General features: G+C 34.6%; 6 protein-coding genes, 1 non-coding gene and 4 pseudogenes across 10 annotated transcripts in view; 5 read left to right on the top strand and 6 right to left on the bottom strand.

The window, feature by feature from the left end:
* Positions 1 to 7,866: 7,866 nt before the first annotated feature.
* LOC143613744 (uncharacterized) lies at positions 7,867 to 10,549 on the top strand. Its single transcript, XM_077087372.1, has 7 exons — positions 7,867 to 8,820; positions 8,906 to 8,996; positions 9,159 to 9,316; positions 9,402 to 9,453; positions 9,736 to 9,815; positions 9,890 to 9,983; positions 10,074 to 10,549. Exons 1-7 carry the CDS (start codon positions 7,867 to 7,869, stop codon positions 10,547 to 10,549), a joined length of 1,905 nt encoding a protein of 634 aa, XP_076943487.1.
* Positions 10,550 to 14,114: 3,565 nt separating this feature from the next.
* LOC143613732 (protein phosphatase 2C 57-like) lies at positions 14,115 to 17,288 on the bottom strand (annotated as a pseudogene).
* Positions 17,289 to 19,703: 2,415 nt separating this feature from the next.
* LOC143613730 (protein PLASTID TRANSCRIPTIONALLY ACTIVE 7-like) lies at positions 19,704 to 22,555 on the bottom strand. The gene is made up of 4 exons (XM_077087366.1): positions 22,483 to 22,555; positions 22,310 to 22,363; positions 22,179 to 22,241; positions 19,704 to 20,186 (listed from the first exon to the last, which is right to left on the bottom strand). Exons 1-4 carry the CDS (start codon positions 22,546 to 22,548, stop codon positions 19,839 to 19,841), a joined length of 531 nt encoding a protein of 176 aa, XP_076943481.1. The 5' UTR covers positions 22,549 to 22,555; the 3' UTR covers positions 19,704 to 19,838.
* A 2,633-nt stretch (positions 22,556 to 25,188) lies between these two features.
* Positions 25,189 to 28,745, top strand: LOC143613748 (PP2A regulatory subunit TAP46-like). 2 transcript variants are annotated; one of them, XM_077087375.1, is made up of 10 exons: positions 25,189 to 25,277; positions 25,384 to 25,506; positions 25,613 to 25,699; positions 25,776 to 25,874; positions 25,963 to 26,124; positions 27,201 to 27,236; positions 27,317 to 27,388; positions 27,511 to 27,791; positions 27,887 to 28,139; positions 28,637 to 28,745. In XM_077087375.1, exons 1-9 carry the CDS (start codon positions 25,191 to 25,193, stop codon positions 28,137 to 28,139), a joined length of 1,200 nt encoding a protein of 399 aa, XP_076943490.1. In that variant the 5' UTR covers positions 25,189 to 25,190; the 3' UTR covers positions 28,637 to 28,745. The 2 variants fall into 2 exon arrangements, with proteins under 2 accessions (XP_076943490.1, XP_076943489.1); XM_077087374.1 differs by lacking the exon at positions 28,637 to 28,745 and having other exon boundaries at positions 27,887 to 28,204.
* Positions 28,723 to 31,191, bottom strand: LOC143613745 (soluble starch synthase 1, chloroplastic/amyloplastic-like). The gene is made up of 12 exons (XM_077087373.1): positions 30,670 to 31,191; positions 30,523 to 30,600; positions 30,328 to 30,452; positions 30,181 to 30,262; positions 29,939 to 30,112; positions 29,777 to 29,858; positions 29,622 to 29,713; positions 29,470 to 29,532; positions 29,303 to 29,392; positions 29,095 to 29,219; positions 28,904 to 29,012; positions 28,723 to 28,824 (listed from the first exon to the last, which is right to left on the bottom strand). The coding sequence occupies exons 1-12, from the start codon at positions 30,817 to 30,819 to the stop codon at positions 28,723 to 28,725; spliced, it is 1,272 nt and encodes a 423-aa protein (XP_076943488.1). The 5' UTR covers positions 30,820 to 31,191.
* A 1,556-nt stretch (positions 31,192 to 32,747) lies between these two features.
* Positions 32,748 to 32,819, bottom strand: TRNAQ-CUG (transfer RNA glutamine (anticodon CUG)). The gene has a single exon. It is a non-coding gene; the product is annotated as a tRNA-Gln (tRNA).
* Positions 32,820 to 34,912: 2,093 nt separating this feature from the next.
* Positions 34,913 to 37,815, top strand: LOC143613735 (CLP protease regulatory subunit CLPX1, mitochondrial-like). The gene is made up of 15 exons (XM_077087368.1): positions 34,913 to 35,366; positions 35,444 to 35,502; positions 35,605 to 35,696; positions 35,781 to 35,860; positions 35,942 to 35,992; positions 36,076 to 36,150; positions 36,226 to 36,303; positions 36,390 to 36,446; positions 36,553 to 36,623; positions 36,694 to 36,793; positions 36,992 to 37,096; positions 37,173 to 37,235; positions 37,299 to 37,421; positions 37,493 to 37,633; positions 37,716 to 37,815. The coding sequence occupies exons 1-15, from the start codon at positions 34,923 to 34,925 to the stop codon at positions 37,755 to 37,757; spliced, it is 1,581 nt and encodes a 526-aa protein (XP_076943483.1). The 5' UTR covers positions 34,913 to 34,922; the 3' UTR covers positions 37,758 to 37,815.
* A 1,032-nt stretch (positions 37,816 to 38,847) lies between these two features.
* On the top strand, positions 38,848 to 39,726 carry LOC143613746 (uncharacterized; annotated as a pseudogene).
* Positions 39,727 to 47,266: 7,540 nt separating this feature from the next.
* On the bottom strand, positions 47,267 to 53,472 carry LOC143613747 (putative pectinesterase/pectinesterase inhibitor 61 pseudogene; annotated as a pseudogene). The gene is made up of 3 exons (XR_013150173.1): positions 52,389 to 53,472; positions 51,979 to 52,118; positions 47,267 to 47,967 (listed from the first exon to the last, which is right to left on the bottom strand). The product of XR_013150173.1 is annotated as a putative pectinesterase/pectinesterase inhibitor 61 pseudogene (transcript).
* Positions 53,473 to 66,615: 13,143 nt separating this feature from the next.
* Positions 66,616 to 68,006, top strand: LOC143613736 (uncharacterized). Its single transcript, XM_077087369.1, has 3 exons — positions 66,616 to 67,271; positions 67,638 to 67,763; positions 67,844 to 68,006. The coding sequence occupies exons 1-3, from the start codon at positions 66,729 to 66,731 to the stop codon at positions 67,910 to 67,912; spliced, it is 738 nt and encodes a 245-aa protein (XP_076943484.1). The 5' UTR covers positions 66,616 to 66,728; the 3' UTR covers positions 67,913 to 68,006.
* Positions 68,007 to 69,157: 1,151 nt separating this feature from the next.
* LOC143613738 (cyclic nucleotide-gated ion channel 1-like) overlaps positions 69,158 to 70,672 on the bottom strand; it is a 3,449-nt pseudogene continuing 1,934 nt past the window's right edge. The window contains exons 5-8 of the transcript XR_013150172.1: positions 70,494 to 70,672; positions 70,295 to 70,406; positions 69,978 to 70,214; positions 69,158 to 69,892 (exon numbers count right to left, since the gene is read on the bottom strand). The exon at positions 70,494 to 70,672 is cut by the window's right edge and continues 119 nt beyond it. The product of XR_013150172.1 is annotated as a cyclic nucleotide-gated ion channel 1-like (transcript). The remainder of the gene's footprint in view (positions 69,893 to 69,977; positions 70,215 to 70,294; positions 70,407 to 70,493) is intronic.

Raw genomic sequence — 70,672 nt, forward strand, 5'->3', positions numbered from 1 at the left:
ACGAAAAACTTTATAAATAATATTTTATTTATATAATAAAGTTATTAAGTGATGTATCTAACTAGAGTTTAAGTAATTTTCTGTAAATGTCACATTCAAATATGTTTAAGTTAAAATAAAGTTAATGTGATGTAAAATTATTGGTGTATATGATATTAAATTTAGCAAAACTAACTGTATGGGGTGTCTAAAAAATCCGAACCCGATTAACCTGATCCGAACCCGAATAAGCTAATTAAGGTCAGGTTAAATAGGATCAAACAGTACTAATCGGGTTATTCAGGTTAACCCGAATTGTTAATAAGGTCGGGTTTTGGGTTTGCTTTTAGAAAAAAATCGGGTTTCAGGTTAACCCGAACAGCCCGATTTAGTTAATTTAAGCAGTCCGCATAACATTAATGCTTATACAATTGATTGTGAATTGTGTTCCCGAGTTCATTTATAAAAAGAAAAGCAAGGAAAAGAATGTTTTCTCTTCTTATCTTTTCTTTTGTCATCTCCTCATTCTCTTCAATTTATTTTCCTTTAAAATTGGGAAGATACAAATTCTTTTATTTTACTCATTATTTTCTCTCCCCTTACCTCCTTTTCTTTCTTTTAATGAAATTTTGGAACACCTCTTTTATATTTTCCTTTCTTTTCATTTCTTAAATGAAACTCGGGAACATAACATATTTTTTTCATCCTTCATTTTCCTTCCCTTTCCTTCTTTAAATGAAACTCGGGAACATAGTGTAGAAGTTAACTACCAAGCCTAGTTCTTTGCTTGATAACTTATCAAACGGTAAAGTTTCTTGTACAGTAACTATCTCTTTATATTATATCGCTAGGATAGAACCCGTGTGATACACGGGTGGTTAAAAACAATAAAAATGTTAAATTTTGTAATATACATGATAACATATGTTATAGATTCATATGATATTAATAATGATAAATAAGATTTTACAATTCATAAATCTTTAAAAGCTTCTTTGAATACAACATTGGATGTTAACTTAACTGTCAAGAAAACCAACACAATAACTACTTAAGTGGAGTTGGTAAGCATCTTTAGTTTGAAACATGAGATATTGGGTTCGAGACTTGTTAAACAATAATTTATTTTTCAAAATTTTACAAAGTGTTATCTTCATATGAAGATGGTTATATTTGAAGAGAAACCGGGTCATGTCTTATAACTAAACGGGTCCATGCTCCATATTGTGTTTAGAAGAAGAGATGATAAAATAGGAAATTACTCACATGACATCTATGTGACATCCTATGTGGAAGTCCTAGAATGATGTCATGTGGAAAAATCATGTTGTTTAATATATAGTTAGATTAGAATCACTTCATCGACAATTCAACATTGTTTTCGACTGGTTGCTGAATTCTCTGTTAAGCAATCCTATTCCAAAAAAAGAAAATCTCATAATCTTTCTACTATGAATTATTGTGTATAATTTTAATATAGTTTTTAACTTATAATAATACTGTAGCTGTACATTCCACTATATATATTCTTCAATCATTTAAATGTAATTTTTTAATGGTCCATATATTTTTTTCAATCTTCATCATCGTTCAACAATCAACACGACAACACTCATCACCTAAAGCAACAGCAACGTCAGTAGTTAACTATGTTTAATTGTTTATAGACGAGAGTTACGTGATAACATGATCACGTTTAACCGGCAAATTTTTAATGCCATCAATCCGAAACAAGCTTTACTTTGTGGAGAATTTATTTATAAATTTTATAAACAAAACTGCTTGATGGTACTTATAGTAACCCGACTAGCCCGAATAACCCTACCCGACTAATTACCCGAAACCCGATAAACCTGAACCTTAATAGGGTCGGGTTGCAGGTTAATTTTTTATTATGAAAAACCCGAAAAACCCGAAACCCGATAAATATAATAGGTATTCCTAGGTTAATGAAGGTCAACGAGATCGAAAGAAAAATGATATATACTAAGATATCAAGAAAAATAGATTGGTAGTTTCGAACCGAAATCGGATTTCCTTTTCGTGCCATATGCGCTTAGACTTTACTTTTTTCCCTTTGAACCTTAATAGGGTTGGGCTGCAGGTTAATTTTTTATTATGAAAAACCCGAATAACCCGAAACCTGATCCGGTTGACTCAATTAACACCCCTACTTCTATCCATGGGAATAGAGATGTCGCTTCCAGAGAAACCCCGACTCAAAAGCAAGCAACATACAAAAATACATGTACCCATAAAAAAACACCTTGTGAAAAAGTGACCCGGTAAAATAGACCTACATAACATCCCGCATGACACAAAAATAGACAGCACATGTAGACAGTCACATACAAAGTTCATCTAACATGTAGGAGAATTTAAGCCCCCTGAGATAAAGCGAATACATAAAAGTTTCATCCCTAAAAATCCTTAACTTTAATTCTACATCTCCCCGAACCCTATCATGGACCATGTCCTCAGAGATGTACAACTCCAACAAATCTTGCGTAATCCGCTCCTCCTAAATCAATTTGGGTCTACCTCTACTGATACTCCTCTCTACATTGAGGCTCTCCACTGTTCTAACTGACATCGTTTAATATGAATAAGAGAAATTAGTTAGTTTAAGAAACAATGAATTGATTCATTTATATATTAAATATTAAGGAATTAAAAAGGATACAAGATTTTAAGATTGACAAATAAATGTTATTAATGAATTGTCATATTTAAATAACCGGATTAATAATTAAATAATTTATGAGGATTAGCCGTTTAGGTGGTGTTAGTTTTCTGAAAAAGCTATGTGGGTCTCTTTTGTCTGCTCAGCATGAGATTCTGCAGAGCGTTTGTTTTTTCACATATGTTTCATTAAAAAAACAGCATATGCACATACTCTTTTTTGTACAGATCTGGCTCAGTCTCTGTTTACCTCTTCTAGCATCATAAACCATCTTTTTTCTTTATAGACTCTCAATCCTAGCCACCACCCCTCGCCCTTCCACCGCGCTTACATTTAACCATTACTTTATGCCATTTCATTTTATTTTAAATTATTTTTAGATTAGAAAAATAGTAGCACATGGATGTTTTTTTTTTCAAACAATTTCACATATAACCTTTGCAACATTACGAAACTGGTTCCCTATACTGTCCCAAACAACAATTTGTGTCCTCGCTATTTGGCAATCGCATTATTCTAGTGAATTGCTAACTAGATTATTGAAAACCTCTCCCTTAGTTAAGAATCTTAAAAACTTATTCCAATGTGTCGTTATGAAATAGTCATGTGCGCGTTGATGCTGATGAAGACGAGGTTGAAGCACGTGGTATTGCATCAAATCGGGAATATGATTTGGTTACGAGATGAAGTTGCTGAGCAGTTAACGCAAAGTATGGAATGAATGATTTAAAAAAATGTTATTTTGATTTAATAAATATTATTTCAATGTTGCGTAACTATTATTCAAATTTCAATGTTGAATTTTTTTTTTAAGTTTAAAAAGTCGGTTTATTTAAATTTCGGTTTATTCATTTTTATTAAAGACTGCATACATTTTGTCCACCTCTTCTTTTATAAAGGTATGCAGTCGTGATACGCAGATTACAAATATTTTATCTTTTAAAAACAAACTACACCTTAGTATACCTTAGTATAGAGGCCACACAACACCAAATAGTAGTCTCTTGTTAAGAGTATTGATAGAAATTATATTATTTGTTTATCATTTTATTTGATATTTTTTACTAAATAATTCAATCAAAAGGAGGTGAGTTTATTACTCAAAAGGTGTTGGTTTGGGAGGTAGTGAAAATCCGAGTTTGACTTTTGAGAGAGTGAAATCTTGCGGGTTTTTATTTCATCGGCACCGGGCATCTGCTTTAGGATTCTTATAGGCAACGACCTCTTGCTTTTCATCCTGCTTCCTCCTATACACATTTCGCCCATTGTAAGGAATGCCTCACCTTAAATGTTATTAACATGCTTTGAATGTAATGGCTAAGGATGAGACGAGAACTTCAAATTTAGTTCGGTATCCCCATCCGGTCCTTTTGTGACCCGTTCCATTATAAGAATGAATATCATCATTGTCAAAAAGTGATCTTTGAGATTAGCCAGAGCAAAAAAGTCCAAGCCCGACGGGTATACTTGAAACCCGAAACAAATGGGATGAGTATACCCGAAACCCAATGGCCAATGGGTATAGGCCGGGTATGGGATTATGATTTAAAAATTTTTGCGGGTATGGGTCGGGTATGAGATTAGATGACGTCCGGCCCGATTACCCAAAAACACATGCCCGTTTACCCGAACCTTGTACCCGAATCATATACCCGAAAATTTTTTTATATTTTGTAGACTGTGAAGTATATATATAAAATTATATAATAATTATAATAACATTATTTATTTGTTATAACGCTTATATATATAATGTAATATATTTTAATTTGTAATACTTGTTGTAGGAATAAAAGGTTTTAAAAAATTATAATGATAAAAAAATATATTTAAAAATCCTAACGGGTATATCCAATACCTGACGGGTAATTACCCAACAAATACTCGACCGGTAATGGGCCGGGTATGGGACATGGTTTCACAAATGGGTATGGGAATGGGATTACCAATACCTGGCCCGAACCTGACCCATTGTCATCCCTATTTAAGATTAAAATAAAAGAAAAATAAAAAGATAACAAGAGATCTTAAACAAGAAAAGAAAGATACAAAGTTTGAAAGTTGAACTAATCAAAACCCAAGATATGAATTCCATATATATCCATCATTTTCCTATCTATACTATATATAATGTATGAGACAAGGGTAAATTAAGACACTTGATTTTAAGAATTTTATAAATTATAATGCATAAAGTACATATGTTAATAGGGTTAAACTTGTCTTTTAAACATAGCATAACTTATCCACGTTACAAGTTTACCCCCTCATTTTTAACAATATTATGTTTTTAATTTCAATTTTAAACTAACTTTCCACCCATGATTTTTAAATGATAATAACTTTTTCATACGTTAATATTTTTGTAGAAAAATTGCATCGTAAAAATGAACATTTTATTCTCTTTAATTTGAATATGATATTGTTATAATTTTTAAATTTTAAACAAATTAATATGTTACGTAAGGGCGTTCAATGCCGATTTTGATGGTTTTTAAGTTAAACTTGTGAGCCTAACGTTAGTATCATTTTTTGTCGTCCAAAACCAAAACTTAACCATTGAAAATTGAAACCAAAATGTTGCTTACGGTATGGTTCCGGTTTGATTTCACAGTTTAAGCTATGATAATAAATATTGTTTAAAATAATTATTAATTTAACCGTACCATCAATCCTAACTAAGCATCAACAAAATATGATACCTTAGAGGATCATAATATGAAGAATGATAATTTTAGCCACATAATGGAAGACCTAAGACACGAAATAATAACAAGAACAAAAAATACTACATATCATAGAGGAATTACATTAATATAAAGCTTTTATATCCAAATTTACCTATATTTAAAGAAACTTTGTTCAATTGTATTTTAACTATATTTAATATATATAACATAACATATCTAACACTAACTAATAAATTTATATCTATACTATATATTACGTGAGACAATGGTAAATTAATACACTTTATTTTAGGAGTTTTACAAATTATAATGCATAAAGTACATGTGTTAATAGGGTTAAACTTGTCTTTTAAACATAAAATAACTTATCCACCTTACAAGTTTACCCCCTCATCTTTAACCATATTATGTTTTTAATTTCAATTTTAAACCAACTTCCCACCCATGATTTTTAAAAGACAACAAATTTTTCATACGTTAATATTTTTGTAGAAAATTGCATCATAAAAACGAACATTTTATTCTCTTTAATTTGAATATGATATTGTTATAATTTTTAAATTTTAAACAAATTAATATGTTACGTAAGAGCGTTCAATGCCGATTCTGATCGTTTTTAAGTTAAACTTGTGAGCCTAACATTAGTATCATTTTTTGTCGTCCAAAACCAAAACTTAACAATTGAAAATTGAAACCAAAATGTTACTTACGGTATGGTTCCGGTTAGGTTTCACATTTAAGCTATGATAATAAATGTTGTTTAAAATAATTATTAATTTAACCGTACCATCAATCCTTACTAAGCATTAACAAAATATGATACTTTAGAGTTTCATAATATGAAGAATGATAATCTTAGCCAACTGACAAAAAGTAAAAATATCAACTGTGAAACCACACAAATATCCGGTTTATCTATATCTGTACTATATATAATGCATGAGACAAGGGTAAATTAAGACACTTGATTTTAAGAGTTTTACAAATTTTAATGGAAAAGTACATGTGTTAATAGTGTTAAACTTGTCTTTTAAACATAACATAACTTATCCACCTTACAAGTTTACCCCTTTATATCTAACCATATTATGTTTTTAAATTCAATTTTAAATTAACTTCTCACCCATGATTTTTAAACGACAATAACTTTTTCATACGTTAATATTTTTGTTGTAAAATTTCATCATAAAAACGAACATTTTATTCTCTATGATTTGAATATGATATTGTTATAATTTTTAAATTTTAAACAAATTAATATGTTACGTAAGGGCGTTTAATGCCGATTCTGATGGTTTTTAAGTTAAACTTGTGAATCTAATGTTAGTATCATTTTTTGTCGTCCAATACCAAAACTTAACCATTGAAAATTGAAACTAAAATGTTACTTAAGGTATGTTTCCGGTTTGGTTTCACAGTTTAAACTATGATAATAAATGTTGTTTAAAATAATTATTAATTTATCCGTACCGTCAATCCTAACTAAGCATCAACAAAATATGATACCTTAGAGGATCATAATATGAAGAATGATAGTTTTAGCCAACTGACCAAAAGTAAAAATATCAATTGTGAAACCACACCGATATCCGGTTTAAACTGTTTCATGGTTTTAAACCAAACCATAACCATGAACACTTATAAATGTTATGTGATTAACATGGTTCACGCTCAAACAACCGCTGCATCGCGCGGGCACCCGACTAGTCAATCAATATACATGGATATTTGTCTTTCTTAACTTAACATCGTTTTATTTTTGGATTAAATTTCGTAAACTAATCTTTTTACATAAATAACCGACAATAATATTATTGTTGCACAAAAAAGTGATCTTTAAAACTAAAAATAAAAACCCAAGAAATCTTGAATAGAAAAAAAAAAGATTGAAACGTGGATTTGGATTGAATGGAAACCGAAAAAGCAGAGACAGAGACAATATATATATATATATAGAGAGAGAGAGAGGGTATTTTTACAGAGAGAGAGAGAGAGAGAGAGAGAGAGAGAGATTGTATGTAGGCATTGACATTTACAGACCAGACAGACACCCTAACCTACGCTACTCTATACATCTCGTTTCTTGGTCCATTCCAATTTCAACAACAAACATCCATCCATCCTTCCTTTAGTTTTAGTTCTTCTCCATCAACAACACTTGTTTCTTTACTCACTCTTCTTACCGGTAAGTTGCAATTTTTAATGCTTATGTTTATGTGATATGAGGTATTCCCTGTCGTCATCCTCCTCCTAATTCTGTGTTTCTTGTTGCTCCATATATCAATGCAATATGTTGACTAATAATAATATTATTATTACCTTGTTTGTTTATTACAAGTACATGAATGGGCAGGCAAGGTGTTGGATCTTGGATCCTTATACAAGAGTTTTGTGCTTTCAATATCTCTATTAATTGCTATAATTGCCACCACTTTTTCTTGATATGTCTATGGGTTTGATTGATTAGGTGGAGATGGAATAAGTAAGTTACATTGCCTGGCTAGGTTAGGTTTCATGGCTAACTTAAACCTAGACCAAGAATTTCAGTTTTTTGATGCCCAAGATTCACTTCCATCCACATCTGGTTCATCTTCTCTGTATAATTATAATTATGATGTTTGGGCCAGGACGCCAACGAGCGTTCACGATCGGAAGAAACGCTTCCTTAAGTTAATGAATTTAAGCCTAGATGATGATGATAAGTATAGTTCGGATGGTTCGGATGATAGGAGGATTACTGAAACCAGTGATGCTGTGTTGAGAAGCCCTATTTATGAAGAGATGTCTTCGAGTACATCCTCTGTTTCCGATTCGTCAAGAGCTCGGGATTGCAAAGAAGTAGCAGAAGTATGCAGTTCCTTGATCCACGATTCGTCTCCACTGGTTCAGAAACTTGTGGAGAGACAAATCAAGGTTGCCGGCACCATGGCGAGAACCATCAACAGAGTCAAAACTCAATGGTTGAACCGATTGCTCTCCATGACTTGTGCTGTTGATCCTCAAGTAACATTTGATCAGGTTTGCAGAAACCGGGTTCAACGGGTCAAGGTTCGACAAAACAAGAAACAACTAAAGGAACTCTCGGCTGTGTTCACCGGACAAGACATCCAGGCGCATCAAGGTTCGATTTTGACCATGAAGTTTAGTAAAGACGGGCGTTATCTTGCGACTTCTGGAGAAGACGGGGTTGTGAGAATTTGGGAAGTGGTGGAAGATGATAGGTCTAATGATATTGACATTCCAGATATTGATCCTTCTTGCGTATACTTTACTTTGAATCATATTTCTGAAGTTGCGCCTTTAATGGCTGAAAAACAGAAGCTGAATATGCACAAAAGCCTAAGAAAAACCTCGGATTCGGCTTGTGTCATTGTTCCTCCAAAGGTGTTTCGGATATTGGAGAAGCCTGTTCATGAGTTCCATGGGCACAAAGGTGAGGTCTTGGATCTCTCATGGTCCACTGATAATGTGAGTGAGTAAATTAATTAAACAATGATTTCATCAATTATAAAGTTACACATGTTTTCATACTTTAATGCTGTTATCATTTTAGCTGCTTCTATCATCATCCGTTGACGCAACAATTTGTTTGTGGAGAGTTGGGAGCGATCAATGCATTAAAGTCTTTCCACACAGTAACTACGGTATGTAAAATATCCAAGATTCTTATTCAAATTTTAATGATTGAGATAGTTGTAGGATGTAGGTTTACCCAAACAATAAAAATTGATTATTAAGTGATCCTAATCAAGTCCTAACACCCCTGCGATTTATTTGTGAGGAACACTTATGGTTTGTGATTGCAGTGACATGTGTTCAGTTCAACCCGGTGGACGATAGTTATTTCATAAGCGGGTCAATTGATGGGAAGGTTCGGATATGGTCTATTGGGTCTTCCCAGGTTGTTGATTGGACAGACATTCGAGAAATAGTCACTGCTGTCACTTACGATCCTGATGGAAAGGTTTGCCAGCTTTCTTGTTGATTAATTTAAAATTTTGAAAAATACAAAGATTACTGAAAACGTCTTCTTTCTGGTTTTTAATCAGGGTGGAATTATTGGATCGATGACAGGCTGTTGCCGGTTCTTCAGTTTGTCAGGTAAACTTTATCGAACACATACTTTAATGTTTCGTCTAATGTGTGTCATGTGATGCCTTTTTCTTTTTCAAACTTTTAAAACCTTGTGGATGATATTCAACATACCAAACAAGTGTGGTCAAAGTTAGCATGATTGTTTGAAAATTCTTGTGGCTTGTATATGGATTTATTATAATGATGGAATGGGATGGAATGGGGGATGGAATGTCATTTTCGCATCGAGCGTGTGATATTAGATCCACTATTATTGAGGGATCCACTCGTGTCTTTTACTTGATTTAGATCAACAGTTCCAACTGGAAGCTTCCGTTTGCTTAAACAGTAAAAAGAAGTGGGCTTGCAAGAGGATAATTGGCTTTCAGGTTGGCTATTAATTATTGAATCATAATTAACGTGACTTTCACCGCTGTTCTAATCGTGGGTCAATCTTTTGTAGTTCTGTCCACAAGATGCAAGCAAAGTAATGGTCACATGTGCGGATTCCTGTGTCAGAATTCTTCATGGGGTCAACGTGATCGGCAAATACAAGGGTATGACTTACTTGATTTCCAAATTTCAGCTCAGCTGTATATATACAACATATAATGTCATATATCAATTAATATTTACTATTATCCTAGGCCAAAGAAACTGTGGAAAACAGTTATCTGCATCGTTCACGTCAGATGGGAAACACATAGTGTCAGCGTGTGAGGACTCAAACATATATGTATGGAACTGCAATAATAAAATAGAAAACCAAGAAAAGACAGTGAGGTCCTTTGAGTGTTTCTCGAGTGATGCATCCGTTGCTTTACCATGGGGCGGTCTAAAAGGCAACAGCTGGAGCTTGCAAGACGGTTCTTCTTCACCTAGTTACTTCAGTGTTGGTGATGAGTTGTTCCTAGAGTCCATTCCAAAAGGGTCAGCCACCTGGCCCGAAGAAAAGCTTCCACTTCCATCTCCGCCTCCATTGTGTAAATCCCAATACAGTTTTTTCAAATCATGTTGGCAGAGGTCGGGTGGGTGTCATAGGTGGGGCCTGGTGATTGTAACGGCAGGGTGGGATGGGCATATCAGATCGTTCCTCAACTATGGATTGCCAGTAACACTTTAACCAACGGGACGTATTGGTGGGGGCTGGAGAGTTGAAGACGACTGTTTTCCACTTGCCGTTTAAAAGTCGTCGTCAATCATGTCGCGGTGGTTTTTGAATGATTTGAGTTTTGTCTTGTACAAGCTGGAACTTAATCAAAGGCAGGCCATTTTTTTGTCACATTACATTACATTGGGTAAAAGCCAAGCTGTCTGCTCAGTGCTTACTAATTACTATTGCATTGATTATCATTTCCTATTTTCACTGGGCTGGCCATTTTTGTATTTCAGTAATTCCTTATTTTTCTTGAGTTTAAATTACATAATAAACTTATATTTTATTTTTCTTAAATATACTTGATTGGGAAAAGGGGCAACTTCATAGAATAGTAAATTAAAAGTGTTTCAATTAATTTACTCAAACTTTTCAAAAGTGTTACAATTAGTTTACTCAACTTTAAAAAGTATTTCAATTAAGTCACTCAACTTTTATGTTGATTAAATTAAAGGTTTTATCATGTTTTTTAGCCTTTTTTTTGTTTAACATAGGAAATCTTTTTATCTTTTTTTAAAGTTGACGTTGAGTGGCGATGTGAATTTTATTTTTTATTTTTAAATTTTAATATAATTAATGATTTTTTATTTTTTTTTTTAAATTTAACTACATATATTGTAAATTCCGACTCCCACATCTTATCCTCCATTTCTTTTTTGGTGCACAAAAAAATCGGTGATACTTGATTTGAAGATTTATTGACCCGATTTGAAGAAAATATGAATCAGTGACTTAATTGGAACACTTTTGAAAGTTGGTTACTATTTTATTTCCCTTGTGAAAAAAACAAAAATCATATTAATGGTTATAATTAATCAATGGCATGCTTATAATTAACAACAAATTAATTTGAGGAGTTACTTTTGTAGAGTATTTGTTCCATTTAATTATTAAGATAAGCAAAAATACTTTTGTTGACCTTCCAATTGGGGTTTGCTTAGGTGTTTGGAGGTTTAATGTAAATCGAATATGAATTGTGGAGTAGGTTCAAACCATTAGAAGAAAAAGTAAATAAAGAGCTGATGCGTTTCTTTATTCCCAATCCCCATTACAATTTGCCGACGGCTAGTGCTATTTGGGTTCTACTACTACCCGAGCGTAAACTGTAAAGCAAAACACCGTTAGTGCAGTTAGACTCGTTAGATTGTTTTATAATGCAAATGGGCTTGGGTTATCACAAAGCATATGGGCTTGTGTATTGGGCTTGGGCTTATTAGTATAAATAACCTTAGATTTAGTTTGTGGTGTGGAATGTGGATCCCTAGTTGCAATATACAAACCTAACCCGAGAAAATCCGAAATCAAACCAACCCGACCTGAAAAACCTGAACCCGAACCAAAGTAATTCGAGTTAATTCTTGGGTCTGATTTTTGGTTTTCGGGTCAATCCGAAAAACCAGAATAAACTTTTAGTTTTTAAACAAGATACATTTTTAGGTACACAGGCTAAACTTTAACCATTAAAGTTATTACAATATGACCCTAATTGCCTCACAAGTTTTTCAAGCTAATTTAATGTTTATATGACTTCAAAATCAACCATATTGAGTCTTTGCTTGTTTAGGTAAGAGTATTCACGCCATGAATGCAATATTAAATTTATCGGTTCATCTGACGTGATACAAATATAATTGAAAACTAAAGTAGGTCGTAGGTATGAACTTAATTGAAGAGGTAATCTGATCTAACATAGCTTATCCGTTTGTTGTTAAAGTTGGAATACTTCTTTTACTTTTCTTTCATCCGGAAGCCCCTTCATTACCATATCAATGTCATGCCAGTCTTCTTTCCTTTAATCTATATAATCCATGGTGTTAGTCTTTCTCATCCACAAACCATTTTTCAACTAATTAATTAAAATAATTAAAACTAGAATACATTTTATAAAGTTACTTTAAAAAAAGTATAAAAACTAAGACAAAATAAAATAAAAGCAGTCAAGGTTGCAGATTTATCCACCATTGACAGGAGATGAATTTAAAAGCTAGCAACAATGGTTTAAACTATGTTGATGGTTTGTTTTTTGCTATGTTTGATGGGTATTGGTGACACTGGGGCATAACCGCATGTAAGCCCCATAGCGCCGGGAACATTGCCCCTCGCGATGCTATTTGGGGGTGGGGTGTGTGTGTGGGGGGGGGGGGGGGGTGGAATGTGATTGGTGGGCTTGCTATTTGTTTTTTTTTTTGATAAAATATAAATAATAAAATCATAATAAGGTAATAACTGAAATGAGCTCAATCCACCACACTCATTTTAACCATAAAACCCTTATGGTGACGTGAAGCCATGGCGCGTAACGCCCCCATAGGGGCTCCATCCACTACACATGGTCTAATGATGATCACCTCTCATGATTGACCTTGCCATCGTTAGACAAGTCTTTCAAACACAATGTGTATACTCATTACTCAATGTCGCCTACATTTCAGAAAATCCATGTTTGTTTTCATGTGCGACGTACAAAAGTTGCATAGTCTTTTCCGTACAATCGAATAACACCTCCATAAAGTATAGTAGGGTTGCATGTGTAGTTTTTTTGGACATATTCAAGTTCTCATCAAACATGCCAAAAGCATTGTTGTGTGCTAATTGACGTATCGTTGATGGGTAGTTATATAATGACGTAAAACAAAGTCATCTTGCACGAGACGAGCGTGTGAGGCTTCACGATCTCTTTGAACACGAAGAGAAACCAAACTTGACTAACTAGATGAAATAGAGTAAAACTATGAGTTTAAAAAATAGATAAAAAATAAAATTTAAAGTCTTAAGAAACGAGAGTTCATTGAGAACCCACAAAAAATTGGAGAACTGAGAAACCATTATCAAACGAACTCCGGTTGAACTCATTCCAACGGCGTTAGAATCGGCTCGATTGATATATATAAAAGAAAAACTCAATTTCTTAAGTAAGACAAAGCATGGTTGATATGAGTAGGTGGTGCAACATAAAGTTAATGCAGGTGAGCTCACACTCTGGTATTAATAGAAATCTTACCTATATAAGTAGCCTCCCTATTATTCCCATTCCCATCATCAAATCTTCTTCATGGCTATGCATTTTAACACAAGGATCATTGTTATAACCTCCTTTCTATTACTCCTTTGCTCACATTCAGGTATTACATCCTTCATTCCCTAATTATATATTCATATGCCTATAACTAACTTTTATTTCTCTTCTGACTTTAGCAATTTGTGCCACAAATGTTGCAAACCGATATAGAGCCAGGATGCACCCAAGGAAGCTTCATGTGGAGCTCACAGACTACAACGATCCAGGACCCAATCCCAGGCATGATCCAAGGAAGGGAGGTGGACACCATGGACCATCGAGCCGTCGTAATAAGAAATATGAAGTCATGCTGTTTTAGATAATCTTCCGGTTGAGAATAAACTTATGCATGAAATAAAATAAAGGTTTTATCTGAAATACTTTTAGACCAATACGTTTATGCTAATGCAAGCACACAAACGAATAACGAGTTATACATGTATAGTAACGGAATATCAACACAAGTGAAAAGATATGTTGATTATATACAGAGGTCGCAAGGTTAGGCTTCAAAAAGAAGCATTAGATGACATCCATATCCCAAGTGACACGATTCCAATGGTTGCAAAAGCTTGTATCAGTTCAAACAGAACGTTCTGTTGTTGTATAGGCAAAATTTTCCAATCCGTCCGCCTATAAAGAATAAAAGATTTAGAAAAGGGTCACTGAAAAGCGACTTGTTAATATCGTATACTTTGCAAAAGGCATACCCCAAATCAGCAACGACAATGGTTACATTATCTTGAGAATACTGGTCCTGCAATACAAGAAACAAGAAACTAAGCAGTGAAAAATAAAAAAATTAAATTAAAAAAAAGTCAAAAGGGACTATGGAAGTCATTACCAAAGCCATTTGAGCCAGAGCTTCAAATGCAACCTGCAGCAACATTAGAATATATTAACATAAAATACAAATTAATATAACGAAAATCGGTTGATGGTTACAAGTTACCTGAACATCTCCATGTTCCCTAAGTTGGTTTCTGACAAAGTTGACCGCATCCGTGCTGAAAGTATTAAGATTTTTGGGCACAAGGTTAAAAGTGGTTTAAACCATTTCCTAATTTTTATAAAAAAAAAAAAGTAAAACAGAAGATGAAAGGCGAAATGAAGCACCTCTTAATGTAATCCCATAAGCCATCGGTCGCTAACAATATAAACTCTGCATCAGGGCCCAATGTAACCTGATAAATATCCGGAGTAGCAATAACCAAGTCTCCAACAAACTGCATGCTGTGTCAATTTACAGATGGTAATCAATTAAGTTACCGGGAAATGATCATTTGTTGCTTTAAACTTAATTAATTCTCACATGATTAATAAAAATATTAACAAAATCCTCATAAAACATATTAGAAAGCTTACCGGGATATAAATTTTTCAGACCACCTTCCTTCTGCAACTCCCTTTTGCAGCATCCTTTCAATAGTTAAAAGAAATGCAAATGTCAATTACTAATACATATGATTATCAGTAAATAAGTAAAGAGAGATTACTCATTCTTCTTGGTCTTAAACCGTATGTCACCAAAGGCACGGGATACAGAGATATCTCCACAAATTCTTCCATCCGAAATCTACACACACAAAAAGACAAGTTGTGCAAATCAGTTTTGTACCATGAGTTCATTCAGAATTCATGAATATTATTTAAAACAGGCGAATCTACATCATAGAAACTTGCATCAATACTACTACTTGGCATTTAGAGAAATTGCAATAAAAAGTATGAAAGTGAAGAATTAAAAGGGAAGAGAATAACGCACCCATCCACCTGCTTCTCAAATTTGTTTGATTTCTTGAAGAGAAACCTTGTTTCTTCCATATGGTCTGTGAGGATTAGTCACTTCTTCCGCTTTTCCAGATTTCGAAAGAACCTGCCACAAATTCTAATTCTTTTAGAAACAACAAATCAACATAATAAACCGAGTAATATTAGGGACTTACCGCACGTGAGTCACCAACATGGGAGATGAATAGCATATCATTTCGTATAAACATAGCAGTAGCCGTTGCACCAGATTCATCATCCTCCTCACTCGTCTCAAGCCTTTACAAAATGAAACAGCGTCTAAACCTTCAACGCAATTAAAATGAAATCATGCATACATACATACTACTTTGACAATTCTTTCTTAAATTGTCTGTGTAAGCATATATTACATGTTAATGTTATCTTACCAGTTTACAAGTTTGGCATCAGCCTTCTGAAAAGCTTCTTGCAAAGCGTTCTTTATTCCAACAAAGTCTTTTTTATCTAGCAATTGGCCTCCTTCTAGAGCCTTCACACACTCCTTATATAGCTCCTCCCTGAAATCAATCAAACTTACTTTCAGTCCAAAAAATTTTAAAAGTAAATAACATTTATTAGTGTAAAACTTGATTGTGTTTATTAATTTTGTGTTGATAATACAAATAACCCTATTAATAAACCTACTAATCCTATTGAAAGACTCAGCTGATATTGTTTAGAACAAGATTATGACTCAAAACTTGTTTATTGTTATTGATAATTGATTTAAGATTACATAGATCGATATATATAGGCCTAGAAATCCTAAGTAAATCATAACCTGCGAGACACTTTAGTGTAATTGGATTGACTTGTCGACCAATATAATCCTTATATAGATTAAAAAAGTCCGGAGGTGTGGGGTGCACGCTTGTTTTAGTTTACTATGATGTTCCCCCCCCCCTAACGAACGAGGTTCCAAGGGGCCCCACACCCCCGTAAATCCTCATGCTTGAGTTCTTGGAGCAGGGTCCAAGGGAATTTTAATGAAATTCAAATTTTAAATAGATAACTGCTTTTAACAGGTTTCACAAAGACCCTAATCCCTCGCATTCTCTGGTTCATTTTTCACTACAAAATCGCATATTGGTTCTTGATCTCATATGTGTTTTATCTGTTAGGAATTTCGGTTCAAAGAGCGTTAAGTAACAAGATTTAAGGAGTGGATAAATTATAAACAATTAAATGTGCTCAGATTTAATTGTTAGTATAATTATCATGTCCTATTATTTAGCAATCCTAGTTGTAGTCTAAACGTGATAGGTTAGATTATAAACACCCGTGCTTTGGGGTTTAGAGGGTTTGGAGATTGTTATTTGAGTAATTGAGTTTTGTGAAGTTTCTCAATAATAATATTTGTGTTTGGGTGTTAGCCAAATTCGTGTTCAGTGTTTGATACCTGGTACCAATTCCATTATTATCCGATTAATGTATTTGGAGAACCCCCAAATAGTTTCAATTGGGAAGTGCATACGACTAAGATAATTCAAGTTATAATAGAAAGAAACCTGAGAAAGTTGACGGAAGAAAAACCGGCATGGCCATCGAAAACAGCAGCAAAATAGAAACCATCAAGGTCGTTATTAGCGACTATAACGGCATCATCTTCCATCTCCTCGCGAGCACCTTGTAATTTGGCAGAGCCCCATCGGATCCCAGGAGCAACACCATAAGAAGGAGGAGGAGCATCAATTGCAATCGCTGAACAACACCTCCATTTTCTGCTTACTATATTATTATTATTATTATTATTATTCTTTTTCAAGTTGATCTTATTACTAAGGTGGTGATTGTGTACGCTGTTGTTTAGAATAAACCTTTGCAAGCGTGGACTCCATAACGCCATTGATGACACGAAGAAAGAGAGAGAGAGAGCTGTATTTGGAAGAAGAAGATTTAAAGGGTGAAGGAGAGAGATATGTAATATGAGGAGGATAAGATAGAGGATACTGAGCGCCAACGCAGGCCGCTAACTGCCTTAACGGATTAGATTATCCTAGTCTCTCCTTTTCAACTCCCAACTTATTTTTATTATTAATCAAACCGAAATTTGGGCCCAACCCACTTACAAAAATATAATAAAGCACATTAACCTTGTTTCAAAATCAAAGATTACTTCTTTACCGGCAGTTGACCAGAGCCGGCTAAACAAGTTAGAGGCCTACAGCTTTAGGCCCATATTTAGTTAAGACCTTCAAGTTAAAAAAAATTATATATAAATATATTATAACGAATAAAGTAAATTCAAAGTAATGTATTAGTGTGGTAGTAGGCTTGGTGTTTACTAAAGTATATGCCATGAGTTCGAAACTTGTAGTATATTCATTGAGCCGGCCCTGCCTTTGACTATGCAAATGCAACCGGTTAACTGAATTGAAACCAGTTACTAACCGACACGGTAGAAACCGGTTAGTAACTGATTGAAACTGATTTGGACTTTTAAGATAGGAACTAATCTTAACCTAACCGGTTAACAATAACATAGGTTAATATGGTTAGCATTGATAAGGTCAATTTCAGTAGGTTATTACCGGTTAATAGTTCGGTTATATAGGTTAGGAACTTTTCACTCAAAAACCATTTAGGAACCATAACTGGTTATTGCCATTGTTTGGCCAATAACCGGTTGCTGTTAATAAATGATATTCCAAAAACCCGTTATTTGTTATTTGGTATTTACTGGTGTACTCTCACCACATCCTGTCTAGAGGTGCATAAATGGTACTAAACCTTAACCGGTTCCAGGTATAGTTAAAAAGGTCAATAACCGGGTAGGGTACATACCAAGATAATGAACACAAAAAAACTCAACCTTAGAGCATTCTTAGCCCATCTCTCATCCCTATCTCCATAATTACACTATATAAGAGCATTCTCAACCCATCCTCTAAAATTATGTGAGGAGGGTTTGTAAATTATAGGGTGTGGTTGTGAGTGTAAATTATAGGGTAGAGAGAGAAAAGGTAGTGATTTTTTGTAAATTTGGAGAAAAGGTATTGATTTTTTTGTAAATTATAGGATGGAGAGAGAAAAGGTAGTGATTTTTTGTAAATTTGGAGAAAAGGTAGTGATTTTTTTGTAAATTATAGGATGGAGAGAGAAAACTGTAATGAAAAATGTATAAAAAAATATTATTTAATTGAACAGAAGAGAGAAATATAGTGTTTTTTAGTGTAATTATATGATATATATGGATAGGGAATTGGATGAGAATGCTCTAAGAGCATTCTTAGTCCATTCTCCATCTTCATCTCTATAATTACACTAAAAACACTATATTTTCTCTCTCATTTTCAATTAAATAATATATTTTTATACTTTTATCATTACCTTTTCTCTCTCATTCACTCACAAGCACTTTCAAAAACATTAAAAAATTATAGAGATGAACAGTTCGCTTTTTCAAATTCAACCATGAACAGTAACATTTTCTCTCTTCTCTTCTCACAACCATTTTTAACCATCTCTAAAATATGGAGAACTCCCTCACATAATTTGGAGAACTCACTGGGAATGCTCTAAGAGCATTCTCATTCAATTCTCCATCTCCATCTCTATAATTACACTAAAAACACTATCTTTTCTCTTTCATTTTCAATTAAATAATATATTTTTATACTTTTATCATTACCTTTTCTCTCTCATTCACTCACAAGCACTTTCAAAACATTAAAAAATTATAGAGATAAACAATGCGCTTATTCAAATTTAACCATGAACAGTAACATTTTCTCTCTCCTTCTCTCACAACCATTTTTAACCATCTCTAAAAAATGGAGAACCCCCTCACATAATTTAGATAATCCATTGGGAATGCTCTAACACCACATCTCTCTCTACAGTTTAATTAAATAATATTTTTTTTATACTTTTATCATCACAGTTTTTTCTCTCCACCCTATAATTTATAAAAAATCACTACCTTTCCCTCAAATTTATAAAAAATCACTACATTTTCTCTCTCCACCCTATAATTTACACTCACAACCACTCACAACCCCACCCTATAATTTACAAATCCCCCCCCCCTCCCCCCCCCAAAAATTATAGGGGATGGGTTGAGAATGCTCTTAAGTCAACAAAACTATTCTTAAAATCAAAAAAATAAAAAACAGGTTTTGAGCGTTTAAGAGATTAGAGTGTGTTTTTCAAACTGTCATAAAATCCTACTATTTGATTACTAAATCAAGTATTTGTGCCACAATTAATTTGAATCTAAGATCATGGTGTTTGATTTGATGATTCTACTTTCAACAGTAATACAAACTGATAAAAAGATGTGACACCACTGCCACTGAGTTCATCCTATCTCTTCTCTTCTATAACTGAATTACATAACTAAGGATTGATAACAAATTATGCATACAAATGAGCTATAAAAAAGTGGAGAAGCAAGGGGGGGGGGGTCTACTGCTCGTCGTCCTCATGGTCATATGTGTCCATTTTGGTGATATGCTTGAAGGGATCGGTTCGCATGTAGGCCTCTGGTCGATAAAAGCCCATTTCATTCATTCTGTTGCTTATCGCGTGAAGAATGGCTTTCTTTTTACCCCCATATTCATCTTTGTTTTGTTCCACCAACTCATTGGCCTCCGCAGCCAAGTTGTTGACAAAAGCAAAAATATTATCCTCCCACAGCTTCAGCCTCTCTATGTCATACCCCACCAGCTTTCCGGTCTCCCATATGTCCCTCACCTGTTCTTCCACAAATGGTGTTCTTTCCTGTGCGTACCGAATCATCTCATCTTTCTTTGTCTACAGTCCATAACAACAAAAACTAATAAGACCATAAAATATAAGAGCATTCACAACAGCTTATCTATATCTATCTCTATAATTTAAAGAATAATCACTTTCTCTAAAAGATTTTCTGACTTTTATTTATCGTCCCACATCTCATTCCCTATCTCTATTTTATTAAATAATAATGTTTTTCTTTCTTCCAAGTACAATCTTTAACTACTAACTATTTTGTCCTTTTTTTTTTTCAAATATTGATTTCTAATACCTTTCTATAAAAGTTGACTATCTAATTTATTGGGTGTTGATTGGGTATTTTTCGAGTTTCAGGTTAATCAGGTATTTTGAAAACATATTTGTTCACACGCTCTAGTTTGAAATAGATCAAATTCATACTCCCAAAAAAAAAGGCACATTTTATGATTTGTATTGCAAGGTACTTTTGAAAAGATATTCATTCACCTGCTACCCATATAATGCTGCAAACTCATAAGCATTTGCATTCATTTCTCTATCAAATTAAACTCCTGCAAATTCATAATTGCATTTTGCAGGGTAATGCAATGCAAAGAACCTATTCCGTTTCACCCATGAAAATACAATCTTTGTTTACTGAAACACAAACTCATCATATGGTAACAAAATAAATTCATAAGAACACGCATTTTCAACATGTTCTTAACAAGTAAATATAAATGGCTGAAATACCAGTTTAATTTCCCTCTGAATTTACAAATTGTTTTTAACATTCCACTTCACATAACCATAGGCAACGAATTAGAATCCAAAGCAATGAATTGTCACTACTCCGTTAACCTTAAGCTATTCATGTAAATCACCAGTAATAATAAAAGAATGAAATTGAATTCACAACATTGTGAATTTAAAAAAGCTTCAACTGCCCCATGGACTCACGCAAGCAAACAAAAGTCAAACTAATAACACAAATCCAAAATTTACCGCAGCAATGAGAAACTTAAATCCTCAACAGTGAAAAAATACCAGCTTTAGATGGATCATCCTAAGAAACGAAAAGCCTAAATCCAAAATTTACTTGGAAATCATCATTAGTAACGCAAAAAAGGAACAAATAATACTGATGCAGTTTCGGAAGCGATCAATGGTTCGAGAGACTCATGATTATCAAAGACGATAAAACCGATCCAAAGGTTCTATGAACAAAGTTCTCTTCAATTAAAATTCAATCAAAAACTACTAACAAAGAAACCTAACACCCTATTTATACTAAAAGAAAACGAGATAAACATGGAAACGAGGTAAACGTAAAATAATAAAAGATAAACTAACAAAGAAACCTAACACCCTATTTATTTTGTTAGTTTATCTTTTATTATTTTACGTTTACCTCGTTTCCATGTTTATCTCGTTTTCTTTTAGTATAAATAGGGTGTTAGGTTTCTTTGTTAGTAGTTTTTGATTGAATTTTAATTGAAGAGAACTTTGTTCTTAGAACCTTTGGTTCGGTTTTATCGTCTTTGATAATCATGAGTCTCTCGAGCCATTGATCGCTTCCGAAACTGCATCAAATACTAAGTCCAAATTACGCGCATTACATATACAACAACAATAACATTCCCTGAAGCATCTATAGTTTATGCTAAAATACTTGACACAGAGTCATGTTGATGGGAAAGTAGAAGCTCGATACAAAATTTATTGAAATTAGTTTCATTCAAACCTCCTCCTGTTGACTAAAATAATGTAACTAACTAACGATTGACCAGTATCACTACAGCCATTAGCCCTGAGATGATTGTGTTAATCCAAGACAAACCTAAGACCCTTATCCTAAATACACGAACCGGTGTTGTAGAAGTCACAAGTCAGGCGGGGTGGGGACTAGCGATTAACCCGGATTAATCAAATTAGAACAGACACACCCACCCACCTAAGTTCCTTATCCTAAATATAATATAGATTGAAGAATGAAGAAATAACATGAAGTAGTTAGTTGTGCAATTAATTAATTATAATGAATCAAAATACCAATTTTCTTCTCCTCCATATCCTCCGACGCCCAACGCCGCCGTTTTGGGAGTGATCGTTACCCTACAACACCAAATAATTAGATACAATACAATTTGGATATTTATTATTATGGATGGGTATTGACCGACCTTGGAGTATATGGAAAAGTTGGATCGCCGAGTGTTGAACTGGAGCTTCTGCTGCTGCTGAAATAGATAGATGATTGAAGAGGTTATTTCAAACTTACTTATGACAAATTATATTAATAATAATGCAAGTGTAGATTGTAGAGAGTTAAGTTGATGGATTATTATTAATTTACAGATGATGAAGAATTTGAATATAACGATTGAAGCCCCATAGAATTCATCGCCATTGCCATTATCATATCATACATCCAACCCACCCTTATCTTCTTTCCTTAATTTTATACCTCACTCAGACAGTCAGTCAGTCGGATAATGTTATTTTTGGTATTGCTTTACCAGCATAGCCCGGCCCCATTCTAGCCCAAAGATCAATGGCAACAAAATATTTATTTTAATTATTGTCTTTTAATAATTATCATTATCATTCGTTTCAAAAGACGTAGCGATGCATTTTGTTATCCGCTTATCTTCTGTTTCAATACAATCACTATATTACTTATTAAATATATTAAAAAGAAAACGGTAAGTTTCATAACTGATGCATCTTTGAAGTGGTATCAATTACAAAAGAAGTTTTTCAATAAAAATAAAAATACAATAATTAGAAACTAAATGAACGAATGAAATTTGATCCATACGCTACCACTCTTTTTTATTGTACCAACGAGTCATTTGTACACTTATGCTTTAAAACAAAATTATATATAAGTCATATATAATTTTTTTTTAATAATTATGGGTCTCTCATGAGAATGAGTCTGAATCCGTCGACCTCCACAACCTCTCTTTGTCCGGCTCTAATATATAGAAAGATAATACTAAGGGGCTGTTTGGCAAATGCTGAACCATTAAGTGCTGAACCATTAAGAGGTCTGAATGATTAAGAGGCTCTGAGCCAGTAAGTGTTGTTTGGTTGGACCTCTAAATGACAATGCAGAATGACTATTTTACCTCTCTAAACATATATTTGTTTATTACGAGCTCTTAATAAACGACCAAAACACATCTTAAAACAAAATTTTATTATAACCAACCAAAATACATCTTACAACAAACATTCTTAATAATCAACCAAAAGACATCTTAAAATACTCCCTCCATCAAGAGTTCTTGACCTCAAGAACTTAAAAAACATGAAAAAAAAAAACAAAAAAAGGTTGACAATGCAAACTATGGCAGTAAGCATCTAATCTAGTGAAAATGCTTTAGAATGTTTTAAGAGTTACTCAATTGCTTGCTTCAGTTCTCGTGCAAATCATATACTGCTCCAAGAATTCCTTTCGAGCAAAACACTAGCAGGACTTGAATTAAAGACCAACATCAATAGCAACCAAATTCTATTAGGAGGAACATTAGTTTCTTGCATAGCGAATCAGCTGCAAGAATCCCTTTCACCTCATTCAAAATCACCATGTAACATCTTGAACCAAACTCACGATCCTTACAAACATCATTAGTGGGATCTTTTTCACATGTATCATCACAAAACTCACTGCTTCCTTCCTTTGAAGGACATTCTTCTTGCCATTTTTTATAAAAGAATTCGTCGCATCATCTAAACATAGAGACCCGTTAACACTTTTTTTCTCATCTACGCCTTCCACTTCATATTCATTTACGTCAAATGACCAGATATTCGCTTATTTAGAATGCCCTGATTGTTGAAGCTTCTTTGCATGATTCTCAAAATTAGGTAATTTGTCATCCTCCTCAAGTCTACCAACACCAGCATGCAAGAATACAAAACTATGTCCTACATCAGATACTATTATATAGACATTCAGAAGTATTAAGCATTAAATGAATTAATTATTAACATCAAGAATCAAGTAATTTTATCACCTCAACAATTATAGCAGTAAGTGTTGAATTGTTAGCTGGGATTTGAGCTCTGTTTGCCATTTGAGACGCAAGATAAAGCTATCTGAAATTTACATGTTAGATCAGTAAATAATTGACATTATGAAAAAAATGAAATTGTCTAAAAATTAGGCTAAAACTTGAAAATGGAAATCCAATTGTTTTATAATTCATTTGAGATTCCAGAATTGACGTCTATTGCGCTTAATTACCAACTCGATTACTGTTCTAAAATTAGGGTTCATATGTTCTACTCAAACGTGTAGCCTAAAATCGAATTGATCTAGCAAATTAAGCATATTTTCGAGATAGATCCTTGAATCATACATGACAACAAAGGTCTTACTCAAAGCAGAAACAGAAAATTAGAGTGATTATGGGAGAAATCAAGAGCATACCTGCTATTGATTGAGACACAGAGGATTGCCATTGATTGCGACGGTTAGGAGGTGAAACCATGGTGAAGATCAGTAAGGAGGGGGGATTTTTTTAACGAGGGTGTATATCAGGATAAAGGGTATTTGTGTCTCTTTAACCATTCAACAAGAAAAAGAAGCTGAACCATACTGAACCATTAAGTGGTGGTGCTTAATTCAATCAAACGGTCTGAATCTGAGCGAATCAGACCCTGACCTCTGAATGGCTCCATTCAGACATTAACAAACGGGCTCTAAGTCTGTCCAAAATGCTTAACGCTCGCTCTAAAATAGTCGGAAAATTGCCGTTTGATTTCGGCTCGGCTCGGCTCATGAAGCGGCCTAGGTGATAGATACATTAGAGAATAGAAGGATTGAATAAAGCCGGGTCAAACATTAGTTCCATCCTATCCGACTCTTAGATGAACGGCTAAGATGCTTTAACAACTACATCGACGGTCGAGATAAGTCGGTGTTCGTAACCAAGAAAACCCATCGTCACTCCTATTTACATCTCGGATCCAAAATCTCAACCCGATTCCTACCCGATTCATCAAAAAAACAAGAAACACAGAAACAAAGAATCAATCAATCGATTTGGATCAATGAAAATGGAAGACATGTCTTTGCCGGCTTTGTTCGACCAGGCCCGCAAGATTCACCTCCTTGCAACCGATTCAGCAGTCGACAAGGTAGGTTTCTATACATATCCCAACAGGATTGTTATAATTTATTTATTTTTTACATGTATATATGAATATTATTATTATTATTATGATCATGATATGTTAATTGTAGGAAACGTTGAGAAAAGGATGTGAGGCTTTGCAACAATGTGAAGAAATGATTAGCAAGCTAGGCTTGTTTTCTAGTAACGAAACTAAGGAAGAAATTAGTACCACAAATCTCAAATATATCCTCGTAAGTGTTATCATTACGATTCGGCTGCTTTCAATTAAATTTTAGTTTAAGAGCTATGTTGCGAATGAGTTATGTAAGGTTTCCATTGTGGGTTTTGTGGGGATAGGTCCCGTTTTATCTTGCGGAATTGATAGAGAAGACTGGACACGATAATAGGATACAGATATTGAAGGCTTCACTGGCTAAGTTAAAGGTAGTAGTTAACTATTATTATCAAATTGTTGAACGTGTAGCGGTTTTGGTTAAGTGTAAGTTTGAATGACGTGTAGGAGTTTCTTTCGTTTTGTGATGCGATGGAGCTTGTGCCGGAAGGTGAGTTGGAAACGGGAGCTCAGAATACGACTGCTATCGACAAGAGGGCTAAGAAGGTCAGTTGGTTGGTCGTATTAATATTTTCTTATTGTGAAATGATTGTTATATGTTTTGTACGAAATTAAGGGGCTGACTTGAATCTAGATTGCTCGGTTCAAGCGCCAACGTGCTGCGGAGTCGAAACTATTGGAACTAAAGGAACGGAAAGAAAGACGTGGGCGCTCAACTAGGGCTGCTGCCCTGTCTACTCCTGTTGATGCTGGGGATGATGATGCGCTTGATGATGATGGTGAAGAAGAAAGGGAGGTCAGTTATTATTATGTTTGTTTTGCGTATGTTTGGGTTCATAAGAGTGACCAGGGCAGCAAACTGGATGAACTGTTATATTAGGAACAACAGCTGTACATGTTTTAGGGATTGCAATGGTGTTCAACACAGTTAGCCTTAGTTTTTTCCTATGGGTGTAAACGAGCCAAGCCGAGCTCGACTAGGCTTGAGCTCGGCTCCTGAGTTGTTTTTTCAAGCTCGGGCTCGCCTTATGTATAATTTATTAATTAATTTATATGCATTTTATATATTTTCGGAAAAACCTTAAACGAACCTAAGCTTGGCTCGGGCTCGTTTAGTACCTTAAACGAGCCAAAGCTCGGCTCGAGCTTGGCTGCTAAGTGTAAGTTAATACATAGAAGTCCAAAAGAGGTAAAATTAAAAAATACACAAGGCTCATTAAGGCTCGACGAGCCTAACTGAGTTTCACATACAAGGCTCGAGCTCAGGCTTGATAACTAAACTAGCTTTATTTGAGACTCGAGCTCGAAAAACTCGGGTCGTTTCGAGCTTTTTATCGAAGGGGAGGTTGGTTATTACGTTTGTTTGTTTGTTGTACTTGTGTGTATGTATAATCTTCTTCATTAGAGTGACCAAACAATTACATTTAGCAACAACAGCTCAACATGCTTTTACGGACTCCAGTGTTGTTCAACACAGTTCCTTGAAGTTTTAATCGTTTGTAATTTGTAACCATCCTAAATTATGAACTGGATTGCATCATGGCCCACTTGCTACGTCCTGTCTATTACTAGCTATTGCATCAAGCCACTAATTATTATCTGTTTTCATAAAATCTGATTTCCTTTTAATATTTGAATGCTTGATCTATGATTATCCCACGATTCAGAAGAAGGCCAATAATTGCTTCAGTTCAATTACTATAGTTGTTTTAATAGAATCGTTGACACATGATTTTAACATCAACACAGTTACTATGTCTTGGGGTTGGGAAGGTTTAATAGAAATGTAGAAAGAAAATATGCTATTCTAGCTTTAGAAAGCTTATTTCTTGGGTTTCACTTTAATTCATTTATCTGTTTGTGAATTTGCAGGCTTGGCTTACTACAATCTCATTGGCTATCTGCAAGGTCGGTGTTTAATAGTTTTGACCCAGTCTCTCGTTTTTGCATTTTTCAGTTAATTGTTTTCTGATTAAATTATATTGTAGGCTCTTGATCTAATGGAAATGCTGAAAAAAGAGGAGGAAATGCTGTCTGCAATAAAGGAAAAACAAGAGCAGGTATAACTCATCATCAAATGTCTTAAGCTAGTTTCATAATATACAAGAATAGGATAAAAGGACTTTTATGGTTTTAGAAATCCACAAGCATATCATATTCATAAGCATTGTATTGTGTGCAGGAAGGAGACACTGAAATTTCACAGGCGGTTCTTGAAGAACGTGCAAAGACTGTAGAAGACTGGCACCGCAATGCTGCTGCTAGAGCTCGATACACGAAACCAGCAGCACCTATAACATGTGCTACTTTTGCCCAAGATGTGTTGGAAGGGAGAGCTAAGGTTTCACAGGCACATGATCACAAACACCAACCAATCATGTTTGGACCAGCTAGTCTCGTGGGCGGAAGCATAACAAGTGAAAGAGAAAGGATCGCTGCACAAGTTTTCCAACCTGGTCACAGGTATTATATTATACTATTCTAGTGCTACCAAAGATGATCTTTTAAGGTGTGTTGACTGTGAGTATTTATAGATGCAATTTTCATATAAATGTTAGATTGCCAACAATGAGCATAGAGGAGGCTGGGTTGAAGGAGATGGAGATGATGAATAAATGGCAAGAGAGAACTGCTAAGATGATAGAGGAAGCCAACTCCTCGTGGCACAATGAAAAATGGAAGCCAAGGCCAGGTGGCGCTGATGATGATGAGGATGACGAGGCTGCCCAAGACAGGGCAAGGGCCTTTGATGATTGGAAAGATGAAAACCCTCGAGGTGCCGGAAACTCAAAGCTCACACCTTGTGGCTAAGTAGGTATTCGTTTCTCGTTTTCTGCAAGCTTTTGGTATCTCTTATGATGGAGATGTACACTTAAAATTCATATCATTATGTGTAATAGTGAGCTTAACTTATGTAGAATGGTAAGCCAATAAACCGTATAAAACAAAGTTTGTGATCCCTATTTTTTTTTATCAAAATGATGCAAAGAAACATGAACATGAATTCAATAGTGAAGGTGGTGTGTTCTTAACATAATCGACTTCCAAGCAGCCCGTGATGGCGTCGATTAGGTGACGTAAGGAGGGTCCATGAAGGCCCACTGGATAAGCTGCTCATATTGGAGTGCAGCATTATCCCATGAGCAATCTCTCTCCATGCCTCTTCTCATTAACCCTTCCCATGACGTCTTGTGCTCCCTGTATGTCTTTATAGCCGTCCTTAGCGCCTAAACCATCAACCAATCGTTCCGTAAATCTTACTATCAAGTAAAAAAAGTTAATAATTTTATTTTAATTTTGAATTTCAGAACTTACATCCAACATGCTTTCTCTTGTCAATGGTGAGAAGACCCATCTGTTAAAACCAGTACAGAAAAATATATTAACAGTTGGTCTACAAATAACTTATGATGTGGACTGGCAGGATATCGGATACGTACCCGGTGCCTTCTTCATCTTCACCTTCTGCAAATGGATTGAAAGTGTTGACAGTTTCCTGGAATGTCAAAAGGTTTATTAGTTTAAGTATAGTTTATAAACAATACAGATCATGCGTCGTATTGAATTTAACTCACTCGAAGTCCTCCGGTTCCATGGACAACTGGTACAGTTCCATACCTCATTGCATACTGCTGGTTTAGACCACATGGTTCAAATCTTGAGGGCATTAACAGGATATCACACCTGCACATTTCACTTGCTTAGATATATCATAAAAGCAACCCCACTCCCTTAAGCATTCATTACAGGTGATTCAGTTACCCACCCTGCGGTTATCTGGTGAGCAATAGGGATACTAAATCCAACCCATCCGCGGTATTTGTTTCTAAATGCTGCTTCACTTGCTCTCATCCACTCTTCATACTGTCTCTCACCTGATCCAAGCATAACCTGAAAAAATATCCCATCTTTATTCATCCATCCATCTATATAAGTTTATAACCTCCATTTAAAAAAAAATAATAAACGCCTACAAATTGAACATCGTCTTGCAGCAAGGCTGGAGCAGCTGAGAGTAGTATATCTATTCCTTTTTGGTAGTCCAGTCTCCCAATAAATCCAATCTGTCAGATTTCACAAGCTTATAACCATAGCGGGAGTCGTTTCACACGTTTTGGTCATAAATATAGAGCGTACTCACCAACGGACAATCTGGCCGAATTGGAAGACCTAATTCTTTTTGTAGAGCTATCTTGCACTCCATCTTCATTTCACATACAGACCAATGATATCTTTATTATATAATCTTTATAAATATAAATAACATTTTATTAAGTAACTTGCAATGACCACCTTCCCTGAAAGGTCATCAGCAGTGTAATGAGAAGAGATATACTCATCAGAGGATGGGTCCCATTCAGTAGCATCAATGCCATTTGGGATTCCTGCATTTATCATCAAAGCTTATACCTTTCATACTGAAATAGAACACCATATTACCTACATACCGCTCACAACAAACTTTCGGCTAGTCAGAAGCTTGTTTAGACCATATCCACCTTCCGGGGTTGTTATTTCCCAAGAATAACCCTGAAACATGAAGTCATTAATAAACAACTTCATAAGTAACTGTACACACACACGTCTTTATTCTCGATAAAAGAAGGTACCTGACTAACCGTCAATATCCGGTCAGCAGTCACAATTGCGCCTTTCAAAATATTAACCGCCTGACCAGTGTCAAGAGCATGTGTCCTTGCCCAAGTAGGAAATACCCATTCCAAGGCTCCATACCACTCCCAGGGCAATCCCAAATTACAGTAAGTTGATGCAGCCTCAACTCCCTTGCATACAAATATTAAAATCACATACTTTTCCAGTAGCATGATTGAAGGATATGAAAACAGTGTACCTGGTGTGCAATATTATGAATCACAATGACACTCCGAGCGTCCTTATAGATTCCATTTGGACGATATTTTGCTGCCAAGAGTCTAATAAACAAAATCATTAGCGAGGATATCAAATGAGGGGAGTGTTCGGTGAGGTGATGACATACATTGGCACAAGTCCTGCATGCCAATCATTAGCAAGAAACAGACATTTCTGTCCATATGTAAACCCTCCTAAAGGAAGCACTAAAGGAGCCTCACACGCTGCGTGACAAAGTAAGGTGAACCGAAACTGTTTAATCAAAAGAGAAACATGTTATTGTTGATATAAAAATATAACATGTTATGTCATTAATTAGTACCTGGTTATCGCCAAATGGACCATAAATATCGCCATATGGATTTCCAGGACGGTGATAGCAAGGATGGTCCACAAACACCTGAAACCACATTTCAATATTATTATCTGCAACATGTTCTGTTATGTTAAAGCTGATTATATAACTTACCCAGTCAACGCCTTTCCTGTACTCGTGAAAGAAATTAACCTCCTGGATCCCACCAAAGCAGTAAACCTTGGTTGGACAATCAAGATTGGTGGTGCGAGCAAAGTTTTCGTCAGAGGGGCCTCCGTGTAAATATCTTGGAGAGACAACCATAACTCGATGTCCACGTGCTGCAAGTGCAATGGGCAAGGAACCACACACATCCCCTAACCCTCCTGTCTTTGAGTATGGTGATGCTTCAGAAGTAACAAATACTATGTTGTATGTCTCCTTTTTAAGATCTTCCGATCCTGCAGGTGTTAATTCATCATCTTCCAACTTGTCAGCAGGAAAGCTGCCTGCTTCAATGTCACCTGGGAGTTTTCACAGTTCGCTACCAGTTACTAATCATATATGCAATTAGAAATCGTTTTTAACTGCAAACGGAACGCATTTTTAGGGGTGTAAAACGAGCCATGGCGCTCACGAGCTGCTTGAGCTCAGATTGATAAAAGGCTCAAAACGAGCGCAGCTTTTTGAGCTCAATCCAAGCCTCAAATAAAGCTCGTGTAATTATTGAGCCCGAGCTTGAGCCTTGTATGAGAAGCTCATCTAGGCTCGTCATGCCTTAACGGGCCTTATGCATTTTTATGTTTTTCCTCTTTTGGACTTCTAAGTTTTAATTTTACACTGCACAAACAAGCTCGAGCTAGAGTTAAGCTTTGGCTCGTTTAAGGTATACTACATGAGCTTGAGCCAAGCTTAGGCTCAAAAGTGATTTTTCAAAGTATATAAAAATAATAAAAAGTGTATATAAATTAATTAATAAATAATAAACGAGCCGAGCCCAAGCTTAAAAAAGCAACTCATGAGCCGAGCTCGAGTTTTAGAAAAGAGCTCAAAATGAGTCGAGTTCGGGCTCAGCTTGGCTCGTTTACATCCCTACACATTTGGACAAGTTACTTGTAATAGAAGTAAGCTATTGCTCTATTCTCTTTGCTGGCAGACCTCAAACAACAACATGGGTTGTCCCATTCCACTCTGGTTTTAAATTAAAAATGTAGCTAGTATTAATATTTATTTATCATTGATGTCCGTTGTCAGTGATCATATGAAGTTGCAGATTAAATGCTTAGAGTTTGGAATTATTAGTTGGCTGCCAAATTATCAAGATCCAAATTTAGAATAAAAAAAGGCTGCATTTCTGATTCAAAAGGGTTGGTTGATAACAATGTAAAAGATTATTAGGTAGAACATGAATGATGATAAACCAACATACCCGATTGAGGGATGAGCTGAAACTCCTTTTCATCATCATCATCATCATCATCATCATCATCATCTTCTACTTCTTCTTCATCATCAGAAAACCCAACAAGATTTTCCTTTTCGTCGTCTTGTTTAGAGCTGTTAATGATATTGATACTACAGTTCCTCGTTTTTTCATTCTTAAAACACAAAAATCCCAACCTCCTATTAGAACCCAACTTGAGTTCGTCTGCTATCTTACGGTTTGGTTTGGAAAATGAAACAGGAAACGATAGCGGGAGCGACGTCATGAGTCAAAGGAAATACTACAAGAGAGAGTGCTTGCAAGTGTTTAAAACAATATTCTAAAGAGACAGAGAGAGCCAAAAGCAATACCAAATGTGGAGGAAAGGGATATTAATATTCTAATAATAATGACTTTTGGTGACTGTGTGAGTCAGTGTAGTCTAAACTTGAACATCAAGTAAAGACTAAAGAGCAGACATCCCTTTCCTCAAAAGCAGTTTGTTTCAAACTCTTACTTTCCAGAATCTCTCATTGCAAAAATAATAATGTAAAGACTATGAAACCGAATCAAACAAATCGCATAGCATATAACACTGTTGTTTTAGTTGTACGTGGATGCACACTTTTAAAGGATGCTCTTCATGTCAATGTTTAATCATATCAAAATACAAATGATCATTACTGTATCGTATACGGATATTCGGGTGTTGAAGATTGATTCGTTGGAGTTTATATCATATACGGCTATACGTGACCAACACTCGAACAGAAAAAAGATGATTAATTGATTTAAAAGCAAATAGCATATTAGAATAAATAAAAATTAAAGGTTCCACCAAGACTTGACCTCGGGTTACTGGATTCAGAGTCCAATGTCCTAACCACTAGACCATGGAACCACTTCGTACGAAAGTTGAATAACGCTAATAATAAACTACTACCCTAATACTTGTATTTTCTATTTTTGTCGACATGTTGTTTAGTAGTATAAATACAACTGTGATATATGTTCAACCACAAAATAATAAAACTTTTTTCAAATTTTTTTTCCCGAAAGTAAAAGTTTCAAAAACTTATCTATGGTTACATAATAATATAATTTAAGTATGTTTCAGTAATTTATGTTATGTTTTTGGTGTTCAACACTAATTCATTCTATAAGTGTTAATTTTAATGTATTCTTTTATATTTGTTTATTTATAATTACATTTGGGTTTTAAATATGGTCTAATTGATCCATATGTAAATTGGTATATATGCTTTGTGTTTCGGTGGGTCTCACGATTAACGTAATTTTGTTATGTATTTATAATTTCATAAAAAGAATTACTGGGTTTGTCACTGGATGTCGTCTTATAAGCGTTAGCATAACATTTTTTTTTGTATTTGTATGATCATAGCTCATAGCAATAGTTATGTCTTTGCTCATGTTTTGGTCAACAACTTTCATAGTTTTCTTTTTAGGTGTGTGTAGCAAAGGGCATGCACATCTCCCAAGCATACACAACTCCCAGGCATGTGTACCTTTAAGCATGTACCCTGAACGTGTGTTTCAAGTTAACATTTTCATACTCGTTTCTAATAGTGTTTATGCTTATTGTTTTTTTTTGTTTTTTTTATTTTGAGTGTTACCTTAAGCGTCCCTCCTGATTGTTCCCTTAAGTGTTTACCGTGACTTGCCTGTATACGCCCCCCTAAATGTTTCCAGTAATGCTTTAGGTTATCTTAGAGTTTTAAAGATGTTTTAGTAGCTATAAGTCTAGGGTGGTAAGTGGCGCTTGCTTTATAATTTAGTAATAGACCATTGTGAACTATAGGTTTTCTAGCGACCACCCAAATCCGAAGAACTGGAGGAAGATCGAAAGGTAATAACGAGACCAAACTTTGATACTATTTGTTAGAATCTCGGTTATGCAAATACTCATACACAATCAAACTACAACAAATAAATAAACAAGAAACACACGATTTTACATGGGTCATTCTACGTCCATAGGCTGCAACCAATATTTCTTTAGTGCATATGCTTTCTACTCTTGTGATGAGAGATTAAAAGTGCAAGATATGACTTTACATAGAGATAGATCTAAAGTTTATAACATGTCATCAATAACACTTAAATGGGATTAAATTAAACAATTAATTTTGTTGCCTCTTTAACCTTCTAAATCGGGCCCAATCGAGTCTCCACATTTCCCAACAAACATTTCCTCATACACTGCTCTATATTGCAGCTTCACTTTCTCGCAAAGCTTACATAAATAAAACACATTAATTTTTTTAACCGTTTATTATTATTTTTTTTATACTTGAGAATCAACAATAAAATTGCCGTATTAATTGTTAATTGGATTACATCAAAACAGAAGGCAAGCGGGCAACAAGCTGCACCGTTTATATTTAGTGCTAAATCATATAACTAGAACTTTCAACCATACTGAAAAACTATTTTACCCATTTTAATACCTTTGAAGCAAAGCAGTTGAGATAAATAAAACAAAGGAGTTATAAAACAATATAATCTTTGTACAACACTACAACCTACAATAATATTTATTTACTTTATTAAAAGATAATATTTTTTTAATTTATTTGAGGACACTTGTTTAGACAAGGCTCTTTTTGGTTATTATAAAAACCCAAATTGATAAAAACACGATCCAATCCTTCTAGACATGCTTCTAATTAATAATTTGCCCATTTTGTATAGTAATTATTATCAGAAAAAAATTAAAAAATGTTATTGCCATAGTTTAGTTTTGCAGATAAACAGAATATTTATTATGTTTCAACCACACAAACAATCTTGTATCTTCTCTTTTATGGTGACCATCAGCTATAGATATTTTGTTTTGGAAACCAGGGAATGTACTGTTTGAGATGCATAAAGTACACCCCCCAAGATTCAGATTCTAACCTTCCTCTTTCTTCTACACTTTTCCAATCACAAACAACAACAAAGATTATCTTGATTCATCTTCATCAATAATAATAATAATAATATGGCTGCTGCTGTTGTTCTAAGATCAAAATCACCTAGAGCCAGGGGTTCACTGTCACACCTGAAATGCTTAATATCAAGTCAAGATATGCACACTTGTTCAAGACCCTCAACTACCAAACTAGACCAATACCACTCTTTAAAACCCTTGTTCCTGTCAAGTGAAAATCTTGATAAGGGTTATGGGTTTTTCAAGAAGTGGAGATCAATTAATATGTATGGTGGTGGTAGTGCTCATGGTGGTGGTGGTGATCCACCTGAGGTCTGGCAGCCTCGTGGAGATGGTTTTAAAATTGTTCCAACCACCGCGAACTCGTCCGAGTCCGGTTCGGGTGATGGGAATGGGAACTGGGGAGGGTCTAATTTGGGCAGCAGTTTCCCAACTCCTAAGGAGATTTGCAAAGGGCTGGATAAGTTTGTTATTGGTCAAGAAAGAGCTAAAAAGGTTGTTTCTTTTTTAATTCTTGTGTTGAAAGTTAATACCTTTAGATTGTTTAAGTGATTATGGTGAATTTGATGCAGGTGCTATCTGTGGCAGTGTACAATCATTACAAGAGGATCTTTATTGATAGCTCACAAAAGTAAGCACATTTGTAGAAAATGATATGTATGTGAAAATGTTATTGAAACATATGTCTGTTAGTAACTTTTTTGATAAATTTTATTACAACTTGGAAAGTTAGGCCTTCGGGAACTGACGCGGAAAAGGGGGTAGATGGTGATTTCGTAGAACTTGAGAAAAGTAATATTCTTGTATTTGGCCCGACGGGTTCAGGTAAAATTGTGTTAGGCTATTTACATTTTCAGTTTTTCACTCTCCGTTTACTTTTTCGCACGTGTGAACTTTTTTTTATTACAGGGAAGACGCTGCTTGCGAAAACATTAGCTCGCTTAGTGAACGTTCCATTTGTTATAGCAGATGCTACCACTCTTACTCAGGCAGGCGACTATTATACGTTATTCAACAAAGTGGCCGCTTTACAAATGTTGATAGGTTACTAAACATTTTGAGATTTGCAGGCAGGCTACGTCGGGGAAGATGTGGAGTCCATTCTATACAAGCTTTTGACAGTACTACTACTTTTTAAGCTTTGGTCATCAAATTTTATGCCATATATATTTGAGATTTGATGATAACTTTTTTCTTGGTTCAGGTTGCTGATTATAACGTCTCAGCTGCTCAGCAGGGCATTGTGTATATAGATGAAGTTGACAAGATTACAAAGAAGGTTTTGCTTCAAAATTACTCTCACTCTGTGTTTGACCTTTGATCTGTTCATTAATTATTTTGTTGATATTTATAGGCGGAGAGTCTTAACATTAGCAGAGATGTATCGGGTGAGGGTGTGCAGCAGGCATTACTAAAGATGCTGGAAGGCACTGTACGCTGTTTTATTTTGCTCGTTTTCTTTTAAAGATAACATTTTTAAGAAATGGCACGCATTCCATTCATGATGATGTGTTTCAGGTTGTCAATGTACCTGAGAAAGGGGCACGAAAGCATCCTAGAGGAGACAATATTCAGGTAAATTACTTTTACATTTTGAATCTGTATCTTTTACACATATGGTTTGTCTTGATTTCACCCAAATTGACCTATTTTAAACCCTTTTGTTAATATTTTGTTGCAGATTGATACCAAAGATATTCTGTTTATATGTGGTGGAGCATTTATAGATCTTGAGAAAACGGTCTCAGAAAGGTGTGTGTTTGTGTTATTATGACTTTGTTTGTTTGTTACTTGTGTTATATCACATGATTGTGTTATTCAGACGACAAGACTCTTCCATTGGGTTTGGGGCACCTGTTCGGGCCAACATGAGAACGGGAGGTGCTACCACTGCTGCTGTCACTTCATCTTTGTTGGAAACTGTAAGCGTTTTCCAAGTTATTATGCAATAATGAACAAGTTGTTATAACAAAATTTAGTGCAAGAGGAGATGGTCTGAATAGCTAATGGAAGGATATATGAAATTTTTGACAGTCAGTTTTTATTGCTCCTAGTAACCAAAAAAGCAGATAACCCTTAGTAGAAATAGCTAAAGTTTTACTGGCATATGTTTTTGTTAGGTTGAAAGCAGTGATCTCATTGCTTACGGATTGATTCCTGAATTTGTTGGACGGTTTCCGATTCTTGTTAACTTATTAGCTCTCACAGAAGGTCAACTTGTCCAGGTAAAGTTTATTCAAGATTTTGGATTATGTTTTGCATACTTTTATGTATCAAGCAATAACACTATTGTATTGGTAGGTGCTAACCGAGCCAAAGAATGCATTAGGCAAGCAATACAAGAAGTTATTTCAGATGAATGGAGTAAGTTTTCATGTTTTGTCCTATATGCATTTTGACTTGGATAAATCAATTGGTTGTTTTCAGGTTAAGTTGCATTACACGGAAAGCGCATTGAAACTAATTGCAAAGAAAGCAATATCGAAAAACACAGGTGCTCGTGGTCTGAGGTCCTTGTTAGAGAATATTTTGATGGATGCCATGTACGAGGTTTGTGGATTAACTAGCCAGAATTATTAATTTGTTAAAAGAGTTATTGTAAGACGATCCTTCATTTGCAGATTCCTGATGAAAGAACAGGGGAGAACATAATAGATGCTGTTGTTGTTGATGAGGAAGCTGTTGATCGTGGAGCGAAAATATTGTACGGGGAAGGGGCACTGGAACGTTATCTATCTCGCCATGATAATAAAGATACGGAGGTAGGTGCATGCGAAAACGTCGAATCTTTATTTAAAACACTTTATATTAAACATTTAATATAATGTGTTGTTTCTGTTGCAGGTGGAAGGGGCTGACGAGCTGCCTTCTATTGCTGCATTGTAAATCATGTTTCGGATGACATATGTGTACTGTACAGTATAAGTTGTAATAATACCCCCCCCCCCCAATTCTGCACCATGTGCTGTAACCTGTAGCATGTATATATATAAACTGTATCCATTTTAAGATCCCATGTTTGCGTTGGACTGGATTTTATTACAGTTTGGGCAGTTGCATGATGTCATTGCCGTTATGGACCTAATGTAGCAAGCAGCATGCCAAAACATGTGAATGTGAATGTGAATGCTTGCTTGATATCATAGTTGCTACCGGTATAACCTATAATCCGTCCAAATTGGACCACAAACACTCCCCAGAAGAAGTTGTAGTTAGCTGAAGCTGTTTTTATTCTGGTAATTTGAGGGATATCAAATTATTCATATTCAAGCATAACTTTGGTTTTCGGGTTTTATTTAGATCAAGAGGCTAAAATTCAGGTAGAGTTTCCTGTGTGGTCCTATGGGTGTTTCTGAAGATGTTGGTTGGGTGGCTCCAATGGAGAAGGAAATGAGAGTGCAAATCACCCATAAAAGAATTCCATGATATATTGATACTATTTTAAACAGCATCAATTGGATTTTACATTTATTTAAATTTAAATTGTATGAAATAAAGTTGCATTACAAACTTTGAATTACATAACATAATAAAAATCTATACATATATATGACTAGTGGCGTCTTCTTTTCTTTTAATAATGTTGAATCAAATAATTAGTATGCATATAAGCTTTTTTAATAATAAAATATAAATAAAGTTTGATTACGATGAGTTTGAATACTTTTGACCAGAAAGTCAAAATACGATTAATTGATATGGGAATTTGTTTCAATAGTCGCTTTGATTCTGTTTGCATACGTTGTTGCATGCTTATCATCTATTCAAACCACTGCACAATAGGCTTTGTTTCATAAGTTCCATATTATTAATGTTCTTTTCACAATTCATCAAAGATATTAATTATATCACCTGTAATGTGTCTTTTTCTGAACGTAAATACACCTAATTACCTAATACCATTGCGCCAAATGCCCGTTGGTGATATCACATGTAATGTATTCTTTCTCTTTGTGTTTGGGCCGACACGATACGTTTCTCACGCAATCATACATTCCCAATTGTTGATCCACATCTTTCTCCAGATGGTACTATGCTAAGAAATCACGAACTACATGCATTGGATCCTTTTTCCAACAAGTCAAAACAGTTGACTTCTGACGCTAATGGGACCACCAAGGTTAGTTGGTTTAGAAGCTCAAGAAGAGCAATGTTAAACCTCGTCTCGGGGTTGTTTCGGTAAATGGTGGACCTGTTAGTTGGATGGATCTTTGCTGCGGACTGAACGAACCTTGATGACGAATATTTGACCAGAGTCAACTGGATTGATGGAGATACTCTCATTGCCCAAGTATTAAACAGGTCTCTTTCCAAACTAAAGCTCATGAAATTTGATATTAAAACAGGTGAAGAAATATGATTGCTTTCGCACCTGTGGTTGAAGGAAATGGTTTTATTTGGGCTAGTGAAAAAACAGGATTTAGACATCTTTATTTGCATGACGAAAATGAGCTCTGCGAGGGACCGATAACACAAGGTGATTGGATGGTATGAAGCCTCGGGTTATATATACTTCACTGGAACTCTAGATGGGCTTCTCGAGTGTCACCTGTAACGGGCCCACAGAATGAATTACAAAGCCCGGCCAAGCTGACCGGCAGCAAGGGAAAGCATTCGGTGGTGCTTGATCATCAGATGCAGAAGTATGTAGATGTACGTTCATGAATCTCTGGATTCACCTCCTAGAGTATTACTTTGTTCGTTGCAGATGGAAGCCCCTATGACCTCATGGGACGGGTATGAATATGATTCCTTTTATACAGAAAAGTACATGGGCATGCCTGATGACAACAAACCGGGTTACCCATGTGGGCAAGCTGAAGGGGAAGCTGCTGCTTATTCATGGGTTGATTGACTAGAACGTGCACTCACTTGGCTCCTGAATGCATTGGCAGAAGCTGGAAAGGCCTATGAATTGTTGGTATTCCTGGATGCACGACATATGCCTCGCCCTCTTAAGGATCGGGTTTACATGAAAGAAAGAATTTGGGACTTCATTCAGAGGAGTTTATGATGGAACTTATTTGCTGTTTTTGTTTGTTGCCATTATATAACACGGTAGCCAGTTGTTTTTACATTTTATTTGTTGCTGTGGGTCAAACGTGTTAGCTGAGTTGCTGGAACTAATCATGGGCTGTTGGTATTATGATTCATTAAGTAATAACCATGCGTCCCAGTTTTTTTTTCTGCATTGAAGCGGTACTTATTTTTACATGAGAGCTTGTGAATAGCATTCTCATATTAGCAGTGCTACAACTTAACGCGCAACAATCTTCGTAAACGCTAACTCAACTTTTGAAACAAAAACGTTTTATGTGTTTTGTTCATTGTTCCTTATAGTGGCATGCATGCCTGCTACTAAAAACTAAATATTTTTTTGTATCTTAAGCTCTTATTTAACAATTTCAAATAGGGTATCAGTTTATTTTGTCTTAGTCTTTAGTATTAGCTCCCGCACCCCGTCTATTGGGTAGCTATTTTAGTTTTTCTTTTCTTGAACAGCTAAATATTGTACTATGAGAATTGAACCATGACATTCAATTTCACACTCAAACGGCAAACACTACAAAAAAAAAGGCCATTTAGTGGCACACATTTTTAATGGCATTTAGGTTTTGTGTCACTATTTAGGTTTTTAATGACACTTCGTTTGCTTACAACACATTTTTAGTGGCACTTAGTATTAGTGCCGCTAATTTATGATTTTAGTGGCATTTAGGTTTTGTGCCACTAATTTAGGTTTTTAATGGCACTTTGTGTATGTCATCTTTGTTTATAACACATTTTTAGTGGCACTTAGTTTTAGTGCCACTAATTTATGATTTTAGTGGCACTTTGCGTATACCACTAAAAATCTAGCGTCACAAGTTTTCAATGGCATTTAGTTTTTGTGCCACTAATTTTGGTTTTTAATGGTACTTTGCGTATGCCATCTTTGCTTATAACACATTTTTGGTGGCACTTAGTTTTAGTGCCACTAATTCATGATTTTAGTGGCACTTTGCGTATGCCACTAAAAATCTAGTGTCACGCGTTTTTAATGACATTTAGCTTTAGTACCACTAATTTAGGTTTTTAATGACATTTTATGTATGTCATCTTTGCTTATAACACATTTTTTGTGGCACTTAGTTTTAGTGCCACAAATTATGATTTTATTGTCACTTTGCGTATGCCACTAAAAATCTAATGCCACACGTTTTTTATGGCATTAAGCTTTTGTACCACTAATTTAGGTTTTTAATAACGTTTTGTGTATGCCATCTTTGCTTAGCACACATTTAATGACACGTAGTTTTAATGCGACTAATTTATGATTTTAGTGACGCTTTGCGTACGCACATAAATCTAATGACCGTTGAAAGGAAACAAAATTATGCAATTGAACTTGAACTGATTGTTAAAAGAATTTCTTGAAACAAGAGCCGACTCTTCTCAACAAATTTTATGGTAAAAAAATGGATGGAACTTCTCAACATAGATCTTAGGCCTAAAAGTCTATAATGAGTTATTTTATTGATATTCTGCTAAATCAAGAAAACTTGTGATTTGATTTAAAGTTAATAATAATCTCATTGTTTGGATCTATCTGTATGATCTTTTATATAGGTTTGTGTATGAATATTATGTAATTCTTATGTGATTTAATGTAACTAAAAGATAGCTTAGCGAAAACTAGTTAAAAGTATTGTGAAAAATAATATGAGCCGGAAAAGTTATTATAACTAGACTAAGTTGTAATGGGAAAAAATAATTAAATGAATATTAATGAATAGACAAGACATGTTCATGTTCATTTGTCTAACTAAATGAATAACTTTTATGTTTATGTTCATGTTCGTTCGTTCGCTCGCTTATTAAATAAACGAACATAAATGAGACTCTTTTCGAACTTAAAAGAGCTCGTGCTCGTGGTTGGCTCATTTAACAAATAGAAAAAAATATATGAAAATAATTATAATTATATAAAAAAATAATTGATAAATAGTAAATGAGCCGAGCCTAGCTCGATCTTGAAAATCTACTCACGAGCCTAACTTGATTTTAAATTATAGCTCAAAATGAGCCGAGCTCGAGCTCAAGCTCGAGTTCTGTGTAAGCTAAACGAGACGAGCTCAAGCCTAGTCGAGCTCGGGCTCAGCTCCGCGTGTTTGCACCTCTATCTATTAAATAATAATATAGTTTTAAAAAGATACCATTACACACATTGGAATATATAGATTTAAAAAACACCACGAAATAATAGTTCTGCACAAATTAAGTCTCCACGAAACCATTGATGGAGACGACGTGACACTTCTCCGTCGACGGTATCACCAAATCAATGGCGACGGTAACTTCTCCGCATCACAAAATATCCGGCGACGGTAACTTCTCCACTTCACCAAATCTCCGGCGACGGTAACTTCCCCACTTCACCAAATCCCCGACGACGGTAACTTCTCCACTTCACCAAATTTCCGGCGACTTTAATACGATTTGAAATTAGGTTCAAGTGTTTAATTGTGACTGAGCTTTTAGTTGAAATTAGGTTAACTGTATGATTAAGTTGTTAGGTTATTGGTTGGCATGAATTGAAACTAGGTCTAAGTGTTTAACTGTAATATGAGTTGTTAGGTTATTTGTTCTGAATTGTGATTATGCAATTGTTCTGAATTGTGATTGAGTTGTTAGTTAAAATTAGGTTAACAGTATGATTGATTTGTTAGGTTATTGTTTAGCTTGATTATTGAATCATTCGATTGCTGTTTAGTTAGTTCTTAATTGACTGATTGTTATAATCGATTACTGAATTAATTGATTGTTGTTAGGTTTAATATGCTACTGAATGATAAGGCGTTACGTTTTGTATAATATCAAAGAATTGATACTCGAGTGTAATGTTTTTGAAGCGGATATGATCTATTCTCTTGTGATTGCTTGTTTACTTAGTGTTTCTCAAGGTAAATCTATTATGTGTAGATACGGTCAAACATGCTGTTTAATAATTAATATGCTAGCAATGATGTTTGCATTACATTTTGATTAGAAATTAAGCTTTAGGCTATTGAAATTTGGTTTTGAGTATTTGACTCATATTAGTATGAGTAGATATATGCTCTAATTCATTATACCAAAACTGTCCCTGTACATGTATACCTGGTTATAATAATGTCTATTTAGGTATAGTTAGGCATTGATTGTTAATTAGTTAAAATTTCTTTGACCAATATTAGTTTTCTTATTATAATATATATAGTAAAATATATATTTTGTTCATATCCGTAGTTTTTATTAAATGATGTGTTTATATCTGATAAGTTAGTTAATTAATTAAATCTTAGTTATTGACTTCCCTAGAGATCTCAAAGTAGACTATGTTTGATCCATTTCAATTGCAATTTAAATATCACCGTTTAGATAAAATATACCCACAACCTGTTATTTTATCTTTCTTTTGGAAAGTAATGGTGATTTATGGTTCTTGTCTATTTCAATACATGCCACTAATCTTGCTATCTTCTAAACTAATTTTTTGTGAAAAATATATACAGGCTATTTTGTCTAGGGTACACTTTTGGTTTTCATTGCATCGATAGAATATACTGTTTGGAGAAAGGTTCCCGAGCAAAAGAAAGAAGATATGTATTTACTCGTTAAGGCATAGTCTTTTATCAAGCTTGATATGTAGTGACTCATTAAGTAAGAGGTATATGCTAATATATATAGTTTCTATTTGTAGTCCAAATTTGTTAATAATCCGAAAGAAACAGATGAGATGTGATGCTAAAAGATCGAACCGCCCAAAGATGAAGGAGCGTCATGTTACCGGGACAAAGTCGTTTGCTAGACTTTCTCATGAAGAGGTATTATTTTCGCTATTTTGAATTAAATTATTGTCTTTTTTTTGTTTCTTGCCCCTAACTAAACATTAAACATAATTACAGACCATGAATAATAATGTTGTGTGTCCAACATGAGGAGAACTACATATAAAAACTCACACTCGTAAAGATGGAACAATTGTTGACGAGGAAGCCGCTAAAGTTGTGGTAATGTATATTTATGTAGGGATGAGCTTGATAATTGGTATCGATACCACAGTCGCATACCAAATACCGCACCGAATTTCTCGGTTCGGTACCGATTACGAATTCTAAACATCCCAAAATTGTATAAAATAATTGTAATCATGAAAAAAAATAAACAGAAAAATAAGATAAAAATCTAAATAAATGGTACTAATTTCATTGCATTTTATAAATCAATAAAATGTTACCTCTTTTCTAGTTTATACCATTGTACTTCTTCACTTGTGTAGCTAACATAGTGTCTTACAATGCAAACATAAGAAATATTAGTCTATCTTATTTTCCAGTCAAAAGATTAATGAAAAACAAGCATATATTTTGATTTCTAGTAGGGGTGTAAGTGGGCTTATTTGAGTCCGAGCTCGATTCACAAACTTGCTCAAGCTCGATTAGTAAACCTTGGGCTCGGGCTCGTTTATTAGCATTATACATTACTAGTTTAAAGATATAACAGTGATATATTTACTAACTTGGGAAAACCATAGTTTATTAACATTAGGTGTGCTTTGGTCTTTTCAAAATTACTCATCTTTATTATTTTGTATTTAGGCTTCACTAAAAGCTATTGCAAGTGACTCTACAAACGCATCCGGATATCTAAGTGATTTTTCAAATGATGACTACTCAAAGTTAGGCCCGGAGAAAGGGGGATACGTTCGATTAGTTGGAAGGATGCCGAGCGCAAAAAGTAAGGGTGATTCTTCAACAAATTCACAAACAATTGATCAACTAATGAGTGTTGTCAATGTTATGTTGAACATTATTCAAGAACATATTCCCAATGCAAACTTGTCTTCGGTTTTTAGCGATATGAACATAAAGGTAATCACATTCATAAACTATTGTTTATTCTTTGTTTTATGGTTACACATCTAATTGTTCTTATTTATATGTTTTAAGTACCTGGTACAATTTCTTCGGTTAACCATCATCTTCACGAAATAATAATGGTAATTTGTTTATGCCATTAGTTTGTAACTCGAGGAGCAAATCCTAACCGGTTAACTGAACCGTAACCGAAACCGGCTAATAACCGGTGTTGGAGAAACCGATTACTTTCCAATTGTAATCAATGGTTAGAAACCGGTTAGAGGTTTTCACATAGGAACCATTCCACTGAAACCGGTTAACAAACATATTTTATTTAATAAATTATTATATTAAAAAAACAATGCATCACCATACTGAAAATATATTATTATATATTAAATAATAGTATAGTTTAAAAAGAAAAACATCCCATCTCCGTACATACTCAACCTAATGGTTTCTATGCTTTTGGATTTTCACAATTATGAAATTAACCAAAAATCATCACGAAGCTCTTGAGATCCACTACATTGAAATATATTATCATATATTAAACGATAGTATACTTTTAAAGAAAATTACGCATCTCCACACTGAAATATATTATTATATAATAGTTAAGCCGACTACACAAGTTAGTGTCCATATTGTATACATACCGAAAAGTTTTTATTTTTCTTATTAGGTACTTTGAAGATGATGAAAGGTGAAACTTTTAGTTTTATATAAATATTTGTTGATTCCCTTTTTATATTATTGATGTTTTTATTTGACTTGAGAGTTATTAGACATTTAATATGTGTTTGGAATGTGATTGTATGTGTTTAGAATGTGATCGAACTTTTAATTGTGGTAAAGATATTATGATTTCTATATTTGAGAATTTAATTTTTATTTTATATTGTTAAAAGGTGTCACTAAGATCTCAAAAATTTGTGGTGGCAGTTAAAAAAATGCCACTAAAGCTCAAAAGTTTGTAGTGGCAGACAGAAAAGTGTATTAAATACCGAAGGTTTGTAGTGGTAGACAAAATAGTGTCACTAAGAGTTCATGGTTTTAGTGGCAGACAAAAAAGTGTCACTAATACCCAAAAGTTTGTAATGGTAGGAAAAAAAAGTGCCACTAAACGTCCAAAAGCTTGTAGTGGCAGACGGATAAAAATGCCAAAAGTACAAAATGTTTTAATGACGTAAAGAGAAAAATGCCACTAAAACTCCAAAGTGTTTTTAACGGCATACGAAAAAAGTGCCACTAAAGCCCAAACGATTGAGTGGCAAAAGAAAAAAGTGTCACTGAATGTTCAAAATGTTTTCAATGGCATACGGAAAAAAGTGTCACTAAAAGTTTAAAATGTTTTCAATGGCATACGGAAAAAAGTGCCACTAAAAGCCAAAAAGTTTGTAGTGGCAAACAAAAAAGTGCCATTAAAAGGCTTGAGTGGTAGCACTTCTAGTGACTTTTTTTATGTGTCACTCATTCCAACAAGGTTCTTTAGTTGTAATTTTGTGGTTTCTTGTGACACTATTTGTGTGCCACAAAATGACTTTTTGTTTATAATGAAACCACCTTACCATCCCACCAAAATAAAAACACGTAGCTATTTTAGTGCTTTAGTTTTCATTTTAAAATATAAATATGTTACAAATAAATAGAAGAATTTTGAAGTCCACTCTCTGTTAGAAGTTGCTAGTGGAATTGTGGGCCTGTCCTTCAACTTGAGGTCCATTATCCATTTATTGTCTCAGCCATTAACACAAATTAATTACCCTTACAAAAGAAAAAAAAAATCGAACCACAAATCTTTTTGGTTTATTATTTTTTTGGTAAAATATTTTTCGTGGGTTTGGGTTTGGGTTTGTGATAGAGACAAAATCTTTATTTATTAAAGTTAATTATAATTATTCTAAGATTGGTGGCTACAGAGAAAAAATCTTTTAAACACTCATAGATCCTGGGTTCGAGTTCTAAGAAGTAAAAAAAATTTGAAGCTATATTTTTAAGAACAAGGTTGATTTTTATAAGAGCATATATTTGATGTAGCAACCATACATTAAAGACGAACAATTATTAAAAATACATGCGTATCTATAACTTTTAAAATAATTTTCAAATTTCAAAAGAGAGGAGATGTATGGACAAAATATATATAATTTAAATCCGATGTTGATGTTGATTAATATATATTTGATAAAAAGATTTTCGGACAAACACTTTACAGCTAACAATTACATTTCGATGACGGTTGATCAACAATAATAGTAGATGGGGTCCGAATTGAAACAACATGAATAATCATTCCTTTTATTAATTTAATAATACAATTACAATTACAATTTTGACCCAACACATTACATCAATATAATTGATATACAAGATACTATGGTTTTATGTTTTCCAAACATTTACCTTAATTATATCAACATGAGTTTCACAAGTTCATATTCATGTTTATTTTTAAAACCCTATAAATTCATATACGAATATGTATATATATTTTTGTATGTTAGAATAAAGCTATGGAGATGATAAACCCGCTAAAAATGCAACTCCAGTTGAAGGTAACCATGAGGATCCATATATAAACTGGGCCACTGTGAACCGGTTCGCCTCTATAGTTGATGTGATTACCCGATAACCTGACCACTTTACCCGTTGACCAACGCCCGCCCCGGGTCCATTGTTCATATACTCACCATAGTACAATGTGTCAAGTGCAAATGCCCCATTCCATTCTAGCCAACCCCTAGGGTGAATATGGTCACCCATGTAAGTTTGCATGTACACCGTCCGGGCGTAAAGCTTCCACGGCCGTCCAAGATATGTCGGGAAACTCGCCTTTGATGCCTCTAGATCAGGTTGGGCCACAAGCCTACATACGTGGATTGAGATTCCCGTGTTTTGATTGGGGTCTTTTCGGTTTTGAGCGGTAATGGTGACCTTTTGGAGTGGCATTGGTTTTCGGGCATAAATGTTGCAGCTTTGGAAAATGACTGCGGCATTGCCAAAAATGAAATCCACTGTGCCATAAATGTCGCATTCGCGATAAAATTGGCGTTGGGAGTGGACATATAATGTGTCTTGGTACCCGATGATGCTGCACCGATAAACTACTGCATGGTCGGCACCAGTTCTTAATGCGACCGCTTGGTGTCTGGCAGGGCCGGCATAGTTCTCAAACTTGATATCCCTTACAATGAAACCCGAACCGGTCGCAGCTGTTTTTGGAAACGTGACATGCATACTTTTCTTTTTCGAGTCGGACTTCATTTTCTCGGTTTTCATCATGTTAGGACCGAAGACCGGACCGAACCCGATTATATTTGGTATACAGGACCGGTGGCAGACCGATTAACAACAATTAGGTCCGGGTTTCGGGTATATCCGGTCCGCGTTTTCGGTTTCGGTTGGGTTACCCGGAAAACGCATACCCCTAATGTAGGTACCTACACACGTAACTACATCAATATATTCTCTTCATACGCTTACTACATTAATTTATTCTTTTCATACATGATGTAGGTATCTACATCAATATGCACATGTGTAGGTACGTATATCAACATGTAGGTACGTATCTACATCAATATGCACATGTGTATCAATCTCATATGGAAAGTCGGATTTCATGTAGAGTTATGTCAAGAGATTTGGGAGTGAAACAAGGGTTTGCATAAGTTACCTATTTTATCTCTACACCATTCTGACGACTTTACCCTTTTAAGCCTAAAATATCTGGTCAAATATTCAAAGTATTTACAATAATGTCATCTTGTGTTTTAAGCCATTGATTTGTGTATTGAATGGTTGATTCACTTCTCGCGCTTCTCGCTCTAATATCACTTCTCACATGATCCATCCCCTATATATATATATATATATATATATATATATATAGGGTTAGGTTAAAATAAAAACTCACTTGAGTTGTGAAGACATTAGAAACACATTCTCAACCACATGTTTTTAATTAAAGTTTGAATCATGCGGTCCATAATTAAAGTTAATAAAAAATATAAACATAAATATAACATTTTCTGTCTCCTGAAAACTTATAAAAAAATTAGTAAAAAAATGTTAAAAAATAGTAAAACAAATTTTTTTGATGTTTTGTATTAAATGTTACAACATATATTAAGTGTGCAAAAAAAATAAAAAAATAAAAAAAACCATGTTACATAGGGTTTCCACAACTCAAATGGGTTTTCATTCTATATATATATATAGGGTTAGGTTAGAATAAAAACTCATTTAAGTTGTGAAAACTCTATAAACTCATTCTCAACAGCATGTTTTTAATTAAATATTAAATCTTGTGGTACATAATTAAAGTTAATAAAAAATGTAAAAGTTTATTTATATTTTCTCTCTCTTGAAAACATATATAAAAATTACTTAAAAAATGTAAAAAAAATAGCAAAACATTTTTTTTTTATGTTTTCGATGTTTTGTATTTGTGACATCCAACTTTTGCAAAATTATAAATAACAGAAAGTTCTATGATTAACTGTGTGTCGTTAACTAATTAGGTGTGTTAATGTATGGATAATAAAATGGAATTAGAAGTGTGAGTGGGTTGTGGGGCCCATAGTCTCATATATAAACCCAACCTCTCCTCCCGTTCACCACTTTTTTCCCTTCCACCACACATACACACTCAAGTACACACACATTTTCTTTCAAGACCCAAATCCGAATCCAGGTTAAAGCAAGGAAGATCTTGGTATTCGAGTATCTCAAACATCAAGAAAACGTCCAGATCTTCGGGGTTGTCCAGATCTGAACCGAACTCGGAGCAAAAAGGTAAGCTTCGGCCAAAGGGTTAAGTTTTACGGTTAGAATCGACATGCAAACCGATGTAATGATAGATCGGGTTGTGAAATGCAAAAAAAATATGAACTTAGTGAGTTTTAGCCTCACGAGTGTATTATAGAACAAAAAAGGTGACGTCTGGACTATGAGAAACACGGGTATACAAAGTTGGTACAATCCCCCAAAACCCATAAAAAGAGTAGAATCGGGTCCTAAGGAGGAAACAAGGAGAAAAATGGCTTTAAATTGGTAAAAACGACGAAATGCAGGAATTTCGCATTGCACAGCCATGCGAAGCGAAATCAATAATTTCGCATCTCACAGTCATGCGAAGTGAAAAAGTCATGCGAAGCGAAATTCCATGCGAAGCGAAAGTCCATGCGAAATTCTTCCATGCGAAATTTCATGAAATACATTTTCTGATGCATTTTTGTTAAAGGACTGTTAGCGAAATTCCTGGCAGCTCAACCCTAGCCAAGGGCTCTACCCCTTGGACCCTGCTAGGGGCTGCCGCCCCTAGACCCGGCTACCAGGGGCGCTGCCCCCGGACCCCCGTTAGTTAAGGGTTTCACTAACTTTGATGTAGGAAGTAGTAGTAATGGATAATTGACACGCTTAATGTGTTGTACAGTTAGTCGTGCGCAACTAAGGAAGGACATTACCATTAACAGTGAGAGAAACCAACTCCAGGTGATTTCTAGCCCCCTTTATCTGTTATGTTTTCAAGGCTGTGTGCATACTCCTATGTGGTAGATAATATACTTACTTGATTAGTAAAGTGAATGATACGTGTATGATGGTGTATTGAATGTATTGTTACATAATGATAGTATGAACGAGAAAATATATATATATTTATAACTAGAAGATAGGTAAAGTATGCACGTGTGATCAAGGTATGGTTATTCGAGACAAAAGGGACTAGACCCTCATAATATCTGTGATGTTAGGGACCAGACTCTTATAATATTTGTGATGCTAGGGACCATACCCTTATAATATATGTGATATTTAAGATAGAATAACTTATAGTATACCATAGGGTTTTATGAAATGAAGTATTTAAGAACGTGTGCATGTATGTAAAGTATGTATGAAAGAAGTAATAGTAAATAAGGTATGAATACGTATCTCCGGACACGTATGAGTATAGTATGAATGTTATGTATTTTAATTGAATAACTAGAACTCACTCAGCGTAGCTGACTTTTAGTATGCACGCAGGCAAATAGGTTGAGGCAGCTGGCTTGAGGTGGGACACATGGCATGAACGGAAGAGATTGGCATCTACGAAGAAGTGTCATGCATGTTTTAATTAATGTTTATGGAAAGACAATTTGTATGTTAAGACAAAAATAAATGTTTTATAATGTGATGTTTGAAGTTTTAAATTATTCCGCGAAAGTTTTAATTAACTCTGATTTTAGAACTGTGTTTATGAGTAAATCCAACACCAAAGTAGGGTTACCGGGAACGGAGCCTTACAGTATTAAATGTAACAACATATATTACATGTAACAAAAAAAAAATTGATGTTACATAGGGTTTTCACGGGTTTTCTCAACTCAAGAGAGTTTTCAAACTATACTTCTCCTACTCCTATATATATATATATATATATATATATATATATATATATATATATATATAAACAGTATCAAATACATTTTATTCTTAACATGAAAACAGTGAGAACCAATTTGCTGTTATTATTAGGTTTATTTTTATAAGTGTTTGCAGTTATTTTTTGTTCGTAGTTGCTAATTTTTTATTATGAGACGTTATAAGTATTTGCTTATTTATATTTTGCTGTTATTATTATATTTCTTTTTTTGCTAATATATGTATTTGTTAGTATTTGCTGTTATTATTTTATTCTTGATTTTGATTCTTTTGTTGTAATTTTTAGGTTTTTTTATTTGTTATTATAAATAATTGTTTATGTAGATTGTATTTTAGTTGATACTGTTTCTTATGTTCTCGTTTTTTTATAAATTTGTATTATTTCCTACGTTCTTATGTTAAGACTAAAATGCATATGAACATTTCCAATATATATATATATATATATATATATATATATATATATATAGAGTTCTAAATGATGTTACAATAATTATTGGAAAAGTTTGGTGGAGGAAAAATGATGATGTTTATGTTATAGTTCAAAAATAATGCATGTTTGTGTTATCACTAAAATGTTAACTTCATATTATTCCGGATGATAATGAGTTAGGTATGAATATATGGTATGATATAATATGACAGTCATCAAATGTTATACTCCTTGGGAATTTTAAGATTAGTTAGATACCGGAATACCGATTAAGAATGTTTCTGATTTTCTTCTATGATTCGAGTTTCTTTGTCGTTTTACTAGTTACTAGTACTAGGGAAAAGAAAAGAAGAAATACTACCAAAAGAGGCGGTGTGGAAAGTTGTGACATTGTCAACGACCCTATTTACCCCTCCTGTGATGACTGTTTTGCCCTTGCCATCCCCTACGAACATCAAATTTGTCTTCTTCCTTCCCACCTTTAAATTATCTTCTTCGTACCTAAACGACAATACCTTTTAGTAAAATATTAATAAAAAAAATAGATTTCATTTATCTTTTCCCAAACCTTTTAACATAACTAACTTTCGCTTGTCTAATCTTTTTTAACATAATTGTCACATCTGAATTCATCCTATCCTATGTATTTAAGGTTCAACTTATTAACCAACAAACGCCCCAAAATACATGTTTCATCAAACTTTTTTAATGTCCTTTTTTTCCATATGTAAGATTTAATCCCATCTAAAAATATTAAGGGCTAAACTTTACCTTCCTGCCTTAACGTAGATTATGAACCGACGACTACTAAATTCGGGCGCCTTCTTTATCGCCTCAGCAATAGTCTTACATGTCCCGCTTCCATCCTTCGACACTATAATATCCGCTTGCATACTTCCCACCGGAGACTGCAGCAGCCTTCTATCCTTCCCACCCAACCACTTCGGGAACGACATTAGCCTCCTACGCCTATGCTGTATCGGGACGTCATTGAAATCGTCCCAATCACTCGTTGCCACATAAATCGCCAAACTATTACTCACCAACTCCGATAAGTCCTTCAACTTCTCATCCATCTGCTCCTTCACGTACCCGTTTTCCACCTCGGACAAACCTTCCGTACACGTGTCCTGATTCGTCAACGCGGCACTCAGCCACGTCATCACATCCTCACTAGACCCCTTTGTGGTTACAGAACCCAAGGAACGCGAAAGCTGGTCCACAGAATCTTCTAGAAGCTCGAGACAGTCCTCGTACGCGGACCGTACATGTGTGTCCATTTCAAGGTTACTAATCTCTGTTGACGCGTACAACGCCTTTCCTAGGCGCTGTAGCGTCGCGTTTATCGAAATGTAGTTCATTTCGGTTATGGAGGCACTCTGTGCCCCCGGGAAATTAAGTAGGGTGTTTAAACACAGAGCCTGGTAACGAGTCTGCTTGCAGACTCGTGACATGGCTTCTGTAGGGCGAGGATGAGATCCTCCGGTGTGTTTGGTTCGGAGACGGACCACTAGTCCCACCGACACCAAGGACACGACAATAAGAGTGATAGCTAAGATGAAACCAAACTTTAATTTGGAATTAGAGGTAGGTGTAGGATGAGAAGATGATCGGGTGGGCTTTAATGGAGCGTCGGGGCGGTTTCGGCCCGGTTGATAGTTGCCGAGCCTGTCGTAATCCATGTGTGGTTTTAGAATGGGAGATGAGATTATAATGAATGAAGGTGAGTGTACGTGTTATGTTATGTATATATTCAGTAGCAGTGGAATTTAGGCAGCCACTGGCTGGAATGAATTAGTAGTTGTTGTCAAGTTAACGTCCAAGGCTTAGCTGTTTCCATTTTCTTCATTGGATTTTTTTTTTATTTTAAAGAATATGATGAATAATACTAAATAAACCCAAAAAGTGTACGTATTCGAAAATTTAAAGATAAAAAAAAAACAAAGAAAGAAAACTGAGTGCTCTTTGGTCGCCAATAATACTTACGTTGGTAGTTAATTTATATTGACATGATTAGTTAAGGATATCCTGAATTTATAAAAAGTATACACACTATTTTGATTGGTTACTCATGTCCCTTTTTGTGTGATTTTTTTTCCTAATGAAGACCTAAAAAGGTTTAGAACCCAATTGCCGGAAAAGAAAAGTTTGGTGTTCGTGATTAAGATAGTGCTTGCGAGGGGATAAGGGGCGAGGACAGTAAAGTGATGTGACCGCTGGTGTGTTTAGAAACATACAAAAAGGTTTAGGCCATTCACCCGGTTGCCTGTTAACCGGCTCCAACGCACACGTTGTTGACTACCGTATATGTTCCCGTCTAGCCCATATGTTAGTTAGCGTATAAGTTTAGTTAGCGTATATGTTAGTGTTTAGTAAGCACTAACATCCGCATGCGGCGTTGAGGCATCATCATCCTTGGGGCACCATCCTTAGCTGCATGCACCATCCGCAATGTTTAGTTAATTTTTCTTTTTTTTTTCCTCACTAATTACACGAATAATTATATATTAAAAATAGATTGCATATTTGCATGTGGGAACGATGAGTATGGTAATACCGAGGGTAAAAATGTGTTTGTAAAAGAACGAGTAAAAAGTTGATCTAACATGTTTACTATGACTCCATGTGAGAAAGATAAGTTATAGCGATGCGGACATTGAATCAGCTATCATATTGTTGTTCCCAAACTAAAACAAATGACTAGTGTGCCTTTTCACACTCGTTGACAGCAATTTATAATTTATAAATAAAACAAAAAACAATTATTCTAAACCTCACCAACACTGAAAACACACAAGACCCAATATTTTGTTAAGAGTGGTAATCACATAGAATCGTGAACTGAAAGATACTAAAATAAAGAACAAAATGGGTATGTTGAAAGTTTCAAGCCTTTGTGTTATTTCTGAGGGAATAAAACAACAAATTACATATTGAATATAGATAGAACTGCTAGACAAAAAACTACGACATTAACAACCCACTTCTACCACTGATAGCCTGGCCAATATCCCAATAAATAAGTAAACACAACAAAGTAAACATGCAGCTAACATTTCAAATGGTCATAAATGCTGACTACTAGACTTCTACGATGTTGCCATGTCAAAGAAAACCCCCTCTCAACACCATGTTACTTAATTTCTTCATTCCAACCTATGAGATAAACTCCCCAACTTAAATAACCATACGTCTATACAATGTATAATATTGTTAAAACAATGTACAATAGTCATGCGCGCGTTGCAGTAGGAATTTGCCACGTGATAAAGTCGATATATGCATAAAGCATAAAACATAATGTACAATAGTCTCAAACCTAATCCAACAAAAATTATGAACGTACAGTTGTGAGTTACTGTTCGGTTCCAGTAGGGAAAATACCAATGTTTACTTACAAAATTAAAAAGTTTGATTACACAAAAGTTGTCTTGGGTAACTCAAAAAATAAACTCATGACTTGCCTAAAAGAATACATGTGACATAAAAACAAATAATAACACCGGTACCTATGTTTTTCAACTTGTATCAGATGGATCTGCAATGACACTGATACTCGATATTGTTTGCAAAACAAAAAGAAAAATATATTTCGAATACAACTCCGTTTTTTGTGTTGAGAAAAACAGAGCCGCATATATTGGATTTTCTAAAAGAAATTAGCAAACGTATGGTCTTAGAGAAAAATAACATTAGTAAAAATTTAAATGACTGAAAGATGCATATTATTTATTGCATAATGTGTGATTTGAAAATTAAAAAAATATATTTGTATTAGTTTAAAGTTTGTTAATTCTCTTTATTGAAAAATAACAATGTGGGTATACATCAATATGTGATTAAGGATAGCAATGGGTTAAGTTTGGAACATGTTTAGGTAATCTCAACCATATACTTGATTAAAAAAACTTGTTACATATCCGGTCCACAACTTGTCTATTATCTCTCGGGTAACGATTCATCGGGTATTGAATACACCCGTTAGTTAAAAATACATGTCGGGTATACCGAACCAAAATCCGCCAGGTATCTATGAGTTAACTTTTAATGAATTTGTTATTTGGGAATGGAGTGGTAATTGGGATGGTCAGATGGTAGGCACCAGAACAACATTGAAACCTCAAACCTTTTGTGGAATATCTACTTAGCATTCTATCATATTAGTTACTAAAGGTTCCTCAAATGGATTGTCCGCAGAAACTCTGTTTTTGTCTTCCAAAATTATAGAAAAGACTCAATCATATCATATCTTTGGGAAACCAAAAAATCCATTATGTGTCATATCTGACAATGAATCGATCCGTCACATTTTGAAGTTTCCAAATTCTCACATTCAAGTGTCTGGGGTCCTACCACCTACGTACGTGGAGGCGAATGGTGTGGCTATCCACAGTGGTTTAGCCAGCTCGCTCAATAGAGAACTGTCGTCACCCTTTTCAGGTTAATATACCCAACTCCAACTTACATAGCTGGCTGCCCCGCCCCCACAATCGCATGAATGGGTGCTCATCTCCTACAAGTGTCAGGACGTCAGGTATTGATTTTAGATGTATATCCGCATTGATTGATTAGTTGATTAGTCTATTCAATCCGTACGTCCCCATGGAACGAGCTAGAAACCAGTCTGAACTATGACTTCTCAACATCACACACATTTTAGATGTTATTTCCTGAAGATATATGAGTTTTGGCGGTAAATGGTAGTATTGAAGGTTTTTCTACACGTAGAATTTAAAGGATGTTAACATCCCAATTTCTGGTGTATTTGATTCGAAACAACTTTGTTTTATACTAATAATGATAATAATAATAATTTTCAGCTATGATAGTTCTAGAAATGTTTTTATGTAATCATTATTTACCCGGAGCATTGCGCCGCGCAGGTTGGTAAATCCGAACGTTGGTTAGACACAAGCATTACCGGTCCTAAGTGTTGAGACGGTAAGTTGACGTGAATTCGGTCAGTTTCTGTTACATGTGTTATTGCACGGAAACTAAAACAAAAAAAGTTATAAAAATTGAGATGGAACATTGGGATAGCGTAACTCGAGCGTTGGTAAAACCCGAGCGTTGTTGGTCCCTGGCGGTGAGTCTATGCAAATTTGGTTGGGTTATTCACATCCGTTATAAAACCGGACTAAAAAAAAGAATTGTCATTTGGTCAGTTTTGTTACGGTATTATATCTAAAACAAAATACGCTAAGTCTACGCAAATTATGTCAGTTTTTATCACATCCGTTACGGAATATTGGTATTGAAACTAAGCTAATAAAAAACAAACAAAGATAATTAGAAATATAATTATCAAAGTTAAAAAAAAAAAAAAAAACTTGGTCCGATGAAATCTTGCCAAATGAACTAATCATTGTCCAGCATCGCCAAGCTTCTCTTTTATATATATTAGTAACGCATATCATTGCGTCAATACCTTTTGGCGCCATGGGCGAGGTGTGAGTGAGTTAACAAACGAATTCAAGACTCATCTCCTTTTCCCTGATACTTTTGCCTAAGTTGTCCTTGTAAGTAACAATAACGCGCGTTCTAATTAAACAGAACTTATCTTTAATGTAATTAACTTTTAATAAGTTTTCATTTAATGTCCCCTTGTAAGTCATTATAAGTTTCATATACAGGCTACTTACATGACTTATCCTAGGCAATATGTTATGGATTAACGCTCACCATCACATCACCACATCTTGGGCGTCAAACACCTTGCCAAGGGCGAGGCATGAGTGGGTTAATGAGTGCAAAAGGGAAAGGAGGGGCGCTAGATGTGGCAACCAATCGGAAGCCTCCTTTAGGAAGAAAAACTAGAAGTTCGCTTAATGAATCAGGTATCGTCTTTAGAGAAAGCAAAACCCGTTGAGGGGGAAGAAGGTTACTAGCTCATAAACTCCAATTAAACTTATCTTTTATTGTAATACAAACTTTTAATAAGTTCGCTCCATATTATATGTAATAAAGTTCTAATTAACTTCTCTTTTAATGTTATTAATAATTTTAATAAGTTTTCATGACTTATCCACATGTGCCATGGAACACAAGACTCATCTCTCTCTTTCCCGGGTACTCTAACTTTAATTGAAATATTATATAAATAGAATTCTACCTTTTTGCCAAAAATAAAAAAAATGTAATGAAGAAAGCAACATAATGTTAAGCTCATTCACTGTACACACATAAATAGTGTAAATGCATGCAGAATTCTGTCGTTTCATTTACTCAATTAACTGATTTCTATATTCATGTAACAGTTCAAATTACCTAACTTACTAATATCGTCATAAAGGATGCTTCGGCTTTTTAATAGAGATTATTACAACTTAAAAGTCAGTATCATAATTAGTTGATATTCAAAAGGTGTTGCAGAACTAAAATGATGCCGTGTTCGCATATGATGACAACGTTGGCAATTATAAAATCGATCACTCCGTTGCTTACCCCATCAGATTATTTAACCATATAACTTGCGGACATAGTAGTTGGTAAAGTTGGTTTATTCTGGCCGGAAATGTTTGTATAAGCATATTTATTTTTGTCCCGGGAGGTAAAAGAAATTCGTCTTAAAAAAAAACAGTTTGAGTTTTTTTATTGGGACTTTTGTAAAAGAATTGTTTTCCCTTAACTGGATAACTTATCAAGTTCTTATTTTTGAAGGCCTCCGCATATTTAAAAAACCATCTTGACATTTTTGGATGTTACAAGGGGCAGCATGTTTTAACATTTTTATTTTTTGTCAGTAAGCTTTTGTAAATGTTTTTGATCCTTTTGCATATATATTGTCTCAATAATATTAATAAATAAACTATATATATAAGCACAAAAGAACAAGTGTGTATGCGTATATATATAATTTGGACATAATGGACCCATATGTGCCAGCACTTTGGTTTCCCATCCCATTCCCAGCTGTGTGCTCTTTTTTCCCTTTGGCATCTGTCTTGCATTTCCTCACCCCACTTCTTAAAATGGCCAGAAAACGATCAAGAATCAGCATAACTTGCTTTTTTCCAACTAAAGTTGATTAGTGTCATCAAACACGCCAACGTCTATTTCATGCATGTGTTTGTCACATGAATTCCGATGTTTCTCCTTGGATGATAAGGGCATGCGTAATGTGGCAACGCCCCTTGCTCAGTGATCAACCCAATTGGTCAATTGGCCAATTGGGCTTGAAATGCCATTACGCAAGGGGTGTGATCGGGCGCTTATTTAACAAGCGTGGGGCGAGAGTAATTGTTCACTTAGTTTTCTGGGCTAATCAAATACTAACACATCACACCTTTTTTTACATTTTTTTTCTTTATTTTATTTTTATGTGAAACCATTACACAATACACACGTTTTTGTGCGTGTTATACATACGTGACAGTGACGTGGCTTCCATTTTTTACTTTCTTGTGGAATCATTACAAATACCCGCATATGGTTCTAGTGCACGGAATAGAATGGAATAGAATTTGCATCATTTAATGCCAGTTGGGTACTTGTAAACAAAGTTTAATTCCCACTTTTTAACATCAAAGTTAGTATGGATTTGTCAGCGTTTTAGATAAATTCTAGTTTTATTATTTTAAGATTCTTTATAAGAAAACGGAGAGAACTAAGGGAGCAACCAAATACATTTTTTTTAGAGTTTTGGCCATTTTAGTTTACTTTTTAAACGGGAATACCTTTGATATATTCCTTTAAGGTAGGGTTGTTTAATTTAAAGCTCTCGGTTCGTGTCTCGTTTGATAAAAGCTCAAATGAAGCTAGCAAAAAATTTTAATTTGAAACGACTCGAGCTGAGCTCGCTCATTTTTGTGACTGAGCCGAGCTTGGCTCGTGGACTCACTCTTACTTAAGCTGTTTAACTTTGATCTCAAGTTGTGCCGAGCTGCATCGTTTAATTCGAGCTCGAACTTATGTGGTCTCGACTCGTTTATAGCCGTACTTTACGACGGCTTTGGTCATCCGAATAACGGTGTTGTTAATCACCATTTGCATTTTATTTTGCTAAAGATATGCAACCTAAAAAGTTGTTGCCGACTTAAAGAAGGATGTATATAGATTTGTAGAGGTATAATTTGGTAAATTGAAAGCAGTTTTTTTAAAAGTTGTTATCGATTTTCTCACAAAGTCGTGGCTAAGTTGCTTTTTTTTTTAATCTTTTTTTAGAATAGGAAACGAAATTTATGAGTCTGGGATGGTAACTCAGTGTCACAGACAAAGGCTCTTAAATATCTAAAGTCCTGAGCTCAAGTCCCGGGAAGCATATATGAAATTTTTCATAAAGAAAAAACAAAATTTATGTAATAAAAAACTATTTTACCTATAAATAAAGTAAAAGTTATTTCCTTTCATTATTATTATTATATTTATTATTTATTTATTTATTTATCTATAAAGCACTCCACTTTCCACAGTGGACTGAACACCAGAAATTGACATAAAGAAGGGAGATGCATAATGTCTGATTTAATTTATGTCATACGCAAATTGTAAATGTGGGGGAATTGACCTTCTCGATCCCTATTCACAAATAAAAAGGAATAACTTATATCCTTCTTCTTTTCATATTCATTTTACAGCTAATATTTGCATTTTTATAACAGAAACTGAATATTACAATACGCGTTACACTTTTTTATAATGTCAGCATCTTAGCCACCAAACTCATGCAACATTAGATTTTTCTAAAGGTTTGTTTTGCCTATCATTAATTATACTGTAGTTAAATATATTTAGTGTTATTTATTTATTTAATTTAACAAGAGAAACAACAAAAGCCTACAAAAACAAAAAGATTTGGTGGACATCAACGAATGACTTGAGCTTCATATTATTTTAATACGATATTAAAGTTTAAACTGATTGGACATTTTGTTTTTATCGGATATATATACTTTTTTTTTTCTTGGAGTGAGTCCAAATCTTTTCATAGTCTCCATTGTCATCATCAATAACTAAATTTCATGATGGTATTGATGTTTAGTTTAGGAGAATTTCATACGAGTGCGAGTGAGTCCATTTTTTTTAAACAATATCAACATACATAAAAGTTTTTTTTTTAATTAAAAAAAATTATTTAGAAGTTTTTTAGTTTTCTCGCTAAAGATAAGTTATCTCTTGATCATCTCTCTCTATATATATAGAAATGAAATTTTATTTTTCCCAACATCTAAGAATTCTTTAACTAAGGATGTTCTTTTTGACAATTTGTTATGGTGGCTTGAAAGTGGTCGCGAAAGTGTCAAATTGGACCTGTTTGGTGATACACCATAACATGCTTGGCGTGAAAGGCCGGGTGATGCCCTGATGTCCACGAACGAACGAGCTCACAAACGCTAAGGGCTTAAATGAGAGGTGTCAAAGCCTTTTTGGTTTATCATCGCTTAAATGAAAATCCCTTAAACTTTCAGAGCTTGGGGCGAGTAAAAAAAAGGCTTTTATAAGCAAGTTTTTTAATTATGTGAAATAATTTGAAAACTTTACCAACTGGGTTGCATTTTAGAGGGTGTTTGGGATTCCTTATTTTTGTCTCCTTATAACTTATAACTTATCAATAAGTTAAAAAGGTGTTTGGGATTACTTAATATGTGAGTGAAAAAGTTTCATAAGTCACAAGGATATGACTTATAGATACGTAATAAGGAGGTAAAAATAATGAATCCCAAGCACTCCCCTTAAAAGCCCAATACGGACTAAAACAAAAAAAATAATAATAAAATTTATAATAATAATAATAATAAACAAGTTACTAAAATGACTCATTTTAAACATAAGTGAAAGTTTTTTTTTTTATAAAAGAAAAGAACACGGTTAATGAGAATTAAACCCATTATCTTTGGTTCCATAGGCTGACAATCTTTCCATATACCAAGGGGTATTTTGTAGATTTTTGTTTTAAAACAACATTATTAATAATATTATATATAAATATTAATGGAATTGGTACCATGTATCGAACAGGAACACACATACACGTTATTTGGCTAACACCCAAACACGAATATTATTAAGAAACTTCACAAAACTCAATTGTTCAGATTACAATCTTTAAACCCCAAAGCACGAGTATTTATATTATAATCTATCACATTTAGACTACAATTAGGATTGCTAAATAATAGGACATGATAACTATACTAACAATTAAATCTGAGCACATTTAATTGTTTATAGTTATCCACTTCTTAAATCATGTTACTTAACCTTGCACGCCAAGTAACGTTCATAAACCGAAATTCCCAACAAATAAATCTATTTTTTAAGGTCGGGGCCAGTCGCTTTCCTCGCCCTCTCTTTGGGCCGGCTATGCTTGGACATGCCCAAACTTAAGATCTAATTGTTTGTTACTTTCCATAAAACTATAAATAGTGATCTAAGATATAGCTTGCATGTATTAACTATCTTTGTAAACCACTCTGATTGATATGCTTGTGAAGATCCATGGCATCACCTTTTAGTTATTGACATTGTTGTGTGTTTAATTGTTTATTTTTGTGTTTTTAAATTTTAAAATAATAATAATAATAATAATAATAATAATAATAATAATAATAATAATAATAAAGATTGAGAGTACTTGAGTTAACTTAAGTGCTGCTTTGGCCTAAATGGTTTTAGGATAGTTGATGCCTTGATGGTGTAAATGATATAGCCGTAAAGGACTCTGAGTAACTATGATCATAATAAAGGTGATAACCATAAATCGGCTCAAAGATATCCTATATTAGTTGTCTAGTTTTGCTTTTCCATTGATAATGAGCTAAAATAAAATAATCAGCCGTATATGTGTTATAATATATAATTTATTAAAAAAAATTAAGATGAATTTATCAAATTGGCCTTGTGTTGTCTAAATACAATGAATTATAAATGCGTTCAACTTTTGCAGAAGGGCAGTGGAGTAACCAACAATTGCAAAGGCAATGGTAATAAGAGTAGTACAGTACCAGCCATTTACTGCAGAAACAATGCATGTGTTAAAAGAGTTATGGTTTTGGTACATTGGAGTACTACTTGTAATAAATGTTTATGGAAATTGTGTTGGGGACCAAAAAGAAGGGGTTTGGAGTTTTGTCAAATTAACTCTTTTGTATTTAGATAGAATTACAAATTTTGTCCTTTAAAATAAGACGAATTACGGTTCGTGTCTTTTTCTAAGTTTCCTTGCAGGCGGTGTACTTTAAACTTTTTTTTCCTACAAATTTTGTCCTTTACGCTAACTGGGTTAGAAAAACTCAGTTAAATACCCTCACGTGAGACGCATGTGAGGGCATTTTTGTCATTTCGTATGTACCTGCAAACTTCATCATCAACCACACCAAAATCAAATCAAAACCCAGATTCAATCTCCATCCAATCATCAAACCCATCTCTCAATTCCACCAAATCCCCAATTTCTAGGGTTTTTCAAATCTAAATCCTCAAATCTCCAATTCATCCTCCAATTCGATCCAATTCCTCAAATTCAATTAGGGTGGAGAGGAGGTGGTTTCCGGCGGTGGTGGCGATGGCCGTGAAATGGTGGTGCCTGAACAAACTCTCCGACCGCGACACCCACTCCGCCACCGAGCTCGAGTCCATCGCCAAAACCCTAACCAACGACCTAGACACCGAGCTCGAGTCCATCGACACCGACTCCGCCACCGGTTCCATCGCCACCACGTCACCACTCACCTCTCACAAACTTATCGATTCGCCCTTGTGCTGTCACCATGTTAGTTCGTTGGGCGGGGCTATTAGGTCGGTGACGAGATGAGTAGAAGAAGAATGACGATAGAGGTTTAAAGAAGCTGCCACGACTTGGGCTTCTGATTGCCGCCAGAGGTACGGATAGATGTCCAGCTGCAGCCATTGGATTTGGATTTGGAGGAGTGGTACTGCTCCGTCATCGTGTTTCTATATACAATACATACGATACAAATGCTAAATATAAATAAATAAATAAATGATAAATTGCATTCTTTTTGGAGGCTTCAAATTAAATGAATCCAATCCAGACTTATTCGTAAGCCTCATCTTTGAGGATTTAGATTTGAAAAACCCTAGAAATTGGGGATTTGGGAGAATTGAGAGATGGGTTTGATGATTGGATGGAGATTGAATCTGGGTTTTGATTTGATTTTGGTGTGGTGGATGATGAAGTTTGCAGGTACATACGAAATGACAAAAATGCCCTCACATGCGTCTCACGTGAGGGTATTTAACTGAGTTTTTCTAACCCAGTTAGCGTAAAGGACAAAACTTGTAGGAAAAAAAAGTTTAAAGTACACCACCTGCAAGGAAACTTAGAAAAGGACACGAACCGTAATTTGTCTTATTTTAAAGGACAAAATTTGTAATTCTGTCTTGTATTTATATCATGTACTCCTGAAGTGGCAGATTTAAAAGAAAAGTTGAAAGGTAACGTGAACTTAAAAACATTTTATTCAGGAGTAGCCAATACATAAAACGAAGAAGAAAAAATTTTTACACTAAAAATGTAGTTCGCCAAGATGTTGCTAGATCCGCTCATGTGCTCTTGTTATGATCATTTTCACATATTTGTGCCAAATGGAGAAAAAGGGTTGGAGCCATACTTTCGTGATAGCTTGTATAATAACTTCCACTTCATAGATAACGAGCATTTCATTCAAGTCGGTCACTTCAGAATCAAAACGCGATAAGATGAATCTTATAGTTTAAAATAGTCGGTGGTCATCTAATAATCTTTATTTAAAAAAAAAACAAACTTTTAAGACTATTAATGTATAAAGAAACAACTACGACATTCGTTTGAACTAAGGCATAATGTGACAGGAGTTATAAAATATTCGAATGTTCGTTTTGGAAAACTCTAGCAGATAACATTATTTAGAGGAGGTGTTGTATGCAAAATGATTTTACATGCATGTAATGAATAAACAACAAAATGTACAAGAACCGCACTATTGAGAGAATATTAACATGACATGTGTCAGCCAAATAAATTTTTTACCCAAAAGTTATAGTGAACCGACATTGTAATTCATTGTGAGTCACATGATGAAACCATCAAGTTTAGGAATCATTTCTTGTTTTAGATTGGAATTGAGGGATTAGAAAAAAAGTAGAATTTGTGCATTGGCAATGTAATTGCAATTAAAATTGAAATATATAAAAAGCAAACGTGTGAGATTGGTAACTCAATAAATTAGGCTATGTGGTAATTAATTAGATCATGCAAAAAAAAAAAAAAACTTGTAAAAAGCAGACAAATTTTTATTAGATTTTGCAAATGTTTGATTATAAGTTGTAAAAAATACACCAAGTCCTTTTCAATATTCTAAAAATCGGTTTTTGATTCAACCGAGTTGTATCAGGAAGTTCAATTGGGTTGAATAGCTAGCAAATAATTCTATAAAAATAGAACTTCAACTCAAAAAAATAATCCGAAGTTCATGATTCAATAATAAATAAGAATCCATATTTTTAAAACAAGGAACATTTTTAAAGAGAGATCACAATATATAATCAACTACAATATTAAGATAACAAAGCCATATGCAATTCATAAATTTGGAACGAATAACTCACCACTAAAATCAGTTGCGAAGCTTCAAATGGAAGATGAAGGATTGATTTAATTGCAAATTTACAAGAAGTTTGGTTGTGAGTTAGATGGTATATGGGTATAGGGATGGTCAATTAATTTACACTAAGTTAGCAAGTTTAAATCACAAGTTAACAGATTCAATGGGTACTGATTTAGAAAAAAAGCTTTCGATAAAACAGGCTCACCGGTATTTAATGTAAACAGATGTTACGAAGAACAAGATGCAGGCCCAAATAACCGGGCTATATCGTAACAGGGCGTTACTTGAAATCCAGTATAACTGATTTAACCAGCCGGTATTTACTGGTCTTTAAAAGACCCGTCCTTTTCAAATATCACATATTAAAAAATGACAAGTAAAAGTATAAATGATTAACACAAGAAATGGCACAAAATGCAATGATGCTTGCAAGTACTATATTTGGAACAAAAATGCATTGGTTACAGTTTATAATTGTGATACGGTGAGGACAAATGGAGTGGGACCCACAAGTGTTTGTCGTGTTGTAATCACAATCCCCGTATAAATCAATGAAGCAGGTACCAAGAACCCATACAAAACCATCCACCAATCTCTGTTCTTTTATGCAACAAGACCTGCTTAATTGTTTTTTATATATCTTCAACTTTAACTTTAGCTAGCTTCTTCTGCAACTTGTTTCTTGGCTAGCTAGGCTTCTTAAACTGAATAGAAAAGGAGGCTTTAATCTTTAACTTCCAACTTATTTCTTGAGAAAGAAATGTATGCTGAGACCACTGGCCAGTTCCCATATTTTCAGAATAATAATTTCTCTTCAGATGTTCAACAATTTGATGATTTTTGTCACTCCCAGAAGTTCATTAATTGCTTGGTAATTCAACTTATCAAACCTTTTAATTAATAATATTTACTTGTATGCTAACTAAAACTGCTATATCATCTTGAATGTTGTTTCTTATTGCTGGATATGATTTATAGATTTAGGGTTTTTCTTATTATTATTATTATTATTATTTTTTGTTTTTCTTTGAATTTTGCTTGCAATGAAATAGATATTTATTTACTTTTTCTTTGGCATTGTGAAAGTGTTGTTTCCTATTGGTGTTGAATGGAATAAACATAATGAGTTTGTGTTTTAGTTCCATTTTGGTTAATATCTGATGTCAACTTGTATTATAAACATTAAAGATTCACCTTTCCATCCCACTTAATCAACAAAAAAGGTAAAGCTAAAGCAAAGGCACTCATCTTCTAATTTGATCCAATGGTTTTCTTAATGCAATTTCTTATCTGGGAAAAGGGCAATTGACCTTATAAAGTTACTTTTTTTATTTATTTAAATCCCTCTATTGTTCAAACACCATTTACAAGCCAACCTAGGATTCTTCATTCTTGTTTGTTTAAAATTGTGTGAAGGGTGCAAAAAGTATTTAGCTTTATAAGTCATTGCATTGTAGCTAATGACCAATTGGATCTTTATGATCTTAGTGGAGGGTAGTACTTATTCTTTCAAATTTATGATGTTTTATATTCTCATTTTGCTTGTTAAGTTGATTCACACATCATGGTTACATCACTATTTGTTCATGTACTCATATTGTTACTTTCTTGCTTGAATATTGTTCAGGATAACTTAATTCAGACATCCTCCACTGTATCAGATTATGATCTTGGAGGTGAAGGGGATCTTTTTAAAGCACCAGAACCGATAATCGAACAACCGTTAATCACCCTTGATCCCATGACATCTGCCATGTCAATGATCTCTTGTGGAGAAGACACAATCTCCCCTCAACAAGTTACGGATATCGAGTCGCTTCAAAAGGAAGAGTTTTTGAATGATGTTTTCTATGACTGCAAGAACTTATTGGCAAAAGAAGCATCACCATTATCTGAAGTTGTAAGCCTCAGTTTCCCGGTTAAAACCGATGAAACCCCTGTTGTTAAGGAAAACGTTCACCCGTCATGTCAAATCCCGAAAAGCATGAGCTCGGATAGTCTAAACTCTATGGATTGGATTCAAGGGGCTCAAGTTAAATCCAGTTTTCTGAATTTTGGCGCAATGGATGTCGGTATGCGAAGGGCTTTTAGCGAGGGAGACATGAAGGTCAAACTAAAAATTACAACTTTTTGCATTGTGTATAATAATATGATGATAGAGATTGAGTCATATGCCTATTTGTGGTGGGGAGGACAAACTCTATATAAAAGAAACCATAAAACCTTAAAACTATAAAGAGTGCCAAATTTCCAAATTGACTATAATATATTAATACCCTTGTTTACAAAATTTGAGGGGACATGAAGTATCCTATTTTCAAGAATTATTATATAATAAAGCAAGATATTTATTTATCAGGCGGCGAATGTCAACTCATATTCATGTTTAAACCTGGAATGGATCTTTATGTGTGCATACATTTGTTTACGCATCTAACACGTGCTGACATGATAGATTTTTCGTTTATGACAGACTCTATCTGATGCCAACACAAGCCACAACTATTATCCGCCACCACTAATAAGCGAAGAACGTAAGCAAAAGCTCTCAAGATACAGGAACAAGAAAACAAAGAGGAACTTTGGCAGAAAAATCAAGGTAAATTGTGTGTTTTTCATAAAAATTATTAAGTTTGGAAATGAAGTATCATTAATCTGATAATGGTTTATGGTTTTCAGTATGCTTGCAGGAAGGCTTTGGCAGACAGTCAGCCTAGAATCAGAGGAAGGTTTGCAAAGACATCTTGAGAAGTAAAGTGAAGTAAAAGTAAAAGTAGGTAGAGCTGATGAAGCAGAGACAATATGGATGTTTGCTGACAGGGGTTAAAGTCAACTCAGCTTCTGCTAAATAAGCTAGGAGGCTCAGTATACCAGCATCATAATATGTAATCTATTATCATTATCTGTCAAGTCCTTGTAGATCCTCAATGTTGGAGTTGTGCTGTACATAAAGTATTTGTTGAATAATCACCACTAGTTATTGCTGCTATATGATATCATATATGTAAGGTGTGTTATCTAAGTTTACAGAATAATGTTTTTGAATAATTGTATTGGCCCAAATCAATGGTTACATTCAAAGGCCACATGCTCATAATACTGAATATTGAAAGTGTTCTTTATCTATGAGAAATGAATTATATACACAAGAGTGACTCTGATACTTTATGTAACATACAATCCCCATGTACCAACCAATATTGTTAAGTTTGCACGTGAGCTTACACGGGTTTAATTTTTGTTACCCAAGTGGACACTTCCAAGACCACTAACATGAAATTCATCTGCTTTAAATACACTTAATTGTGAGCTTTCCTCTTATCAAAAGCTAAAAGACCTAAAATATATTAAAAGGCCTAGGTCAGATCAAAACGAAACGATAAACACAGAAAATGAAAGCAAACTTTGATCCAACTGTCGATCGATTCCTCTATTGATAGAAACCGAAATTAATTAACCCTTACATATATGGACTTAGAACCCAAATTTACTAAACTCAAATTCTAACTAGGTAAACAAAGCAAACCTATAATTATCTTGAGTTCTTGACCCATCAAGATAACCATAAACAAATAAATAAACCCTAAAAGTAAACCATAAACTAATTGTCACTAATTTAGTAAACCAACTTAAAGACACAAATGCCCCTTGGCCCATTCAGACTCCTTCAGCCTCCTAGCACTTCAATTTTGACCCCTTCATTCAGACACAAATGCCCCTTGACCCATTCAGCCTCTCATTTGATGACAAAATGTGGCTTTTCATAAAACATGAAAACTATATTTTTTAAAAATATATAAGTAATAAGAAACAAAAATAATTGAACACATAAGAAGTAAAATGTATCACAAAATATTTTATTTTATCCTAATCCCTCCCCTAGGTATTAAATTGGTGATTATAAAAATGTAAAGTCTAGTTCTTGGACTCAGGATTTATCTACAAACTACAAACACTAATGATAAATAAAGAATCACTTTTACAACACTCCAAAATACTATTAAGATACAACCAGCATACATACATTATATCTTAATCTTCAGCAGTAAAATCTGGCTCTGCGGGCTTCTGAAGCATCAATGGAGGTAATTTCTCAGCGACCCTTCCTTTCCTCGCACCTTTTCGCCTCAAAGCACGAAGCGCATTGGCAGCAAACTGTGATGCATAAATTGTAGCTCCCAAACTAGGCGAACTCCCACCCGCTCCACTTAAAGCATTTTGCAGCCTATCTTCTTCTTCCCGAAGCGAGTCATCCAACTTCTTCCTGCAATGCCGCCGCCATGCTGCCTGTATGAAACAAGCGGCCCATGTCCGCCACTGCTGTGAATAGAACCTGAAAGTGTGGCGCAGCTGCTTACTGTGAAGTCTTCTGAACTGAGATGCCACAAATTTCAAATCATCAGCCATCAATGCAAATGCCTCAACTTCTTCAAGTGCTTGAACAGTTCGTGTGGAGATAGGGAGGTTGGATGATGTGTGTGGGTCCAACGCCCATGCAAGAAGCTCTTCACCACAAAAATCACCTGCTTTCAGCTCCTCGGAGTTGAAGAAACCAGTTCGACCACCATTCGTTGTAATGGATTGCAATCTGCCTCGCATTACAAAATGCATCTCGTCCACCGGGTCGCCTTCCCTCACAATGTAGCTGTTCTCTGTATAAAGAACGGGTTTCAAGCGGTCACAAAGTGCGTCCATTAGTTGATCATCCATCTTCTCAAACATAGGAACCTGAATGAAACCAAACACATGATCAGTTTTAAACATATTTATGAAGTGACCAAATCTACAGCAAAAAGGGAATGAAAAGACTGACCCTCTTTAGAAGTTTCAAACAGAGATGGCGTTTTATATCTCTTCTGAGGTCCTTAGGAAGGTTCCGGATCAAAGTATCTTCATCAACACCTCGTGTTTCCTGCCATTTATATTGTTCGTACCTTCTAATTCGCTCCTTAAGAGCTGGTGGGAGCAAACGGTGGGACATCCACTGCTCTGCATCTCGCCTTTTCACCCTCATTTCCTCCAATCTTATGGTTGTGGATTGCAGGTATGTCTGTGGTAATAAAAACATCACCATTAGATCTTAATATAGAAATCACAATAACAAATTAGATTTAGGTCCCAGTTACCAACCTGCATGTTTCCAATGAGAAATGAGAATAAAACTAAACCAGATATAGAAATAAACACTGCAAAGCAAATTTCCCAAACAAAGGTGCTCGTTTTCAGGTTTTGACCAAGGGAACTGCAAAATTGACCAAGAAAACAACATCATTTATGGATTTCTGTAAAACCGAAACCACTTGGGAGCTGGGAGTGATTTTGTTCAAACCTCAAATTTTGCAGACCCCACCAGAAACAGTAAAAGAACTTTTGTGGAAAATCGGTGGAGTTCACAACACCAGATTGAAGGGCGGGGAGAAAGATCCCAAAATCATAAGGAGGGTTGTCCATTTCTACTATGGGGCAACTTGCATTCAAATATGCCACATTATGTGTCGCGTCATCACA

The sequence above is a fragment of the Bidens hawaiensis genome, unplaced genomic scaffold, assembly GCF_021521415.1.
Source record: "Bidens hawaiensis isolate Kalapana, Puna unplaced genomic scaffold, B.hawaiensis_p1.1 tig00038089_1, whole genome shotgun sequence".
Classification (NCBI taxonomy): Eukaryota; Viridiplantae; Streptophyta; class Magnoliopsida; order Asterales; family Asteraceae; genus Bidens; species Bidens hawaiensis.

Coding starts and splice junctions, on each gene's coding strand:
- LOC143613745 (XM_077087373.1), bottom strand. CDS start 30,819: ATGGTTGTCTCTCCAAGATATTTACACGGAGGCCCCTCTGACGAAAAC. Junction 30,601..30,669: donor ACAGGAAAGGCGTTGACTGG/GTAAGTTATATA, acceptor ATGTGGTTTCAG/GTGTTTGTGGACCATCCTTG. Junction 29,220..29,302: donor TGCAAGACGATGTTCAATTT/GTAGGCGTTTAT, acceptor ATATTTTTTCAG/GTTATGCTTGGATCAGGTGA.
- LOC143613735 (XM_077087368.1), top strand. CDS start 34,923: ATGGCTGCTGCTGTTGTTCTAAGATCAAAATCACCTAGAGCCAGGGGT. Junction 35,993..36,075: donor TTCTATACAAGCTTTTGACA/GTACTACTACTT, acceptor TTCTTGGTTCAG/GTTGCTGATTATAACGTCTC. Junction 37,422..37,492: donor TGATGGATGCCATGTACGAG/GTTTGTGGATTA, acceptor CTTCATTTGCAG/ATTCCTGATGAAAGAACAGG.
- LOC143613744 (XM_077087372.1), top strand. CDS start 7,867: ATGGCTAACTTAAACCTAGACCAAGAATTTCAGTTTTTTGATGCCCAA. Junction 9,454..9,735: donor CCGGTTCTTCAGTTTGTCAG/GTAAACTTTATC, acceptor TACTTGATTTAG/ATCAACAGTTCCAACTGGAA. Junction 9,816..9,889: donor AGAGGATAATTGGCTTTCAG/GTTGGCTATTAA, acceptor AATCTTTTGTAG/TTCTGTCCACAAGATGCAAG.
- LOC143613748 (XM_077087375.1), top strand. CDS start 25,191: ATGAAAATGGAAGACATGTCTTTGCCGGCTTTGTTCGACCAGGCCCGC. Junction 25,875..25,962: donor TCGACAAGAGGGCTAAGAAG/GTCAGTTGGTTG, acceptor ACTTGAATCTAG/ATTGCTCGGTTCAAGCGCCA. Junction 27,389..27,510: donor TAAAGGAAAAACAAGAGCAG/GTATAACTCATC, acceptor TATTGTGTGCAG/GAAGGAGACACTGAAATTTC.
- LOC143613730 (XM_077087366.1), bottom strand. CDS start 22,548: ATGATAATGGCAATGGCGATGAATTCTATGGGGCTTCAATCGTTATAT. Junction 22,364..22,482: donor ATTCAAATTCTTCATCATCT/GTAAATTAATAA, acceptor CTATTTCAGCAG/CAGCAGAAGCTCCAGTTCAA. Junction 20,187..22,178: donor TATGGAGGAGAAGAAAATTG/GTATTTTGATTC, acceptor TATGGACTGTAG/ACAAAGAAAGATGAGATGAT.
- LOC143613736 (XM_077087369.1), top strand. CDS start 66,729: ATGGTTACATCACTATTTGTTCATGTACTCATATTGTTACTTTCTTGC. Junction 67,272..67,637: donor TTAGCGAGGGAGACATGAAG/GTCAAACTAAAA, acceptor CGTTTATGACAG/ACTCTATCTGATGCCAACAC. Junction 67,764..67,843: donor ACTTTGGCAGAAAAATCAAG/GTAAATTGTGTG, acceptor TATGGTTTTCAG/TATGCTTGCAGGAAGGCTTT.